Genomic DNA, 72089 nt, shown 5'->3' on the forward strand with positions numbered 1-72089 from the left:
GATGCACTAGGCACTACTCACCCCACTTACTCCTTAGAACTCACAATTATTTTTCTAAATAGTTGGAGGAACTCAGGGGTGGAATGTATCCTGCACAAGGATGCATGGCTGGTGGGTTGCAGGTTTGGTGAATCTGGAATTCAAGCCTGCACAGTCTCCTGTCAGAGCCTGCACTCTTGGCGCCGTCCTACATGCAAATTGACCGAGATTACGTCATGCAGTGTTTGAGTGACAGGATTTATTGTATAGCAATGTGTAAGTATACAAATGTATGAATAGGAAGTGGCCATATCGGAGCTATGCCTCAGGAAGAATGCTCTGGCACCGATGCCAGGATAGTCAGCGGACCATGAGAAGGAGAAACCAGCTCAGAGCAGGATTCCCAACGAAGGAAAGGACAAAGAGGCAAACAGGGGAGTCTGTGAGGGGGTGGTGATATTTGTGCTGGAAGAGGTGTCTGCGATGCTTATCTGGGAATCACTGTAGAGAAATGTCAGGCCAAGTTTTGAATTAAGCACAAGGAGAAATCATTTATGTAGCTATAAAAGCCCAGAGTGGGTGGCTGAGTTGGTGGCTTTCATGGTCTCTAAATTGAGTAATGCTATGTCAGAGACAGGAAGGCAAAGGCATCTCAGCCACAGGATTCATCTGCAATGCCTTCTTCAGGGCGTAAATATCTTTTTATTAGCTTTATGCCTGTAGCCATAAGGCATTAGAACAGCAGAGAGAAGAAGAACCTGATAAAATTGGCATTTTTTTTTAGCACAGGTTACCAGGATGCCAGGTGTCAGAGCACTGTAGATGATTCAGTACAATGTCCCTTTCCTCTCTGCTGATGGTCACTGGACACAAGGCCAGTGGGCAGGCTAAAACTACCGCAGTCAGCAACCCAGGACCGGGAAAGACAGACACCTCTCCTTCATTCTCTTTCCCAGGGTGTTGGGAGAGCTAAGTCATCCCAGGGCACTGGTCTTTCCACTGCAGACTTTTTTTCTTCCCCAGCCAAGAAAGGACCTTAACTATTAGGCTGAAGGGTGACTCCTGAATCTGGAGACCACCGGGTCCGTCATGACATGGAGATCAGTTACAAAGGGTCCGCCATGCAGAGCACTCTGTTGCGGAACTGACTGGGGCTTGATGTTAGGTAGTTTTGACTTTATCCTTAGAAACAGGTGCCGAGCGTGCCTGCCAGGGTTCTACAACGTGCCTAAGAAGCCAGCCAGCATGTTTTTAAACCCTACCTGTGCCTTCAAATCACTGCGGAACCTATGCCTCACCTTAGGCCAATTGACCCAGCAGGGCTTTGGCTAAGACATAGGCGCTAGTAGTCTTTCAAGCTCTCTCTGCTAAATCTAACTTGTATTCAGAGCTAAGAAACACTGTGCTAATTTTTTATGTTTTAAAGACGCACACAGTCATATGCCATGATTCCTCTCCCGGTTGAAGGAGACAGAACTTGTAAACTTAAGAATTATCAGCCACGTGGGTTAGCAGATGCCAAATGCTGAGCACTGTTGCTACATACCAATAACCACGAGACGCAAACCAAACAAGAGGTGATGCAGGAAGGCTTCCTGGAGGAGTGAGACTGTGCAGGGAAGGGGAGCAGGGTGAGGACTTAAACAAACCAAGGGGCGTCTTTGACATTGGAACCCCAAGACAAATGCACTGAGGCTGGACACGTAAGATGAATTGAGGAACTGACCTTCCGGCCTGCCTCTGCTGAGGGAAATAGTAGGTGGTCCGGTGCCGTGAGAGCCTTTTCCAGGCCGAAGGGGCTGGGGAGATGAGACGGCCTCACTGATCTGCTAGGGATGTGCTCCTGGGTCCTCCTCCAGCCCATAATCCTCCTTTGAGGACTGTGGGCTTTGATCACGCCCGCCCCTCCCTCCTCATGGACAGGTGAGGGCAGAGACGAGATGGAGAAGATGGAGAGCTGAGGGGTCACCAGCAATGTCCCTGGTGGGGCCCTCAGAAAGGTGTGGCAGCCCAGGCTTACACAGAGAGAGCAGTGAGTGGTTGTGGCCCCACAAGCTTGGACCTAATTCATCTGTGAGCCCTTTGTGTTTTCCTTAGCTGACCATTCCCCAACTAGATAGCCACGAAATGGAGCCCTGAGACCCACTCTCGGGTTTCGGATTCACTGAGTCTGGGGCAAAGCTTGGGAATGTGGACACCCAACAGTCTTCCCACGTGGCAGGGCTGCTGCAGCGGCAGCCCGGCTCTGGGAGGTGCTGGGTGCATTTCATCCTGTGCACTGAGTTAGTGTTAAGGAAAGATCTTTTTGAAAGTCACCGTCTCAGTTGTGCTAAACGAAAATGAAGACAGGAGTGTCTGCTCACACCTGAATGATCCCCGGAGACAGCTGACCCCACAGTCCTGGGGGCTGGTGCAGTGGAAGCCAAGGGACAAATGGCAGGTGACTCTGGGGGTAGAGAGATGTGGGTGACAAGTTGACATCCTCACAACCTGGAGCACGCAGAGTTTCGCGACGGTGGTAGAACCGTTTCCTTCCCAGGGACTCCAGAGAGTTCATGTTGTGGCCAGACGTGGGGGCCCTGATTAGAGAGGACGGGGACACAGGAGGGACAAAGCGAGGCAAACCTTCTAGATAGTTCTAGACTAGAAACTTAGGGACTTAGACGTGAATAAACGTTCTACTGTTTGATGGTAGTGTGGTTTTGATTCTGCCGTTTATTCTCCCCGAGCCTTGTGCCTGGTCTTTGGAATGGAGATGACAACGATGACAGTGAAGATGATGATGACGATGATGACAGTGAAGATGGTGATGATGACGACGATGACAGTGAAGATGACAATGACAATGACAGCACATAGTCGCAGCCGGCACAAGCAAGAGCAGGAAACGCTGCACCCTCTGCCACAGGCCTGGTCTCCTCCCAAAGCAATGCCCCAAACTCATCCCTGGACATTCCCTGTCCTGGGTGGCAGGAGGGCAAGAGAAGGAGCTGTCCTCATGGTCCTGGCCTCTTCCCCTAGGATACCTGGGCTGCGGTATGAGGAGGTCAGGGTGGTTGGTGTCAGGAGAAGAATGTTGAGTAACTGGCGAGGGCATGAAGGAGGAGGAGAGGGGAGGGAGGACAGAGGACGTCCGGGGGAAGGTCGCCGTGGAGCCGAGTCGGGAGTAAATGATGGCTCGCGAGGCAGTCAAGGGAGAAGGGCACTCGGCGTGGAGACTGTGTCATATACGGCTGCATCAGTATTGAAAGAACAGGAGGGCATGATCAGTGAGTGTCCAGTGACTGTGAGTCACAGCGTGTGTGCTTGCTGCCGGAAAGGAGGGCTCTGGGTTAGTCAGGTGAGGGCCTTGCGTGCCCTGCCAGGCAGCTGCTGGTGCTGAGCCGAGTATTGGGTGTCATCCTTTATCCAAGCAGGTGGACCCTGGCCATGTGAGCCTGACAGCCCTGCCCCATTGCAGGATGCTTCTGCCTGTTTCAGCTGCACCTTGGGCTGTGGTAGTGACCCTTGTATATGGCTGGTGCTGGAAGGTTAGGAGTAATCTTTGCTAGTCTGGATGGCTGGGCCTCCCTTCTGCTGGGGTCAAGTCCCCACCCCTGAACGTCATGAACCAAGCATAGGTTAATCTCCTGCAGGCTGAGGACCATGCTGGGCACAGCAGGGAGGCAGAAGATGTTCAGAGCAGCCTCTCTTTCACGCCTGTGGAAAAGAGGAAGGGAAAATTGTGTTTACGGTTCTGCCATGTGCTCAGCCCTGCGCCAGGGCATCACTGAGATTTTATTTCATGTGAAAAACAATGCTCTAAACCAGTGTCATTCTTTCCATTTTATAGAGGAAGAAACTAAGGCTCAGGGATGCTCCATAAGCGGCCCAAGCCACGGCTGAGAGAGGGTGGGCCAGGCGTCTGTAAAGGAGGATGATGAAACTCCACCCAGCCCCTGTGACGCTCTTAGTTTTGATCCACGGCATTAAAGCAAGGTAAAGACCTCTCACGGGAACAAAGTCTTCTGGGTTTTCCGGGGAAGGATGATAAAGTACACTGTGGAGAATGGGGACAGTGACTCACAGCTGGAGGTGAGCTCCACTGCCTGGCACTTCCCGCTGGCCCACGGCACAGAGCCCCTCCCCTCCAGGAGCAGCCTCTTGTGTCTCTGACTCTGGCTTGACCCAGTATACTGTCTACACTGCAGACAGAGAGCACATGGCCTTAAGCCTGGCACAGGGTGAAAGCTCAGTAACCACGAGCTGATGTTGTTTTAAATGAGAGTGAACCCGGCCAGGCCTGTCCTTCCTGAAGCCCCTTCTCTTACTTTCTGTTCCCCTTCTAAGAAATCCCCCACCTCTGGCCTCGCCTGACCTCCCACCTCGCTTCCCATTTGTCAAACCCGTCTCCACACACCACCCTTCTCTCTTCCGTGCCTTCACTTTGTGCTCTGTGAACTCCTTTGTTCTCTAATCCACCCGACCAGCTTCTCTACGTAGGTGACACCTCCTCGTGGAAGCCATTCCTGACCTCTAGCCTGGCATCTAATTTTCTGCATTTTGTATTTCCTTCTCCCTAACATTCCTCATAGCCACAGGACAGTTCAGGGGTCCTTCTCCCCAGGGGTTAGGGCCTCCTTAGTCCAGGCTGTGTCTTATCAGGATTTCATCCCAGTGCCCTGCACAGCTTAAGATCCTTAGTGGGTGTGGCTCATGCCTGTAATCCCAGCACTTTAGGAGGCTGAGGCAGGTGTATCACGAGGTCAAGAGATCGAGACCATCCTGGGCAACATGGTGAAACCCTCTCTCTACTAAAAATACAAAAAAAACTTAGCTGGGCGTGATGGTGCTCACCTGTAGTCCCAGCTACTCGGGAGGCTGAGGCAGGAGAATTGCTTGAACCCGGGAGGCGGAGGTTGCAGTGAGCCAAGGTCGTGCCACTGCACTCCAGCCTGGCGCCTGGTGACAGAGTGAACTCTGTCTCAAAAAAAAGATCCTTAGTGGGTACTCAGGAAATGTTTGCAGAAGGAAAGAATGCTTTTCTCCAGCAGGAGGGCACTTTCCTCCGTTGAGTTCTACCTTCGGCAAGCTCTCCTCCAGCCACTCATTCTTCCCACCTAGGCTTAGTCTCCCTCCTGGGCCAAGAAGCTTTCTCCACGCCCTACCCTCCTGAGGGGCTGTGCACTCTTTCTCTGAGGTCTCTGCTTCTGGTTTCTTCTGCTGGTATCGGTTAAGTCCTTGTACTGTTTTGAATGGTTTACCATTCTGCCTCCCTGTGAGCTTGTGAAGGGTAGGGGCTGTCTTGTGGTCTTTATATGCTCAGCACAGACCCTCCATGGGGTCAGCACTTGGGGAACATTTGCTGTCTAAATAATGGGCTGGTTGCCTAAATGAAAAGCAGGTCTGCACTAGTATTCAGAATGGATGCCACTGTGGGTGTCGGGAGGAAGAGAAGCCGCTTTCTCCTGTTGAGAATGAAGACCAAATCTGTGTCTGCTCCACCATGTGCTGCCTTTTAATAAGGCACACTAAGGCAAGAGGGAGGGGCATGCACCAGGGCACAACCGCCCTGCCCCTCGCACCTGCTGCTAGTGGAACCCAGCTTCAGCACGAGCTAATAAGAGATCATGATTCCGCAACGGGGAAGTACACTCATTTCACTGCACTCCCTTTCTTAAGGAAGTTGAGGCCTAAGGAAAATTGGAAGGATTGTCTCCAAATAGATTTGGGAAGATGTTCCCTGGGGAGCAGAAGCCTTCTTTGAAGAGCATTGGGTGCTGAACAAGTTAAGTGCGTTTATTTAACCATGTTGGCATGCTCAGCAGGTGCTGGGGCTAGCTAGAAGAGCTTCAGAGGCTCTCGTCCTCCAGAAGACCTGGTCTTTCTCCCTCGAGGTTACAGTGGCCGATGCAGCTGGGCGAGGAGCAGCTCTTGGGCCCAGGAGGGGAACTTCTCACTACAGGGAACTCGGCTCCGCACGCCTGAAGAAGCTGGAAATGGATCTCTGTGGCTTTGAGCCACTGCAGTTTCAAATCTGCTGATGACAGTGGCTGAGCCTACGCAAACACACATAGAATTTCTGCCAACAGTAATCACTCTGGGACATAACGACAGACTGTCTTTCACAGATACGTATATGAGGTGAGTGTGCCTGCAATAGCTTCACCTAAATTCGAAGGCCTGGAAGGGAAGGGCCATGTGTGCTGCAGCATTTAGGACAGCATTTGCCTTTAGTTATAAAAGCATTTGTGTATGTTCTGGGTTCCTTCTTTCTTAAATGCTTGAAAGGTTTCACTGGCAAAAGTTTTCTGGCCTGAATTTGTGTGTGTGAAGGTTTTCAATCATGAATTTCATTTTTCTAATACTTACTGAAAGTAATCTGATTTGTCTGATTACGTCATTCTAAAGCACAATCTTTAAAAAGCTGAGCTTTTCTGGGAATCTGTCTTATGTAATTATTCAAATTCACTGCCGCAGCTCTTCTCTCAGCAAAGGTTTTATGAGCTGCATGGTCTGTACTGATGTTGCTTTTTATGCTATCTTGGTAGCTGAAGTTATCTTTTTTCTTTTCTTTTTCAAAGAAACAGTCTCTTCAGGGGTTAAATAAAGTCTTTCATTAATTAATTATTTATATAATCTGTTTTAAGAAACAACTCTTGATGACCGTCTCTACCGAGCACTTGCTTCTATTTCACTGATTTCTGCTCGTGCATTTACGTTGTTTTCTAATTCTTCAATCGAAGCGCTTAGCATGGTGCCCGGTAGATAGTAACTTCTCCATGAATGTTAGCATCACTACTGTAAAGAAATGTCTCAATTCAGGGTGTCTGTTGTAAGATATTATTAAACATTAGAACTTTTGCAACTTCTTTGGTGATGAGATCTTAGAGAACATTAAATCCATTTGACCCATTGAAACTTTTACCATTATCGTTATACACTTAAGTCTGTATATATTTGAAAGCATACAGTACACCATTATTAATGTGTAAAATTAATATTTATATTTATTAATATGAATACAAGATTTAATATAAATTTATTAATACAATATGGATTTGTATAGATTTTTTATTGCATATTATTTCTTCTGAAATCTTTGTGTTTCCACCTGGAGATATAATCTTTCTGCTGAAAATTCCTTTAAGCACTTTACTGACTGTGGGTCTTCCAGTAGTGGATTATCTCCATTTGTGTGTATCTAAAAATGTTTTACTTTCACCTTCATGTCTGAAGCATTCGGCAGTAACTTTCTTTTACTACTTTGGAGTGGTCACCCACTGTCTCCTAGCATCTGTTGTTCTGTTGAAGCATTAGCTAATTGTATTTCTTTGGGAGGAAATTGTATTTTTTTGCTGTTGTTCTTAAGTTCTAGTATTTGACAATATACTAGGAAAATTACAGTAAATATAATACAATACAATTTTTAGTAAATAGAATTACAATTTTTCTCTTCTGGTTATTTTGAAATATAAATAACAATTTATTTAAATATGATATTTAATAATGTAACATTAATATTTGAAAATAATATAATATTTGAAAAATAATTATAGTTTTCAAAATAACTAGAAGAGAAAAATTGTAATGTTCCCAGCACAAAGAAAATATGCATACCTGGGGTGGTGGAGATCCCAAATACACTGATGTGATTATTACACGTTCTGCGCATGTGTTGCAATCACATGTATCCCCAAATTATGTATAACTGTGATATAACAATAAAAATAGGAAAAACTTTAAAATAATGTTTTTATAATTGTTTTTTAGTAATTTAGGTTTGAGGTGATGGAGTATCTTTAAAAAAAATCTTTCTTGGGCTGGGCATGGTGGCTCATGCCTGTAATTCCAGCACTTTGGAAGGCCAAGGCAGGTGGATCACCTGAGGTCAAGTGTTCGAGACCAGCCTGGCCAACAAGGCAAAACCTCGTCTCTACAAAAAATACAAAAAAAAAAAAAAAAAAAATTAGCTGAGCACAGTTGCATGAGACTGTACTCCCAGCTACTCAGGGAGGCTGAAGCAGGAGAATTGCTTGAACCTGGTAGGCAGAGGTTGCAGTGAGCCAAGATCATGCCACTGCACTCCAGCCTGGGTGACAGAGGGAGACTCCATCTCAAAACAAAAAACAAAAAACACTAAACAATACATGTATATGTATGTATGTATGTATATATATGTATATATATATATATATATATATATATATATATATATATCTTGGAGTTCTTTTTTTCTTTCTTTCTTTTTCTTTTCTTTCTTTTTTTTTTTTTTGTTTTGAGATAGAGTCTTGCTCTGTCGCCAGGCTGGCGTGCAGTGACATGATCTCAGCTCACTGCAACCTCTGCCTCCTGCGTTCAAGAGATTCTTCTGCCTCAGCCTCCTGAGTAACTGGGACTACAGGTGTGCACCACAAAGCCCAGCTTATTTTTGTATTTCTGTTAGAGACAGGGTTTCACCATGTTGGCCAGGATGGTCTCGATCTCCTGACCTCATGATCCACCTGCCTCAGCGTTCCAAAGTGTTGGGATTACAGGTGTGAGATACTGCGCCTGATCTTCTTGGAGTTTTTAATGCATCTCTAGCCTATGTATAAATATTTTTTAGTGGTTTTAAGACAATTTCAGGGAATACTTCCTCATATCATACTTGTACCTCATTCTTTCTTCTGTCTCCATATGCACACACAGATACGTATGTGTGTCTATACCTTCACTAGTTTACATAATGTCTCCTAAGCTGGTTTCTATATTTACAGTCTTTTCCTCTATGCTTGAATCTGGATATATCTAAATTCAATAATCATGAGTCCTCTGTGTTTTCAGTGGCATAATTTCTATTTCTTTTACAAATTCAACTTCTCAGACAAAATTCTCTACATTGTTATCTTGTAACGTACTTAATATATTTGTTATTTGTCTAAAATACCATGTCCGATACCTGCCGGCATCTATTTATCCAGTGGATCTCTTTCCCATGTTGGTGTTCATTTCTCTCGTTCTTCTGTTGTGTGATCTTGTCTCCTGGTATGCCTGATAATTGCTGATTGACTAGCAAACATGTGTATGAAAAACTGTACAAATAGTTTAAGTCTCTGGCTGATGTTTTTGTCTGCAAGAGTAAAGATATAGTTGCTTCTGGCAGATTGCTGTGATTAAAGGAGATAGCCCTACTTTAATCAGAAATCAAGCATGTGAAGCAGAACCTGGGGCTTCCTGAGGGTCTTCTGTTCTAGTACCCCTCACCCTGAGTGCATGTTTCTTTGTGGGCCCAATGTAATGTGTAGGCATTTCATGGACGCTGTACCCTGGTAAGCTGTGAGCCCTCATTTGATATTCCTATCTCCTCCAGACCTATGGAGGCTCCCCTTGTCTTCCAGACTTCCTGTGGGTCACACTTCTGATCGGTTTTTCAGGCCGCCAGCCCCAATTTGGGAAATGGTCCATGTTGGGGAAAATCAACATTAAATGTTGTTTCAAAACTCCTCTTTTCCCCCCACCTCCCACCAGGGATCTTTTTCCCTCAATTATTCTCTGATGCTTTAGAATTTTTTTTTCTCCTCTCCCTTCTTTATTTGGAAAGGTTTTTCTAGCCATTTTTAACAGATGGCTTGTTTTCCTAATGTTCATCTATTATTACCAGAAGCTATTGTTATTTTCTTTCCCTTTTTTTTTTTTTTTTTTTTAGCCAGATTCTCACTCTGTCACCAGGCGCCAAACTGGAGTGCAATGGCACAATCTTGACTCACTGCAACCTCCGCCTCCCGGGTTCAGGCAATTCTCCTGCCTCAGCCTCCCGAGTAGCTGGGACTACAGGCACGCGCCACCACACCCAGCTAATTTTTGTATTTTTAGTAGAGACTGAGTTTCACCATGTTGGCCAGGATGGTCTCGATCTCTTGACCTCGTGATCCACCCGCCTCGGTCTCCCAAAGTGCTGGGATTACAGGCGTGAGCCACCACGCCCAGTCTTTTATTTTCTAGTCTAGCCCATAAAAAGTCACAGGAATTTTGGTATTATGGAGATAACACAACTCAAAGAGTGTTTTGGAAAGTCAAACCTGGTGGTTCATTTGAGAAAGGATACTGGCAGTGAACGCAAGTTCATAGGCGGTGGCCAGAGATGGAATAACCCATGGTTCTTATTAGATATTCAGAAGATACTGAATGCTTGGCGTATTTCCTCTCATTTTCATTATTTTCATATATTCCATAAAAGGAATTCAAGAAATTCCAAAGCTATCATCTATCTCTCAGCTTCTAGGGTAAAACAGAAACTATTGATTGAGAAATGGTTTGAAACTAACATTCTTGAACTATTATTATGAACAAGAAAATAGCTAACGGACTTGCGTGAGGAATTAGAAAGCTTTCGCACTTCTTTTCCAAGTCAATGCTGTATTGAATCGTGAACTAGAAGATACCTCTCAGTAGAATGAACATTTAAATAAGGATAGGCAGATAGATCTTAGGTAGAGATAAGTGGATGTGAACATACTCATGGGTATAAAGTCACAGACACAAATGTGCATATGCACAAACACACACACACACACACACACACACACACACACACACACCACTGCACTAAGAGAAAAAGAGAAAGAGTGAGGAGAGATCTGAGAGAACACTGAAGGAGTGGAGTCTGGAAGGAGTAGGAGTTACAAACAGAAGAAGAAGAAAACTTTCCATCTTTTTACCTGTGGAAAAGCCTGTCAAACCCTGGTGGCAAATCCACGTTTTCCAAATTCTTAATTTTCACTTGCAATTTCCGATTTTTCATTGGCAACTCACACATGAGTTGTTTCTCTTGAAGTTGAGTTATGTTTTAAGAAAATATTTATTCCATGAAAAAAAAAAATCTGGGGCAGCTTACAACACAGACGCTTGAAGATGCGGCTCTCCTGGCGTGTGCTTCAGCAGCCTCAGAGGGGACCTTCCCATTTTGCCTCACAAAATGTCACAAAGTTATGCATTCGAGGAATAAAATTAATAATTTTTACTGCTTCACCAAAGCAGTTTTTAAGTGGACTTGCCCATGTTTGCTATGCACATGAGGCCCTAAAATGACGACAGCTTGAAGCCTCTGCCTTGATGGGTGCTGAGATCTCAGTACTTGTCTCTGTCTGAAATTTTGCATCATGAGTGGAAACGTCAGCACAGAATTAAGAAAACAAGTGGGTCTCATGGATCCTTCCATGGTGCAGAGACCATCGTTTGAAAACCTTTGATACAGGGCTTAACGCATGAGAAGTTTTCTTTTTCCTCCTCTTCCTGATCCTACTGTTCCTGGTCTTCTCCTCCCACTTCATGACTACTCTGCCCTCTGTGAGTTTCTTTGGAGCCTGTCCTAGGAGTAGAAGGCGGCAGATGCCACTGGGGCTGCACTGAAGACTCAAATCTCTCCGGAGCAGGGAGGGTTTCTGGTTCACCATTGTTCTGGTTTCTTTTGCTGGTGGCTTTCTCTGCACCAACTCATCCAACCCCCACATTGCCAAAACAGATAAAACCTAATGACAAAGCTCAAAATTCTGCAGGAATTAATGTGTATGCTCTTTCTTTTCTGTAATGATTCCTGTGCACAAATGAAGAATTTAAGAAGCTTTAAAAAAAAACTCCCCTGTGCATTCTTTTATACTTCATCTTCACAGCAAGCTTGAGAAGCAGGAAAACACACATAATTATTACCATTTCACTAATGAAGAAACCAAGGCTCAGAGGGACTGAGGTCATGCTAAAAATCTAAACTCAGGCCGGGCGCGGTGGCTCACGCCTGTAATCCCAGCACTTTGGGAGACCGAGGCGAGTGGATCACAAGATCAAGAGATGGAGACCATCCTGGTCAACAAGGTGAAACCCTGTCTCTACTAAAAATACAAAAATTAGCTGGGCATGGTGGTGCATGCCTGTAGTCCCAGCTACTCAGGAGGCTGAGGCAGGAGAATTGCCTGAACCCAGGAGGCGGAGGTTGTGGTGAGCCGAGATCGCGCCATTGCACTCCAGCCTGGGTGACAAGAGCAAAAACTCCGTCTCAAAAATAAACAAACAAAAATCTAACCTCAGCCACACCCTGATTTCCCCTCTGAGGATCCAAGTTCTCAGGGCAGGGGAAATATCTGTCCAGCTCAGGAAAATAATTCTGAAATCCCTGTGCAGTCAGCAGGAGGAAGCTCCTCATGGTGCCACAACCTTGCCCCTGGCACGTTCCCAAGAGCTGAGTTTGGGCTGGAAAGCTCCGTCCTGCTGTGGTGAGTGTGGAAACAGAGGGCTGTGGCTCCGGGACTCTGGTGCATCAGTACACCCTTCATGGACCCCTCCTCTCTTTCTCCTTCCCCACAGGTGCCAGAGCCCGGCCAGGTCCCTAACTGGGCTCACTAACTAGGCTCAGAACAAATGCCTGCCCTCTAAGTCAGCACTCCAACTGGTTCAGCTAGACTCTCTACTCCTCATGGGAATCAATTGCTCCTCAGCAATGGCAGGTGATTGGCAGGTGCTGGGGGAGGCAGAGGGGAGTGAGGAGGGCTGTGCAGAGCTTTAGGGAGCGGCCCCCGCATGGCCAGGGGCTGCCGCAGGTCACCAGCTCTGCTCTCCAGAACCTCGAACCTTTTGAAACGACAGATACAAAATCACCTGCTGGATTTGGAGTTTTCCTGAGAGAGAGAATGCTTGACAAGAGTTTTCCAGCCTTCCAGTCTCAGTGAACACTGCGAAAAGGCAATCTCTCTGACTCTTTGGAGAACAGGTCCTAATAACTTTTGAAAGGCTACAATGTCTTCATCTGCAAATGTGAACTGTATTCAGAGCAGGTGGGAAAAAGCTCTCAATCCTTCAGTTATAAACCTCTATGTGGGACACGTATCATGACTCCACGGTTCATTTTACAGGAGATGGCAACAAAAACAAAAAAGCAAGTTCACAAAGTTAGCATCTCCCTTCATGTGCGGCAAGTCTGGCTTTCGTCCTGTGGACATCCATAGGTTTGAATGTCCACAGCCCTACCCCGATCTCATGTCGAATTGCAGTTCCCAGTGCTGGAGGCTGACCTGGTGGAAGGTGTTTGGGTCATGGGAGCCGATCCCTTGTGAATGGCTTGGGCCATTTCTTTCTGATGAGTGAGCTCAGGCTCTGAGTTCACAGGAGCTCTGGCTGTTTAAGTGTGTAGCCCTGCCTCCGCCTCTTTCTCTTGCCCCTGCTCTCGCCATATGGCATGCCTGCTCCTGCCATATGATATGCCTACTCCCGCCTGGTCTTCCATCATGATTGAAAGCTCCCTGAGGCTCCACAAGAAGCCAAGCAGATGCCAGCACCATGCTTCCCATACGCCTGCAGAGCCTTGACCCAGTTAAACCTCTTTTCTCATCAATTACGCAGTCTCAGATATCTCTTTACAGCAATGCAAGAATGGCTTGTTGCAAGCATGCAGGTCATTTGGGAAGAACTTAGCAGGAGGCGAGGTAGGGAGTGTGTGCCCGTGGTGCTGGAGTGGGAGGGAGAGGTACTTGACCTTGGGCATGGCTGTGATTTTAGTCCATCCATCACTGCAGTGCTGGCTTCCTTTTCTTTTATGTCCCCTGAATTTCTCCACTTTTGTGATCACAGCAAGGTGAAGGGGTAAGACCATGGGAAGATTTAACTGTCTCCTGGCCCCTGGAGCAGTTCCAACCTCAGGCTTAATGGGAAGGGGCTGGGCTGTGGGTGGTAGCCAGCCTGGGTTAGCAGGGAGTGCCCATTATTCTAACCCCTTTATCTACAGCAGACAGGTTCACACGGGGAGTTTGTGAAAACCCTTCTGAGGAAAGTAGCAATGACTCTTTTCACTGAACAGGCACAGTAAAGCTAAATATTTCCTTCTTACATGCCTCTTTCCTATCCCCAGTACTAAGAGGGGGCATTCCCTCAGTGGGGTGTGTGTTTTCATCTTATTTCTGTAGTGGGGGATGTATTTGTGCTGTCTTTAGCACCTTCTTTCCTGGTATCTTTGTGACAAAATGAGGGAGCTGGATGGGAGAGGGAGACCGATTTTCTGGATCTATTGTAAGAAGAGGGCCTTTCCTCAATTGTTTTGACTGAGAATTTAATAATAGGCACTGAAAGTTGGGGAGCAGTGCTGAATTATCCTTCCTTTCTACCAAGGAAGTACCAGGGTTTGGTCTGTCTGTGACAGAATAAGGGATGGCTCCCGAGAGCCCGGCAAGCCCAAAGTAGGGGTTTGATGCAGGGTGGTTCAGCATCCTGCCAGGTGGACAGTGAGTCAAGATGAGCTTGCAGTGGAGTGATAGGTGAGGGGAGATATCAACTCAGGAGTCAGGTCAACACGGAGGTGTTCCAGCGAAAGCCAGAGCAAGCCGGGTCAGAAGATCCACCTGCAAGGGAGGTCCTCACTGGATGCTGAGGCAAAGGAATTGTCTGGCCCATGTCCTTGCCCTCTTGGTGCCCAGAGCTTGGCCCTGGCAAGTTTGGTCAATTTGTGCAAGAAAATCATGGAGAGGTGCGAGTGCTAGGGGCATCACCATTACAAAGTTCTAGCCTGCGTCAGCTCAGCTGCTTCTGCGCAGCGTAAATTTGTCCTTGATGACAAATTCTTTAGCATGGGAGATTTGACTCTTCTTCCCCGTGTATTTATTTATTCCTTTACTGACTGATTTATTTCACTGTAAACTCGTGGGCGTTTGTTTTCTATTTCGTGATGTAATCTGGTATGTTATTTCGTTGCTACAGAGCTCAGTGGCTGAGAGCTCTCTCAGCTGGCAGCTGTGTCCCTCTCACTTGCCTGCATCACTATGCATGTGTGAGTGTAAGTGTGGGTGTGTGAGTGTGTGTAAGTGGGGGTATGATTATTTGGATGTGTAATGTGTATGTGTGTATGTGAGTGCGTGTGAATGTGGGTGTGTAAGGGTGTGAGGGTGTGTGTGTGAATGTAGGTATATGTGTGTATTTGTGTGAATGTGGGTGTGTGTATGTGTGTGAATGTGTGAGTGTGTGAGGGTGTGTGTGTGTGAGAATGTGGGTGTGTGAGTGTGTGAGGGTGTGTGTGTGAATGTGGGTGTGTGAGTGTGTGATGGGGTGAGTGTGAATGGGACATGTGTATGTGTTTGGTTATGTGAGTGTGTGTGTGTGTGTGTGTGTGTGTGTGTGTGCTCTCATGTAATATTTTCTTACTTGCTGGCACAATGAGATGCTCCAAGCTCTTTGTTCTTTTTTTTTTTTTTTTTGAGACGGGGTTTTCACTCTTGTTACCCAGGCTGGAGTGCAATGGCGCGATCTCGGCTTACTGCAACCTCCGCCTCCTGGGTTCAGGCAATTCTCCTGCCTCAGCCTCCTGAGTAACTGGGATTACAGGCATGCACCACCATGCCCAGCTAATTTTTTGTATTTTTAGTAGAGACGGGTTTTCATCATGTTGACCAGGATGGTCTCCATCTCTTGACCTCGTGACCCACTCACCTTGGCCTCCCAAAGTGCTGGGATTACAGGGGTGAGCCACTGCTCCCGGCCTCCAAGCTCTTTTTAAATTTCTTGTCTTAGTCTTACTAAGTCTTAGTCCTCCATTTGTTTGAGGAGCTTGGTTTCTTTTATTGCAGAATACGATCATAAACAAAGATCTGGGTGTTAGGTGCTTTCCTTACTACTGGGATATCATTACTTCTAAGCCTTCTCGCTGACAGGGCAGGGGCATAGACATGTGTATGCTATGCTGTGTGTGTGCACATTGCTGTGTTTCTCTATGTAACTATCTGTACATAAACTAAGCTAAACATGAGTTGATTCTAGTATCTCCAACTCTGATTCAGTGCCACAGGACTTTCCTAGCCTCCTCCCGCCCACCTGCTACTTCTGCTCCTACCGTGAGACAACTGACTGCTAGCATCTGCCATTCTTTTAGTTAATTGTTCAGTTCCAGCATATACATGTTTACTGTTTCAATAGGAGAAACATAATTTCCTTTATTTTATTAAGAGAACAAGAAAACGCAGGTAAAGTGCAGAAAAGGGGGTACTACCCCCTCAACACTGGAACACAAAGAGAACTCCTGATTCTGATTTCAGTCATTTTAATAGGAGAAAGGCATTAGCTGATGCTCAGAGCGGGGATGAAGGAGAGATTATTGGAAGATTAAATAAAGTGAAGATTGCATGACATGGTTATTTAACTGTGAGCTTATTTGTAAAACATGCAAGATTGCAAACTAGTATTGAGGTAGTTATCCATAGTTGATTGCTAACCAGTGCTGGGGCAGGTGTCCATGGTTGATTGCTAACCAGTGTTGGGGCAGGTGGTCAGAGTTCAAGTGCAACGAATCTGAGCTCTGTGTGATTTCTCTTCAATAACGGCCAGTTTTACCTGTATCCAGAAAAAGAAAGTTTGGTTGAGATCTTCTAGGGCAAAGGCTTTGCAACTACATTGGAGTACAGGTTAGAAGGGAAATTTCAGCTTAATTTTAACTCAGTGATTATGAAGATAGAACAAAGATTTACACTAGGAGGACATTAAGAATAAAGGAAAGGAGTTATCTGCAACTGTAACACTGATATAGACAAGTAGATGGCCATAAGATCAATGACACGAGGTCTTGGTGAGCTTGATGAGGCTACTGACGAGAATTGGCTATTGGAATTCATTTGCGAGTGAGAGAGTTATTGGTGAAGACAAGCTGCGACCCCAGCAATGGCTGAATACTGACTCCCGTCAAGTAGATGAGAAGGAAATTGGCAACATGGAGGTTCAGGCCCTGTGAATCCAGGTCCTGTGTGTTACACGGAGAGTGAGCCACAAAGGATGGCAGGTGCTGGGGGTGAAAAAGAAGAAAGTAAGCAGGGGCTACAGGGAAGGGCGAGCAGGATGGCAGTGGATTATAGCCACAAGGAGCGGGAGCTGGCAGGTGGAAGAGCTACAAGGGGAATGGGCTTTGCAAAGAGACAGGGAGGGATGGCATTTGATATTAAGGGATTTAGGTGTTGAATGAGGACAACTGTTGAAAAAAAAAGAATGAATCTTAAGCATGCATACACAAATGCAGACACACCCCTTGAATAAAATCAACCTACGGGGCAGGATAGAGTTCTTTATTTCTACTTGATCAGCCCTTCCTTTCACACTGCTGCTAAGCCTAGCCCAGACAGACCATCTCACTTGGCTCACACTCAGGCTGAAATATGGTATCACCAGACAGGAGGAACACAGGGATCCCACCACAGGCAGCTACCACCATCCCCTCACCCCAACTGCTGCCTTTTGCATAGCTTCTGTTTTGACTGCACGATTATTGCACTTAATATTCAAGTTTCATGGTAATCTCAGGAAGCAATTTCCATTAATAAAATGCAAATGAATACATCTGGGTATTTCATTTGCAAATAAATGTCTCTCTGTGATACTTAACTTTTTATATTCTTGCAAGGTTAAAAAGTTACTGTTTCTTGAATATTCCTTATTAAATTTTCTAGACATCATCAATTAATTTGTTGAATAGATTTAAACTTTATAATTTTTTTTCTGACTAGTTGGAAGCAAACTTTAAATTAACAAAGGGTTGGAATTTTCCCATACAAAATCCTTATAAAGTAGAAGAGACGGTGGGTCTGTTTAAATATCCTTGTGTTCCTGACAACGCATGGGCTTCAAGGTGTGGTTTGTAGAATCAACCAAAGAAAAATGCTTTCTCTTTGGGAGAGCTGGTAGAGTCTCACAATCCAGCTCTCATATCTGCTGTCTTGCTGCTGCCTTGTCAGAGAGGTGTCTAACTAGCTTCGAGTTTGGGGTCAGCATCCTAACGTGGTTTATTATAACTCATCTGAAAATAAAGGACCACATTTGGTAAATGTCCTGGCCTTAGTGTGTCATCCTGTTTTCACAAGCCGCAAACTGCAAGCTCCCAGAAGGGAGGGAACAGTGGCTGCTCTGAATGTTTTCATATCAGTTCTATATGGCACAGTTACCGTAACAATAGATATAATTAATTAAGCAAGAGACATTGTCAAGCCTTAAACGCATATTCATATTTAATCTACAGCAGGATCTTCTAAGGTTGCTGTTGCAATTGCGCCTGCTTTAGAAATGCAGAAATTGAGACACGTAGAATTTAACTAACCTGTTCACAGGCAACCAGTCAAAGCGGCAGAGCCAGGGTTTGAGTAAGACTGACGTTATGCCAAGTGAGATAAGCCATTCACAAAACAACAAACACTGCCTGATTCCACTTATATGCAGGATTTTAAACAGCCAAATTCACAGAAGCGGAGTGGAAAATGGTGGTCACCAGGACCTGGGGGCAGGAATGGGAATTGCTTCTCTGGGAACATACAGCTTTGTTTATGTGGGTGAATCATTCTGGAGAAGAGCAGCAGCGTGGGGCCCGCAGGCCACACTACTGCGCCGCGCACCTGGAAATCCGCTCAGAGGCTAGAGCTCATGTTAAGGGGTCTTTCCTTACCCTAATAACACTTTAAAAAGAGAACGGAAGAAAAGATACTTTTTGTCCTAACTCTATCAATTTTTATTCTGGCAGTCGTCATATGCCCACCAAAGTGCTTTCTTTTACAAATTTTGCTGTAAACCAAGCAACAACAAGAAAAGATACATTCAGAAACGGAGAAGTTATGCTAGAGCCTTCCAGCCTAAAACCTGGTATTCCTTCTATTCGACATTAAGGTGATTAAAAAGCTATATTTGCAAGAGATGTCTAGGAAAATAAGGACACCTGGCCCTCCTCACCGTCTCCCCGGCTGTCTGCCAAGCATGGCACTGTGTGGAGAGAAAGGCAGCTTCAGGAGGCTTGAGGCGAGTCTCCGGGTCAGAGAGGGGCAGGCCTGTGTCTCTTGGCAGCCGGCCCACCTCACTCCCCTGCTTGGTATGTCTCAGTCCTCTCTACTCCACACTGTCCCAAAGGAGCGAGTTGACTGCACTGGGGTTGATCCCTCCAATACCAGAAGGAGCTCTTAGGCCGGCTTAGATCGCTATTCTAACTTTGGCCCTAAGGCAATCAGCGAAGAGCTGTGTCTGGCTGAGAGCACAGTCTGTGTGTCAGGTCTGCATTTCACAAGGGCTCCCACCTCAGCCTTGAGCTGGGGGCTAATGGGGCCCTAATATGGTCTGGGTCTGCGCCCCTGCCCAAATCTCTTGTTGAGCTGCAATCCCCAGTGTTGGAGGAGGGGCCTGGTGGGAGGTGATGGGATCGTGGGGTTGATTACTGTTCTCATAGTAGTGAATGAGTTCCCAGAAGATCTAGTTGTTTAAAAGCCTGTGGTACCTCCCAGTTCACTGTCTTCCTCCTGCTCAGGGCCACGTAAGACGTACCCGCTTCCCCTTCGCCTTCCACCATAATCATTACAAGTTTCCTAAGGCCTCCCCAGCCATGGTTCCTGTTTAGCCTGTGAAGCTGTGAGCCAATTAAACCTCTTCTCTTTATAAATTTCCTAGCTTCAGGTATTCCTTTATAGTAGTGTGAGAACAGGCCCCCAGGAGATAGGACTTTCCTCCAGAAATGAGGGAAATAAACTTATCCCAAACACAGGAGAGTTCCACATTGCGAGAGAGGCCCTGGTGGAAGCGGTTTTCAGGACCCACACATCTGCTTGACTTATCCCTCCCTTCACACCTCCTGTGTCTGGGCCTGAAAACTTTCTCTGGTCCTGTGGAAACCAGCCCTCTCCCTCCCCATCAACTTTTACAAACTTCCTTTTCTATTTCACCGTAGAATATTCCCATATTTCTGAGGGAGTGTCTGATATCATGATATAATAAGAAATACGTATTTGATCTTGGCCCCTAGTTCCTGGCACAGAACTCCTAAAATCCTGGTAATTTCTTGAGCAATGGGGTACAAGATACATCTTTTGTTCTAGCATTTTGTCTTTTACCCCCTGTATCGGACACAGAGCTCCTAATCATTTAAATTTCCTGAATGGTAGGAGCATCTATTGTTCTAACCCAGTGACTCTTGGTGGGCTCCTGAGTGGGAGGTGGGCCCAGAAAGACCAAGCTGGGAACACCTAACTTCACTTCTCATCCTCTGGGAAGGAAGGTATCAGTAACTAACGTTTTATCAAGAGGGCTCTGGCACCGACCTGAAGAAGGATCTCTGGACAAAGTTGAGCACCAGGAACTGCAGTGGGTTGAAGCACATAAACTATGTTTACATCCACGAGAGCTTGATAACCTTAAAAACAAACAACCATGCCAAAGTACATAGCGGCCCTTTAAAAATGATATTGAGGGCCGGGCGCAGTGGCTCACGCCTGTAATCCCAGCACTTTGGGAGGCCGAGGCGGGTGGATCACGAGGTCAAGAGATCGAGACCATCCTGGTCAACATGGTGAAACCCCGTCTCTACTAAAAATACAAAAATTAGCTGGGCATGGTGGTGCGTGCCTGTAATCCCAGCTACTCAGGAGGCTGAGGCAGGAGAATTGCCTGAACCCAGTAGGCGGAGGATGCGGTGAGCCGAGATCGCACCATTGCACTCCAGCCTGGGTAACAAGAGCGAAATTCCGTCTCAAAAAAAAAAAAAAAAGATATTGAACTAACTTAAACTTTTGAAAACTGATAAACAAAGGGGAAAACATCAAGCATTTCTCCTGCTTTCCATTGACACTGTGCCTTAGATTAACCAGATAAATGATGTGAAGACAAGAGACAGCATCAGAACCAGAGAGCCCACCTGTGTTCAGGGCTGTGCTCTGGCATCACAGTTCGCAGAAAATGGAAAAGGCTGTGCTGCAAGCCGTGAGAACCAGGTCAGCCTCTGACGGAGCTCTGCTGGAGAAAAATGAGGTTGACTCGTCAATAATTTGGACCATTTTTAGGCTCTTTGGGCTGGGCTGACTGCCCAGTGCGGTGGGTTCCAGAGAGGACAAAGAAAAAGATGGGGAATGTGAAACATGGAGATCTTATCTGAAATCACGGGTGTGGGGACACCAGCTGGCCATGGAAACCTTGCGGGCATTAATTAACGAGTCCTGCCAATCACAGGCCAGGACTGTCTGCTACACCGGAAGACAGAGAGAAGAGCAGGGTGGGAGGGTGCCCTATAGGTGCGTCTTGCATGGCATGGAGGTGGGGAGGAGCAGACCTGTACCCAGAAAGTTCTTGTTTGCTATTGATTTATTTTCTGGGCTAACCTACCGTCTTAGTCAGTTTTGTGTTGCTGTAACAGCTTCTCAAGGCTTGGTAATTTATAAAAAGAAGAGGTTTATTTGGCTCACAATTCTGGTGGCTGGAAGGTTCAAGATTTGGCAGCTACATTTGGTGAGGACTTCACACGACCTCAGCTCCTGGCGGAATGCAGAAGGCAAAAGAAGAAACAGGAGAGAGAAACCAAGGCGAGCCAGGCTCTTAACCACCCACTCCAGCGGAAATCAGTCTATGCCTGAGAAATCAAGAGTGAGAGCTCACCCCACAAAAGGGCATTCGCCTATTCAGGAGGGATCAATCCTTACACCCAAACACCTCCCACTAGGCCCCACCTCCCAGTGCTGCCACATTGGGGATCAAATTTCAACGTAAGTTTTGGCAGGATCAAACCACATCCGAACCGCAGCACCTACCCTAAGATCCCCGCTGTAGGCAACTACAGGAACTCACTGTGACCCAAATGTCAGCCTCACACTCCATCCCTGTTTCCTAGGGCTCCTGAGAATGGGGGGCAGAATCACCCTCTGCATTTAGCCCTCTCCTCCCAGGATCTGGAACAAGGGGGTGAGGATGGGCCAGAAGACTCTAGGAGATGGAGGTGTTCCACAGTGGGGGCTCACTAAGGGGGCAACTCCTTAATTATCAGATCCTTAACAATAATAGTGACAGTCATAGTTCTGAAGTCTCAGTCTGTGCAAGAGCTCACAGGGGTGTCTAAGGGAGAGAACACAGTCACGGGTTCTTCCTTTCTGTTTCTGGTTGGGCCAGTAAAACCCTTTCCTCATCCCTCTTTCCTACTTATCACTAGAGACAGAAACGAAAGACCACAGCTTCGGGCTGCTAAAAGCCTAAAACCAAACAACACAAAGTAGAACACCAACCACAAAATAAGGCGTGTTGGACAAGCTGGCATTCCTTGAAATGGTATTTTCTAACCTTTGATTTTGCGAAATTTCTGAACATACTGAAAAGTTGAGAACACAGTATGGTACAGGGCCTTTCTTCTGAGCATCTCACGGTCAACTGCCCGACACACCTGCCTTCCTCGCACACATGCACATGTACACACACAGGAATGCAGAGTGAGGGAAGAGGAAGCACTTAGTGCAGGGACGATGCTGCTTCTGGCAAAGTCCCACGGTGAGTGTGCTGAAGTCAGCCACTGCGTCTGTGTGCGGTGGGAGGGGCAGAGTGGCCCTTCCTGCTGTTTCTTCTTTTCTTCCTTCACAGTTGCAAGCCCTCAATGACCTGGCACTGGGCCTCTGCCATTTACCCAGGATTGCGTGCTTTGAAAGGTGATAATGACCGATAATATAATAACAACCGCCACAACCCAAACAGTAACCCTGATTGAGGCCACCAACTTTAGCTTTCTCAGGAGGAAGATGAGCAGCTGTATATTAACAGACATCAAATACATATGTACGCTTTAACGGCGATCAATAAAATGTAATAAATTTCTATAAAATTCAACACATATTCAATAAATACAATATGATTATTTTTAAATAACATTTAATACAAATTAGCCACAGTAAAATTAGTTTTAATGTGGATTATCCAAATGTCAGGTTTTGGAGAGACACCTTCTGCCAAAAGAATAGTAAAAGGTAAATTTAAATTTATCCCCCATAAATATCCTCCAAGGAACAAGCTCGATGACGTCATGATCAAACATACCACCCTTATATGTAGCACTCAGTACGAAACTGACCATTCTTTTGCAGCAAAAGCTTTGTTGGCTCTGGCAAACTAAGTAACTACTTATTCTAGCACTTTCATGGCTCCAGGAAAGAGCAAATTTCAATGATTACTGTGCAGGAACAATGTCCAGAATATCTTGGAGTTAGGAACTTCCACTGCTTACAGGAAGTAGCCCTCTCTCCTGCTGCTTCTCTCTGGCTGGGTGTTGCAGGGTTCACTGAGGGGCTCTGCTTTCTGCTGTTTGGGCCTGGGTACCAGCTGTGACCTTTGTTCCCCTGGAGGCCTTTGCTCCCTGAGGTGCCTCAGTAAAGCAGGCAGTTCCCACTGCCCTGCTCAGGCCTTTCTTAACAGGCCACTCTGCCTCTAGAAGGCTCAGGGAGCGCCCCCTGGTTAGCTGCTTACCTGAACGGGGGGAGACATGAAAGTGAAGCTGGTTCCTTTTCAGCAAATTTTTCTTTGGTCTGAACGTTTTTCGCAGTAATTTGGTATTCATTAATGCATTCATTTTACCCTGTATTTGTTCAGAGAGGTGTTCTACAAATATGTATTGTGTCACTGCTATTTGCCAAGCACCATTCTAGGTGTTCAAATAATGACTTGGGGAATAATAAAAGTGGAAATAATAAAATTAACCAACGCCATTTGTTTAAAAGTAATGGCACTTAAGATATTTGCATACATAATCTTGTTTCTCGTTCAAAAGAACAGTATGCGGTGGATGTTATTATCCCTTCCCTTGAAAAGACGGAAGCCTGGAGGCTAAATGTGGACAGGCAGCACTTGTGAGCGGAGGTGGTATTTGAACATGTGTTTGTCTGCAGCAAAGTCCAGTGATGCCGCTGTGCTGTTGGTGGCCACAGAACCCCTGGGACCCTCCTGCTCTTGCTGGGACTATTTCCTGTGAGCTGAATGGCAGGGATTTATGTTTACCATGAGTCCTTCACCAAGGAATTTTTTAAAACTCCCTCCCAAACTCTTTGTCTTGCTTTCTCTTATTGATCCCATATTAGAAACCCACATCCACCCTGCCGTCTCCAGTAACAAAGACGGGAAGGTGGCTTCCACGCTTCACCTGGGGCAGGGGGCTGCGGAACCTGCAGAGTGCAGTCGGGGAAGCCTGCTGGCTCCTCCTCTCGGCAGTCCCTCCTCTCCCAGGGCTCTGTGTCAGGGCCTGTCTGACACCTTCATGGCCCTCACCAGGAAGGCCCCTTTGACTGACAGGGATACAGGAGACGCAAATGCAGAAGAGGATAGGCCCCCCTCTAGGAAGGGGGACCAGGGATGCAGCTGGCCACAGGCAGTGGCAAGATATCCTGGAACCCCATGGGCTATTACGCAGCCATCAAAAATGATGAGTTTGTGTCCTTTGTAGGGACATGGATGAACCTGGAAACCATCATTCTCAGCAAACTGACACAAGAGCAGAAAATCAAACACCGTATATTCTCCCTCATAGGCGGGTGTTGAACAATGAGAACACATGGACACAGGGAGGGGAGCATTACACACTGGGGTCCGTTGGGGGGAAATGGGGGAGGGGCTGGGGGTGGGGAGGTGGGAAGAGATAGCATGGGGAGAAATGACAGATACAGGCGAGGGGACGGAAGGCAGAAAACCACACTGCCATGTGTGTACCTATGCAACAATCTTGCATGTTCTTCACATGTACCCCAAAACCTAAAATGTAATTTAAAAAAAAAAGATAGCCTGGAACCTTATTTCAGCAGGGGATTTGGTGGCCTAGATGAAGTGAAGGGGGGTTCTAGATTTCTGAGCAATCCTTCAACCGGGAAAACAGTGTTACTTCCTGAGTATCAAAATAGAGAAAAGTGTTCAAAAGAAAATACGCAGTCTCGTGTTCCCTACCCTGATGTCCCAGCACCTAGGGGAGGAGAATGTGTGGGCTCCTCTCTGCTAGTGTTCTGATTGCAGCCCTAAAAGTAGCCCTTCATGGCACTCATGGCCACTCCGTGGCTGTCTCTACCGCCATGGCCACAGTCTGCTTATTCCCTGGATAGCTGGTGGAGCGTTGAGCCAGTGCTGTATAACGTGGCTGATTCTTTTTGTTGCTCCTCTGGCCACATTCACATCTTCTGGGCTAAACATACCCAATGCTAAGTGCAGAGAAAAACAGCACTCTTCCCGACCTCTGCCTCACCTCCATCTGGGTCCTTCTAGCCCAAACCCGGACAGGTCGGCTGAAGGAGGCCACTGCTTGTACCCTTCCCATCACTGGAGAAAAGGTCCCTATATAATGATCATGTGAGGGCTGGCAGTGGTCTTGGGGGCTTCAGGCATGGGGGAGAATGCCTGAATGCTAGCTTTGCTGCTGCCCGCCAGCACCCTGGCCATCACCTGCTGAAAACTACATCCAAAGAGCAACTCTCAGTGTAGGGAATCCCAGTACTGTTTTGGCTTATGGTGCTGGTGACCCCTTTATGAATGTCTTCAGCCTGGACTTCTACCCTAAACATGTTTAAAGATGCGCTTTCCTGAACCTAGTCCTTCTCCATCCAGGAGACTGTGTAATCAGTGCTAGGGAAACATCTATGATTCATAGGGAATCCTGGCCCAATTTGATAGGAGTGTGGGAAAGGGAAGCTCAAGTGAGGGGCTGGCCTGGACCAGGACCATCCATGGATGGATTTTTCCACAATGGGGCCTGGGAGTGTGGGTCAGGATCCTGGCATGCCGAGGACACTCTCCATGCATACACAGAAAGCAGCACACAGTTCAGACTCTGTACACCCAGCTTGATTTCTCTCATCTCAATATTTCTGCTCAAAGCTCCAAGGAGGTGTGTTTCTCATCTCATCACATGTAAGCATGTGAGCCTTTCCCCTGGCTTCTTTGTGTGGACCCCCTTCTCCTCCCATTGCCTCCCTGGTCTCTGAGGATGGAGCTGAGTGTGAACCGTGAGGCTGAGTGCAGCGGAGTCAGACCTGTGAGTCACCGGCCGGGTCATACCCACCTGGGGGAGAAGCTGCATGGCCCTCCCAGCAAGAGCCTGTGATTACAGGGATGAAGGACCTGAGCAGGCGTCCCCAAACTAGGGCCCGCGGGCCGCATGCGGCCCCCTGAGGCCATTTATCCGGCCCCCGCAGCACTTCAGGAAGGGGCACCTCTTTCATTGGTGGTCAGTGAGAGGAGCACAGTATGTGGCGGCCCTCCAACGGTCTGAGGGACAGTGAACCGGCCCCCTGTGTAAAAAGTTTGGGGACGTCTGGACATGAGTGTGCAGCTCACATAAGAGCTGAGGTTTGGATTAGTGGATGGATTGGCATAAAATCTGGAATTATTATTTTCCAATAGAAAGAGAAAAGGGGCTTGTAGGAACTGTTCAGTGATCCAGGCAGAGAAAAATATATTTCAAGGTGTTTTTAAAATAGTTTCAGTCTTCCAGACACAATCACAAGTACTTTTTATAGAAATTTCTGTGTAACTAAGACAAAACATACATTCTGAAAGTGGCTTATTTACACAGAATGTAAATTTCCTCACTGACTGCAGCCTTTTTGAACTCCAGAGACTGAGGCCAGGCGCCTACGTTTCGGCGCCCTTTCTCCGTTCCCATCCCAGGCTTCGCTGTTCCATGCGCACAAAAGCCTCTTCAGAAAAGAAAGCCTTCACTTAAAAGAACAGCATGTTTTCATCCAGGGTCATCCAGTACAGACTCCTCCCAGCATTCAAAGAATCTCCTGCATCCCTTTCTGTAAAGAGCAAAGCTTTTCCAGTTCTATTGTTATTTACATTTGTTTATTTTGGTTTGTGAATAAAAGTATTATCTTATCTTGTACAACACATTTCAGCAGACCGCCTTGAGCACTTTGAGGCTTTGTTTGCATAATAAACTGCCCAGAATAATGAAAATCCATAAAAGAGTCTCATAAAAAGACCCTTCAGAAGGTGGCTGTATAGGTGAAAAAGCAGGTGATGATCACGGCCACCAACAATGTCACCAAGAGTGCATCTTCATAGCAGCTTGTCCGTTCATTAGTTGGGGGTGGAGGACACACTGGGGCAAAAGGCCTGAACCAGCCAGGTGGACAGTGTGCTTGTCAGACACTGAACCCCGCCAAGATGGCATGCAGAGAGGGGGCAGCAGGGCCAGAGGGAATGTTCAGCTTTCACCCAGACACACCCGGATTTGAAACCTGGCCTCACATCTCCCACGTGTGTCATCACACAGAGCTATGGCTTTCTCTTCTGCAAAGCAAACTTACAAATACCTACCTACCTTATAGAATCAATCTGAAGACCAAAGGTTGGGTAACGATGGGGCGGGGCGGGGAGGGGGACATCACTGTTTCAGGGCCATACACACTGTAATCATCTCTTCCTTGTGGCAATCCAGGTGCTGGTATATTTGGCATTTCCATGTAAGTAAGGCTCAGTCAGGTGAAATAACTTCCCCCAAGGCCACTCAGCAAGTAAGCATTGAAACCTGAAGCCCCGCCCCATTCTGCAGGTCTCCCTGGCCTGGCTGCCCTTGAGCCCTCCGTCTTTGTGATGCCTGGGTGGGGTCCTCCCCGCTCACCAGGTGATAACACAGCTGTGCTTTGCAGGTGGCTCATTTTTTCTTGAGGACAGTGATAAGTTCAGAAGTGTCTTTGTAAAGCATCGCTCTGTCTGTTGATAGCTCCCTTTATTCTGAGGACTCCCTTGGAGGCAGCTCAGGAGCAGCAGCTTTCCTGCCAGGCTCTGCAGCGCCCAGGAGAACTTGCAGCTGGTCTGGGTCTGTCCGCTCCTGGATGGAGCCTGCCTGGCTGTCCTCTACCTGCTCATGGAGGTCTCCACTGCTCAGGCCTAGACCCTAGGAGACCCTGGGAGGAGAGAAAAGCAAGGGGAGGCCAGACAGCAGGGAAGAAAAGAGGTAAAGTGTCTATGCCAGGAGCGGGATGCCCGCCTGCCCTCAGAGCTCAGGCACAGTCCCCACGGCAGGGGCTAGGGCTGGGGAGGAAGCCATACAGATGCCACTGCCTTGCAATTAGACCAGCACTGTGGCTGAGAAAGCCATGACACCAAGAAGTGCCAGGAAGGCAGGGACCTACTGAGGAGCAGCGGTGGCATGGCACCGGGGGCAGCTGGTCAGCGCCTCGGCCGGACTGCAGTTCAGGGGTAGGAATGGGGTGAGGTGCATGCTGGAGATGGGGCAGGGGCCAGTTCTGAGGTTGAGAATGACTCAGGCCTCCTGGTGCCAAGTCAAAAAACTGAACCACAAGCAGCTTACACAAGACAATGGGCATTTATCCACTTAATCCCCTAATACGTCTGGGCTCAGCCTACGAGGTTCTCAGGTGATGTCACCAAATGCTAAGGTCAGCCCTGCCCACCCTCTCATGGGCTGACAGTGGAAAGAGCAGGTTCTGCTGAGCGGGAAGAAGAGTCATCATGCAGAGTAGCAAAAAGGAAAAGAATAGAGAGGCACATGATTGGAAAGAAAGCTGAAAAGAAAAAGGGAGGAGGAGGAACAGGGAAAAACCGGAAGCGGGAAATAAGGCAAGGAGCTGCCAGACGGGGGATTGCAAAGGCTGGGAAACAAAGACGCTCTGGCCGATGTGCACGGTTTATTGTAAATTTTGCAGGGATTACACAGAAACCAAAAGGAACCTGTGGTTCGGCTCCTGGCCACGGTGCAGTCAGGGCATCACCTGCAGCCTGGCACTCGGCAAAGCCCCCCTCCCACCCCGCCCCACCCCGCCCTCGGAGGTGAAGAGCAGCTGTTCCTGGTCCCTCACATCCTAGCCCCCTCCATAGCTTGGCTCTGGGAATCCTCTCCTCAAAGCTCTGAGCAGATTTCCAGCAGCGTCTACAGGCTGGGGCCCAAAGCCATGCAGCTAAGGGTGTGACAAGTGGCCCCGCACGTCCCTCTCCTGCTGAGCAGACACACTGCACTCCACGGCTAGATCCAGGATGGTTGTCCTCTAGTTCATTTTGTGCGAAACCACCTGCCACCCTCATGTGCATTTGTCCTCAGCCTAACACGGACCCCATGGCCTTCACCCCAAACTTTGATGGGGTGATAACACCCCAAACTTTGGCTCCTAACCCTTTATTCAGACAAAGCTGGTTGCAGACCAAGATGCTTGATCTGTGAAGATGCAGGAATCTCTTACTGCTTTTGCTGTAATCCTTTCTTCTCTTTCAAAGCATGCCCATTGGGCTGAAAAGCACAACTAAATAGGAATAACTAATATTTATTAAACTCCTGACATGCGCTGAGCTCTTTCTGTAGAGTAGTTTTCTAATCCTCTCTTTTCTTTCCTGTATTGGCTGTTTCTTAAATTAAGTATTGCTTTGTGCAAGACAAAATAGTTTCACTAAGAAATCCTCTTTGCTTGTGTTAGACGGGGCTGCTGTCACCGCGCTGGGCTGGTTCTGAGTGGAGGCGGGTGTTTTTACTCAGCCATGGAGACCCCAGGGCTGAGAGAGCCGACCTGGCTGCCCCAGGCCACGGAGCAGGAAGAAGTAGAATCACAATTCCAACCTGAGTTTCTGTCTCCAAATCCAGCAAATCTGAGCTACGCTGCTGTAAAGAAAAACATAAAGAAATAATTTATCTGAAATGACAGATAGAAGCACTTTTCTTTCTGTTGCAAATAATGTAGGCTAGAGTTTAGATTTGAAGGGTCAGGGAGGTTCTCTCCGAAGGTTCGTCAGGAACTTTTAGTCCAGAAAGGGGTGAAAGTTGACGTGATGTGTGGAGTGAAAGAGGGAAGGTGTAAAGCTGAGCCGTAGGAAAGAAAATGGGAGAGATCTGTGCCTCTTTCCTGAAAGGAGGTGTGGGCAGCAGGGTGGGCGGGGTGGAGAAGTCCGGAGGGTGGCCCTGAGAATCACCGGAAACCTGGGCTGACCCCTGCTGAGGGCCGGCATACCTGCAAGCCCAGGGCTGCCTGAGCAGTGTGGGCTGTGCCAGCTCCTTCCTGGGCAGGGTTAGACAGGCAGAGCTCCTGCGCCTGCAGGCTGGAGGTGGTTGGTGGACACCATCACCTGAAGCCCAGAGGGTGTCCAGAGCAGGACTGTCTTTCAGCCTCTAGAAAACCTTGGGATATTACTCGTACACAACATTCACAGATCTTGAGCAAGCAATACTGTTTCAGTAAGGTCTATAAGACATAAGTTAGTAAAGAAAAACTTATGTAAACTCATAATCAACGTTTGGAGGATGTTGGAAAAAGCAGTATGGATAACTACATTAGGGCGTTGAAGTCAGTGGTGGATTGTAGGACTTCTGATAACATTTTTTTTATGATCTATAAATTATTATCATGAAAATATTTTATTCTGTAGAACTTTAGAATTCCTAGGCGGGATTGAAAACCTCGATCCAAATGGATCTTGTCCTGACTCTTCCTGCCAGCTGAGATCATTTTGGTAGAAATAGATTTAATTCTATTAAAGCTGCTTTACTTTTTAATACTTAATAGGATGCAAACGTATGTAATTAATTTAGTTATTTGCATAATAAATATTCCCTTAAAGTATCTTTGCTGCATGATCCCAAGTGTTTTGTTATTATGTCTTTCAAAATTAGAGAAGAAATATGAATGTTGGTTAGCATGAAAAAAAAGCATCTATTCCTGTTTTGTTTATCTAAATTCACTTTGGGATTAGTGGCTCTTAGCAATGGATTAAAAGTTTGCATTTCGTCATCGGCTGCAGGAATGGGTTGAGAAGTTTGGCTCCTGAGCTCAGGAAAAGCCTCTGGCTAAGATGCAGGTGGCAACAGCTGTCCTGAGCTCTTCCTGTGCCAGCCCTGCTTGGAGCTCCTTGTCCTGAAAGAAATTAGACTATTCAAGGAGGGTGTGAGGAGAGGGAACCGAGCAGGCCCTGAACTGTCTGTGCTCACCCAGCCTCTAATGTCTTTACATCCTCACTGACCTGCCTGGGTCCGGCCTGCATTTCCCTCCTCCTCTGCAGGGAAGAGCCACTCTATCCCCACCTTCCAACTCTGCCCCCAATCTGCAGATCTGCCTGACCTCAGGTAGAAAGGAGTTTTCATTGTATTAAAATATTTTCTTCAACACAAAAGCAATATATAGTCCTTCTGTAAAATATGTGATTCATAGATAAACAAAAAGAAAAAAATGCAAATTAACTATATAATCCCACCATTCAGCACAATTTATTTTTAACACCTTGAGATGATTAGCGTTCCTTTAAGTTTCCCAGAATGAAATGTATGTGGTCAAATCCTTTGGAGAAATCTACATATTAAACTTGCTTCAGATCTTCCTTGTTCCAAAACTCACTTGGATACAGAATCTTCATGTAGCAGTTTTTAATTAAACTAGTATTCTATGACACAGGCTTTGAGAAATTCTGGTGCAATCCCGGCCTGTTCCTGGCAGCTGCCCCCTAATGTGGTCTCCATCAGGCTGGTGGCCTATCTGTCCCTGCAGAGGAGAGAACACAACCTTTCATGGCTATGACAGCCAGTTCCCAGGCCCTGTGGATGAGCCATATCCTCACGGCATCCCTGCCCTGCCTGACCTCTGTGCCTGTATCAGGCTATGTCTCTGTATTTTTCCGCTACCTCTTGTCTTCCTGACATTAATGTCCTTGCCAGCATATGGGCACTGTTTGATTAGGGGAGAATTATCACCCTTTGAATGTGACATTCAACCAATGTGAGATGCAGACACTGAGTCTTACTTAAATTATCTTACAAATCTGAGGCCAGGGGTGGTGGCTCATGCCTGTAATCCCAGCACTTTGGAAGGCTGAGGGGGGTGGATTACTTGAGGTCAGGAGTTGGAGACCAGCCTGACCAACATGGTGAAATCCCATCTCTACTAAAAATACAAAAATTACCTGGGCATGGTGGCAGCCGCCTGTAATCCCAGCTGCTCACGAAGCCGAGGCAGGAGAATCACTTGAACCTGTGAGACAGAGGTTGCAATGAGCAGAGATCGTGCCACTATGTCCCAGCCTGAGTAACAGAGCGAGAGTCCATCTTAAATAATAATAATAATAAATAATTTTACAAATCTGAGATACATGCCTGAAAGACATGTCTTAGAGCTCTCGCCAACTCATTTATCAAGTCACTTATCCACGGAATAACTGAGTCAGTCTGCTGCCTTCGCCCAGGAAAGTAATCACGTCTTTACAGCACAAGGCTGGGTTTGCTTGTAGGAAATCCCTGTGTGAGTGCATGATTCAAGGAGCACTGGGAATTTCTCTCTCAGAAATATCTCTTCCATGGGTGCCCCAGGGAGCTCTCATGGATGCTATTAGAATGATCTTCTGGCCAGGAGATGCAGTCATGCGCAGATCCATTCTTGTTTTAGCCACCTTTCTCTCCTCAATGAGCTCTCTAAGGAAAATATATTCATAGGTTAACCTGGCAAGGAAAAGCAAAGTAACATTTTATTATTAATTAGGGCTTTGGTTCCAAGCCTCCAAACAGAATTTCATTAAACTAGGTTGGACTCAATGGGAAATTCTTCATGAGAATTTATGAGAATATGCATAGGCCAGCTGAGAGCTTAGAACCAAGTGCTGGGAAGTACATTCCTTTTAATGTATTCACAACCAGACGTTAAAGCTTAACCAGACTCCATCAACCTGGCCAGAGAATCCCTACAATAGCAGAAGGAAATGGAGTCACAGCACAGGGGACCCTGCTTGTCTGCAATGCTCAGTGGGAAACCAGCCAAGCCTGGTTACTGTATCGGGAAGAGAGAACATTCAGAGAGAAAGCCTGTCTGGCCCTGGGCACTTCCATTGCAGCCACTGGAGGGATGAGAGAGAAAAGGGGCCACTCTGTCATGTGCTTTCTCTGAAAACAAACTCTGGACAGCATGACTAAGCATTGACCGAGAGTCTGGAATTTCTTGTTCTTGAAGCCACGAGCCACCCCAAACTTGGCCACGTAAAATAGCAACTGCTTTATGGTGCTCTTGGGTTCTGTGAGCTGGGGATCTGAGAGCGGCACTGTGGGGTGGCTTCTCTCTGTGCCACACTGTCTGCCTCCTCAGCTGGGAAGGCCAGCTGGGCTCTGAAGCCCCCTGCAGGCACGCTCCTTCACAGGGCGGTTGAGGCGGGCTGTGGGCTGGGACTTCCACTGTGCTGCCAGCCAGAACACCTGTTTGTGGCTTCTCCGTGTGGCTGTTTGGGCTTCTCCAAATTTCTCCCAGGCGTGAACATCCCAAGAGAACTAGGCTGAAGCCATATCATCTTTCGGATGCTGGCCTTGGAAGTAAAATCACGTCCTTGTCATTGTACTTTGTTACTCAGGGCAGCCACAAAGATTCGGCCAGACTGAACGGAAGGGGACAGACATCATCACTCTATGGCCGAGGCGTGAAGCTTACACGGCACGAAAGGCATGTGGGCTGGGGAATGTGATTACTCGCCGCACCAGCTCACCCTTGATCAGTCACAAAGTGTCTATATGGGTCACATGGAAGCAAGGGGGAGAGAAACTGACTGATCCTAGGAAACAAGCCTGAAACCTGCTGCTAGACCTCGGCTCTGGATCAGAGCATGCAGCCTCAGGACAGTGAGCAACTGAGCTGTTATTGACTGCTGGTGTCAGTCTCGGACTACACGCTTGGATTGTCTACTGGTCATATTAGAAAGCAGACAGGGCAGAAGTTCAAACCCGCTAAATTGTTCTTTGGTGGAGGATTTTGGGACACATTTCATCAATAGGTTCCTATCAGGCAAATGCTGAGGAGGCTGGAGATGAAAACTGAAGAGATAACTGGAAGAAAAGAATGAAGAAAGGTCTTCTGTAAGCATTACCGGCCTCACCATTTGACCTTGACCAGTCCTTCCCCGAAGCGAGAGTCAGCTGGGTAGGGGCTTTGCCTACATCGTGGACTCATTTTATCAACACCTGCCCTTAGAGCGCTTCTTTATGGAGGGACAAACTCAAACACAAGGCAGGGCAGGTGACAAGCGTGTCCTCCAGGCCTGAGGTTTCGGGTGAGGATGGAGGTGTGGGGCCAGGCAGGGGGTTGCTGTCTCCACTTCCCCAGGAGGACAACATCACTAACGCGCAGGTTGAAGCAGGTCGAGCAGAATTATGGGACGCTACACCTTACACACAGAACTATCAGTTAGGTTTCTTTAATTCTCAGTCACAAAAAGATGCTTTTCTATAAATAATAAAGGTTGTATTTGGAATAATATGGAGCACTTTACAGAAGGAAAATTGCGCCTGTGGTTCATAAGCCACAGTAGCTCTGGGAGCTGGATCTCAGGGACCAAGAACAGTCTCAGGTGTCACTGTCATCTGGATTCATGAACTCTGACCTTCCACAGTCTTTGAGTCACTGAGACCAGGATCAAATGTCACGGAGGACGCAGACAATCAGCCAGCCTGAGTCACGGTCCTGCAGCTTGGCGAGGGTAGGGATTCCTGATCCATTGTTTCATAAGCCCTGACCCAGTCGGGAGGGAGGTGCGGCCAAGCCTGAGAGCCACCGATCTGGAACCTGGGTGCTCAGAGTGTTGTCCATGCACCAGCAGCCCCAGCCCCTCTAGGAGCTTCTTAGAAACACAGAACCTCAGAGCCTACATTAAAAATGTTTAATCGAAATCAGCATATCACATCTGAGAAGCCATGAGCCAGACTGATGCCATTCAGCTGGATTGTATTGCAGTCACCGTGAACTTTTAAACTTACAGCTGCTCAGGCCCACTGCAGGCCTGCCAATTTCGAGCTCCACATGGCGGGGCCAGGGCTCTGGGGCTTCGTACAAAACTCTGCGGGTCCTCACTGATAAGGAAACCAAGATTCAGTGAGGTCAAGCAACTTCCCCCACCACACAAACCTAGTCCTGTGTGAGGGAGCCAGGGGTATTTACATTTTCCCAATTTATATCCTTTGGAACTGCATTTCTCAACGTCTCCTGAGCTTGAAGGCAGAAGCTGCATAACCATCAGGCTTCCAGAGAGGACAGAGGAAGAGGGTGTGGCTTCAGCTAGGGATCTGATCAGTCATGCCTGGTAGGCTCTCTGCTGAGCTGGCTGCTCATGGGTTTTGCTTGTTGAACTGAATTGATATGTTAATGGATTTCGTGTCTGAGTAGCTGTTTCTCACTCTGCAGGAGCTAAAGGAGTGGAGCTGGGGATGCAAATATTTCCATTTAGACAGTTGATGCGGCCATGGGAGCCCACAGCGAGAGCTGCAGGGGCAGCTACTACAGGGAGTAGTCAGATTTTAGCATGCACAACTCTGAGTGTACAAATATGGCTTGGTTGTGCATTCAGGAATCTCTTTCCTTGTGAGATATAGAGCTGCACGTGAAGATGTTAGAAAACAGCCGGGTACAGTTTTGCTAGTTCGTTCTAAACCAACCTAAAAACGTGAGATTTGAACTCTATAAGGGAAGAAAATGACGAGGAAGAAGGCACTGAGGGTGCCTGTCACCAGGAGGGTTCTGGGCAAAACGGGGTAGAGCGACTTGTGGCAGTTCCTCTTAACGATCGCACAGGCGGTCGGGTGGAGACGCAGTGGGGCTGAGACTTGCTTCAGTTTGTCATTATTCAGTCAGCCGTTTTCATAGAATAATTGCGGGCTGTCCTGAGCTGCCAAGTTCATGCGCTCTGCAGTGGAGCACTATATGCTGATGTGAGATGTGGGTACTTTCACCTGGCCTGGAAAGTTTTTTAAACAATGCTGTGGCCAGGTGTGGCCTATTAGCTTTAAAACAAACGGCTTCTGCTGAGGGACACGGGGTTGTTTCCCGGTGTTTGCTACTGTGAGCAGTGCTACAGCGAACACGGTGGGGGGCAGGTGCTTCTACCCACTGACCACCTTTCTTGTGCGTCTGTCCCCAGAAGCAGGACGGCTGGATCCTATGAAAGCTCTGTTGTCATTTCCTCAGGAACCTTCACACTGTTTTCATCATGGCTGTGCTAATTTACATTTCCACCCACAGTGTATAAGGGTTCACTCTTACCCACATCCTCACCAACACGTATTACCGTTTGATTTTTTCATAATTGCCGTCCTAACAGGTGCACGGTGATAACTGTCTGTAGTTTTGATTTGCATTTCCCTGACGACTGGTTGAGGACGTTTTCACATACCTGTTGCTCATTTCTATGTCTTCTTTGGAAAAATGTCTATTCAGGTCCTTTTCCCATTTTTTAATCAGGTTATTATTCTTATTATTTTGCTACTGAGCTGTATGAAATCCCCATTTATTTAAAATATTAACCCCCTTTTAGATACATGGTTTGAAAATAATGTCTTCCACTCCATAGGTTAGCAGATGAATGGATTAGGAATATGTGATGAACACGCACATTATACTAAAATATCATTCAGCCTTAACAAGAAGAAAATCCTGCCATTTGCAACAGCATAGATGAACCTAGAAGACATTATGCTAAATGAAATAAAGCGAATAAAATAAATCACATCTGCATGATCTCACTTCTATGCAGAATCTAGAAAAGTTGGAATCATTGAAAGAGAGTAGAAAAAGGCTAGCAGGAGCGGTGGGTAGGGGAATCAGGGAGATGATGGTCAAAGCCAAAGGACAAAACGTACAGGTATGAGATGAGTCAGTTCTGGAGACCTAGTGTACAAGATGGGGACTGTAGTTAATAATAATGTATTTGACACTCGGAACTTAGAGAGTAGATCTCAAATATTCTCAACACACGCACGTACCTGTGAGGTGAAGGATATGTTAATTCGCTTGATTATGGTAATCACTTCGCAATGTATGTCTATATAAAACATCATGCTGTATACTTTAAATACATAGAGTTGTGTGTGTCAATTTTACCTCAATAAAATGGAGAGGAATGGTCTCCTTTCCTGGCTGGACCGGCCATCTGACCTGCTACAGTTCAGAGGCTTGAGGCAAGGTAGCGCCACCACCAGAGTGGACATGGAGGCAGTGTTTAAATAACACACAAGTTGGGAAGTCAGAGGAAGCCTTGGGCTCCCTCAGGAAAAGTTGGCCTCTTCAGGACATTCTGGGAGGACAGCACATCCCACACCATGCCTCTCCCTGGATAATGTCATTCCCGCCATGGCATCTGGATCATCCACCTGCCGACAGTGCCCACAGCCTCACCTCCAGCACAAGCTACCCTCTTCAGATGGCCCCCCCTGCAGACCCACTCGAAGAGCTCTCAGGCACCCCCAGGGAAGGCACCCCGAATGCTGCCTTCTCTCACCAGCCTGTTCTCAGTAAGGTCTTAGTTATCTTAGTAAATGTCACCACTACCCAACCAGTTGCTTGAGTCCATAAATGTAGGGCTTGTCATTTCCACCTCCCTTTGTCTCATCACTCAGTTTAAACAAACCTCTGAGCCTTGTCCATTTCACTTTCAAAGTATACCTTGAGTCTCTCCTTACCTCTTTGTCTTTACGGCCACCATCTGACTGTAAGACACAGACACCTCTCATCCAGATGTGGCCACAGCCAGCCACACACCCCACTCACATTCCTGCTTCCCCCCTCTATTCCACTCCCACACACACATATACACTCACACTCATTCACATACCCACTACCACACACACATACACAGCACTGCATACGCTTATACATACTCCCATACTCATGACCACACACTCACACACATGCACACCATCACATGCGTAACCACCACACACTCACAATCACAGGCACAACCATCACCACACACACCAGCACACATACAACCACCACACACACTCACACACGCACATCGTCACACGCACAGCCACCACACACTTACAAACATGCACACCGTCACATGCACAGCCATCGCACACACACACGCACACGTCACATGCACTACCACACACACACGTATACATCACATGTACAGCCACCACACACACTTGCACACATGCATACTATCACATGTACAACCACCACACACACACCATCACACTCACAGCCACCACACACACACCGTCACACTCACAGCCACCACACACACACATGCATGCACACTGTCACACACACAGCCACCACACACACTTACAAACATGCACACCATCACATGCACAGCCATCGCACACACACACGCACATGTCACACACACTACCACACACACACTCACACATTACATGCACAACCGCCACACATACACACCATCACACTCACAGCCACCACACACACATGCATGCACGCTGTCACACACACAGCCACCACGCATGCTCACACACATGCACACCATCACATGCACACACGTGTCTTTAAGAACATTTGCTACATAACACTGTTTCTGCTTACAACTCATCAGTAGCATCTGCGGCATTTTATATTCAATCCTGTTCCAGAAGCCCCTGAGAGCCATGGCCTCTGCTGGCCCCCAGGTTCCCCTCATACCACACCTTTCACTGCCCAGTGGTCCCTTCACAGTGACTCCTTTTAGCTGCTCAAAGAGACTAAATCACCGAAACATTCGCCCATGACTGCCTCGTCCTGTAGTTTCCACACAGGCCTCCCCTGCTGGGGTGTTCTCCCTCCCCGTGCTGGCCTGGCTGCTGCTGCCATAGACCACCTGGTGGAAGAAGGCTCCCTGCACCCAGGAAGTGCACGTGTACTGCTCTCCACGGGGCCTTGGTAATGGACGGTGGGTCCGCTGTTCACTGAGTGAATGAGCGTTCACTCGCTTACAGTGTGAGTCCTACACGTTGTGCTCTATGAGAGACGAAGCTGATTAGCTCATCACCGAAATGCCGAAGTTTCTGGTATTCCACACACGCTCAGTGAGACGTGGAGTGAACGACTCAATACCATCTCCACCATAGAGACACCCAGAGTGTGGCAGAGGCGGTCATGGGCGAGTGTTTAGATGATTTAGCCTCTGATCCCACCGCAGGCCTTAATTCCCTGTGCGAGTATGAGCAAATTGCTGTACCTCTCTGAGCCCAACTTCCTCACCTGTGTAAGGGGGTTTATATCAGGCATCTTTATGGCTCTGGATTCTGAAAACGTAAGAAGACGTTGCTTCCTGGGGTCTATGGGCCTGGCCCGTCAAGTTTGCAGGAAGCCTGGTGGCGTTTCTGTGCTTGTCCTCCATGTTTTGGCTTCAAGGATTAAGAGCGTGTGCACATACTTGCTGAAGATCCCACAGTGCGTAACACTGTGGTTGTTGGATTTCGTAACAGTCTCTGCTGGACCCTGCGTAGCTCCAGAGCACTGGAACTGGCAACTCCCTAGGATTCTGATCCTTATCAGTTTGGGAGCTTCTTGTAGCCATGTGACCCATCTGTGCCTCTGCTTCCCTTTATGGGACCAAAAGCCACCTGCCCATGGCTCCACGCATATGTAAAATAGGTCTGGAGAGAGCCAAGTAGTTGAGCCGTGGGCATCACCCCGCCAGCTGCAACACGGGGCTGGAGGCTGTGGTGGGCGGTGCACCCACTGAGCAGGCAGAGCTGAGCAGCCTCACTATAAATTTGGCCAGGGTGGAAGATGGCTGAAAGTCAAAGTAGCTGCAATTGATTTATCTTCATGTTGTTATCAGACATGAAGATAAATCAATTGATATCAGCATACAAATGACAAGAAAGAAGCTCCTCCTTGATGCTACTTGAAACCCTGTTTGCTGGCAGTGACGGGGGTGAGCATCATAGCCATTGCCTCTGCAGATGCAATCGGCTACTGTCCTGCAGAGACGGGTATCCGCCAATCTGCAGAGTCCAATGGTCTCCATAGAGCAACCCTCCTGACATTCTTCTCTAACCTCCTCTTACCCCTGGAGCTTTACAAAAGCTGTCCTGGACTCTTCTTCCTCGCCTGCAGCACAGAGGCAGAGTGGAGAAGAAACACAGCACCAGGATCCTTTTTCCTACCTGTTTAGAGAGAAGAGGGTGGAGAGGGCATGGGCAGGAAAGTCAATGGAGACCAAGGGTAAGAGGAGGGAGGGGCAGGATGTGAGGGAGAGAGGGCGTGGAGGGAGAAAGAGAAGTCATTGATGGGCAGAGGGTGAAGGGAGAAGAAGAAAGAGAAAATGAGGAGTGGAGAGAAGCTTGCCATGGAGAGCACAGAAGTAATTCCCCTCAGAACACTGGCTTGAAGCGGAGAAAATCAATTTCAGTGATATTCACGATTGAAACACTCACCAGCAACAGACACACTTAGAAATGGCCTTCATAAATGCATTAACAATCTACAAAGACACAGAAAGGTCCGAGAATTCTAAGTCCTCTCTTCCCTCTGGGTCTCGGCAGACCAAAGCTAGTTATTTTCCGATGAAAGGGTGTCATCAGACCTTGATGCTCGCTTGGAGTTTTAAGTGGAATAAGGTCACTGTTTCTCTGTGCAGTTGAGTCATGCAATTCTAATGAGGGAAGCTTCTCAGTCATTCCAAGCCCGACCATGTGTGCATATCCCTTATGTTCTCAGACACCAGCCCCTTCTCCCAGGCTGGTTTGTCCCGAACTGCAGTCCTCTGAGGCCCAGGATCGATGCCTGGGTCTGACGCACACTAGTGTGCCACCCAGAATCCTTGGAATGGAAATGTATTGGTTCTTACAAGAGGCGATCACCATTACTCCAAGGGAGATTCTATGCCTTGCTATTTGATCGTAGTTTTACTGTGGGAGGCTGCCACTATGTTATGCCCAGGTTAGGTTCATGAAGCAGATTCCTGAAATGCTGCGATTCACAGAGGGTTTCCTCTCGTCATGTGACTGAACTTTTCGTGTTTAATAACGCCGCATGGTCCCCCACAGGTCTTGGCTGCTTAGCGTCGCAGTCCTGCTGAGCTACCTCCCTCCCTGAGCCAACACATGCCTATGTCAGCAGCACAGACCCGCATCCCCCATGGTGACTCAGTTTACATCCTGTACACTCACCCCTGCTCGGGGGTCTTCGTGGAGACTCTGAGACAAGTTGGCTGGGTGAGGTGTCTGCTGATCTCAAGCTTGCCCAGCCCTATGTGAACTTAGGTCGCTGGAGACTAAGAAGCCCCATGGGCAGAGGAGGAGTAGCAGGGGCCCCAAGCATGAAGTGACTTGGGGGCAGGAGAGAAGAGAGAAGAGTTTCCAGGGAGGGAGAGCGCCCTATCCCCACTGTGGCACTGTCCTGACAATGCACACCAGACAGCTAGATCCTTCCTCCCACCTGGCTGTGCAGAGTGGCCCTGAGACCTCTAGGCAGGCAGAGAGCGGGAGGTGCAGCAGATGCAGACTCCTATACTCCCTCTCACTGCTGGGGAGCCATATGGCTTCGGAGGGCTGCATGGCTTCAAGGGGGGCTGCATGGCTTCGGGGGGCCACATGGCTTCACGGGGGCCACATGGCTTCAGGGTGGCTGCATGGCTTCAGGGAGGCCACAGGGCTTCAGGACATCCTGTTCCTCCCCTTCCCGAAATTCCTCTCAACAGCTAACCAAATCCCCGTAAACACCCTCTCTCCCAGACCCTGCTGAGAACCAGGGGTCCCTGGCAGAGGACTCCCCTCAGACTGGGTGCTCAGAGGCCGCTGATCTCAGTGGAGCTGGAACATAGGAAGGCAGGATGTGTGTTTGGAGCCATGCTGGCTGTCACCAGAGGTCGCCCTCCAGCAGCTAAGCCTTCCCGGGCATTGTGTCAGAAGCACAGACGGTCCGGAGCCTTCGACACTGCTTTGTTTCCCATGGCCCAACTTTTACTTTCCCCAAAGAGAGATCAGGGCCTCAGCCTCTCACAGACGGCAGCGCGGATGCCTGACCGCAGTCCCCAGCAGCTTCAGAGAAGTATTTGTGCCCTGCAGTGGTTTCTTCAGATGACCAGACCAAGGCGAGTTGCTGGACACCACCTACCCCAAGGCTCCTGTCCTCAGGAAGCTCAGGTCCACGCCCCTCGGAGCCGGCAGCTGCACCTGCCACCTAACCCCGACCAGCAGGAAACAGTCGGCCGTGCCCCCTTTTCTCAACCCTCCTGCCTCTCATGTTTCCAGGCTGTAGCCTTTTCCCTTTCAGAAGCTTTCAGAATCTGCCCACTCCGGCGAGGAACCATCATCCTCCATAAGTGAAACACAGCCATTTCCCTGGGGAAGCATGGGGGGTTTACAGAGCTTACTTCTGTGAGGCCAGGTTGGGCTGGTGGGCAAAGCTGAGTGTGGCTGGGGTCGGCTGCTCCAGTGGTGCCCTCCCTGCCGCTCCCCTACCCAGAAGGTGGCCTGTGACCAGAACGTGGGCTTAGAGTTGCAGCCTCTGACCAGCTTGAGAGCTCAACCCCGGCCCACCCAGGAGAAAGCATGGGTACCTTGTCTCGCTGAGTCTCATGCCCTCAACTACAGACCTTCCTCCCCATTCATTCCACAGGCAGAGGCAGACGAGGGCTGGGATGGGGCTAGGTGGCCTCATAACTGTGGGAACTGTGGCTGGAGATTGTCAGAGAGATAACGTGGAATTCCAGTGTAGTATGGAAGCGAGGTGAGAGAAGCAGATTCCTGTTTTAAAATATACATAAAATTACCAACTTGAATATTTCATGATGACTCCTGGAATTCTACTTCTTGAGCTCCTACTCCTGGGCATCTGATGCAGTTCCAGAATTTTATAAATAGAATTTTTAATAAGAAATTTAAAATAGAAGCCTTTATAAATATAATTTTATAAAGGCTTCAAGAAATGTTTTGCTTTTCCTATTATAAGAAACAATGGACATTTCTGCTCCTATATGCTTTTCTTTCTGCTTAAAAAGCAGATAAAATGTTTTGGCTACAGCTCAAACTAATGAATAAAGCTGGAAATCGGGTTTCAATGTGTGCAACTTTAGCTCTGAGATGACAGGCTGGCAGCGGCTGTCACGTGAATCCAGGTAGATAAGGCGTGTGAGAGTGAGGTCGAAGCTTTGCTGTGCTGGGAAGTGTGGGGTCCGTCAGGTCATGACGATGTTAGCACAATTTCATCTAGATCGCTTTCAGGAGCTCGTGTGGTATTCAGCGTGGTAGGAAGATATCAGTACAATTCTTCCAATTGTTCAGTGTAACCTAGGTATGCAGAGGGCAAAAGACAGAAATCTGTGATTCAGTCAGCACAAGAGTCTAGAATCTATTAACTCCTTATGTATTGCGGTTTTCCTGGAGAAAAAAACTAGTAAATGATGAAATTGCAGGAGCCAGATATAAAATTAAAATACAAAGTTGCCTATGAGTGAGTAGACATTGAAGGAACAGCATGCATAGCTTCGCAGATATAGATTGAATCTACAGTGATATAGATTGAAAGTTTGTTTCCTTCCAAGATTCCAGTGTGAAAATCCTAACCTGGGAAGGAATGAACAAAGGTTGGTGACCTCAGTAAGCCCTGCAAGTGGGCAGTGCATCCCATTGGGCATGGAAGGCAGAGCACTGAGCCAAAGGAAATCGGGTTCCATGCCCTGCATCATTCCACGGAGTTTGCCTTGTAGTTTGGACTTGCCTGAGATCTCTTCTTCCTTTCTTCTTTCCTATTTCTTCCTCTGAGAGAAATGTCTATCCTATGCTGGTAACACTGCTGTACTTTGGAAGCATATAACATTTCGTTTCATGATTCCTGCCTAGAGAGCAATTTGTTCAAGATGACTTTTACCTTGAGTCTTAGCCGTATCTAATTTAGATAATATTTATATGAGACTTGCTATTTGAGATTTAGAGTGGATACTGAAAGGAGTTGAGACTTGGGGGCTATTGGGATGTAATTAGTATGTTTTGCATGTTAGGAATATCCTAGGAGACCAGGAGCTGAATGCTGCGGAATGATGGCTTATGTCTCTCCAAGCCCCATATGTTGAAATCCTAGCACCTAAGGGAATGGTTTTAGGAGATGGGGTTTTGGGAGTTGATTAGAGCATAAAGGTGAGACCCTCATAAATGGAATCAGTGCCCTCCTAGAAGAGACCCCAGAGAGCTCTCTCAACTTCCATGTGAGGACACAGCAAGAAGACAGCACCCATAAGCCAGGAAGTGAGCCCTCACCAGACGCTGCATTCTCAGCACCCAGATTTTGGACTTTCAGTCTTCATAACTGTGAGAAATGCGTTTCTGCTGTTTGTAAACCACTCTGTCTCTGGTATGGAAGCCTGAATGAACTAAAACATTCAATAACTCCAACTGATGTTTTAAGAACAGCAGATCTTGCCAATGGAAGCACAGGATCCCTCCCTCCTTACCTTCCTCTCACCCACACGGCCTCCCACCCCTCCCTTCACCACTTCCGTCACGCCAACACTACCTTCCCCTTCACCTCTCCCCCAGCACCACACCGACACTGCCAACTGCTGCTGACCTTCTGCTAATGCTACATTTAAAATCAGTCAGAATGGCGATCATTAAGAAATCTGGAGACAACAGATGCTGGAGAGGATGTGGAGAAACAGGAACACTTTTACACTGTTGGTGGGAGTGTAAATTTGTTCAACCATTGTGGAAGACAGTGTGGGATTCCTCAAGGACCTAGAAACAGAAATTCCATTTGACCCAGTAATCCCATTACTGGGTATATCCAAAGGATTATAAATCATTCTACTACAAGGACACGTGCACACGAATGTTCATTGCAGCACTGTTTACGATAGCAAAGACCTGGAACCAACCCAAATGCCCAACGATGATAGACTGGATAGGGAAAATGTGGGGCACATATACACCATGGAATATTATGCAGCCACCAAAAATGATGAGTTCGTGTCCTTTGTAGGGACATGGATGAACCTGGAAACCATCATTCTCAGCAAACTGACACAAGAGCAGAAAATATCAAATACCACATGTTCTCACTCATAGGTGGGTGTTGAACAATGAGAACACATGGACACAGGGAAGGGAGCATCACACACTGGGGTCTGTTGGGGGGAAATACAGGAGGGACAGTGGTGGGTGGGGAGTTGGGGAGAGACAGCATGGGGAGAAATGCCAGATACAGGTGAAGGGGAGGAAGGCAGCAAATCACACTGCCATGTGTGTACCTACACAACAATCTTGCATGTTCTTCACATGTACCCCGAAACATAAAATGCAATAAAAATAAATAAATAAATATTTTAAAAATCAGCTTTTTATTTAGAAGGTTTACACTTAAATCAGAGACTTAGACCCAGGTGGAAGAGAGAAAGAAAAACAATTTCTAGACCCTGAAACAAACTTATACATCTGTCCATAAATTTGCTCATTTCACTTTATAGAAACAAACAAACAAAAAAACGTGCTTAGTGGGTAGAGTTAAAGACTCAGACGATTAAAATGTAAGATATTTTTCATGGCGACAACTTGTGGTGAGAAGAAGGTCCTTATTTGGCTTCCCCCAAGAGCCTGATTTGATTACAATCTTTCATTGAAATTACTCAATTGTTATTTTTAAGTATTTAATTTCACCCAGATTTTTTGTAGAAATAAAACAGACTTTTGGGGGCTATTGGCAGGTAATCAGTGTATTCTGGGACTGCTAGGATGTAATTAGTGTGTTTCGCATGTTACACGTATTCCCATGTACACCTGTGCAGCCAAAGGCTAAGATTCAACTGGTTTTCCAAAGCTAATCATGAGAGTGGAGATTGTTTATGGAAGCTAAACAACATGACTTTCATCGGCAGGCAGTGGCCCCTGGGCAAAGACCCCAGGGTCTCTGGATAAGAAGAAACTGATGGGGAAAAGGCAGGAGGACTTAGTCCACCATGGCAGAAATGCTGCAATAAACAAACCTGATGAAGCCGGGCGCGGTGGCTCACGCCTGTAATCCCAGAATTTTGGGAGGCCGAGGCAGGTGGATCACGAGGTCAAGAGATCGAGACCATCCTGGTCAACATGGTGAAACCCCATCTCTACTAAAAATACAAAAATTAGCTGGGCATGGTGGCGCGTGCCTGTAATCCCAGCTACTCGGGAGGCTGAGGCAGGAGAATTGCCTGAACCCAGGAGGCGGCGGTGAGCCGAGATAGTGCCATTGCACTCCAGCCTGGGCAACAAGAGTGAATCTCCGTCTCAAGAAAAAACAAACAAACAAACAAACAAACAAACAAACAAACAAAAAAAAAAAACCTGATGAAGAAGAAACATAAATCCATATTGAACCAAGAATGGTTATTCGAGCTTCCTTCTCCATCTCCTTCTGCTCCTCCTCTGGAATTTGTTTTTTGGTCCCTTTATCAATGCATCGTTTTCACCTCTGTCACTTCCACACAATACAGCAACCTTTTGCTGATCTCAATTTTTCCTTTTTGCATGTTTAACACTAATTTTCCCCACAGTCTATAGTTGTAGATATTTTTTGTCCTTTTCTAAAATTCGTGTTTTAGAAACTCAGAACAATTTCTGAATGCTCCTCGGAGGACTCATCTCAGGCACAGAATCTCGCCGACGCGGAAAAGCAGCTCACGCTCCACCGTCCGCAGGGCTCTCTGTTAGAGGACGCCAAACCCCGCTTTGGTGTTGAATGTGTTTGCCTAGCAGCCTCCTTTCTTAAGTGTGTATAATCTGCTGTAAATGGGTGTCATGTATGTAATAGGTTACTGTTAACAGCTTCCTAAAGTGAATTGCCTTCACCTCGGCAGGCGTCAGTAGTGCCAATCTGTGTCTAGTCTGATGCCATTCCCATACACATACATCAGTGCCCCAGCATTTAGAGGGCTGGAGTTGGGAATCACCCTGTTGGTGACTTATTATTAAGTATTGTATGGGACTTAGGATGTATCTGCATGTTCCGCTGTTCCCACCTCCCAACCCCCCACAAAAAGGATGAGAGCTGTTTTACAATAACAAAAACATTTACGATAAGGTCAATACCGTAAAATATGTAATAAAATCGATACTGACAAAATGAGAAGTATTAATTACTGTTGCCATTGAGGTTGACATTATTCCTAGGATTGTGCTTCGAATACATCTCTAAGAGTATAAACATGAACCAAGCATCACACATTCCATTCACGGTGCTGACCTGAGAGAACACATCCCGACGTAGACACCCGCTCCCTCTCCCGACTGCCCAACTCATCGGTCTACGGAGTTTGATTTAAGCCAACCCGAATGTACTCATTCCCTGTACTTGAGGTTCCGCCTTCTGCAAGTTCAGTTACCTGTGGTCAACAAGGTCCAAAAATATTAAATGGAAAATTCTAGAGATAAACAAATTACAAGTTGTAAATTGCATGCCTTTCTGGCAGCATGACGAAGCCTCACGCTGTCCTGCTCTGTCCCACCTGAAACTTGAACCATTCCTTGTCCAGCATACCTACTTCCCATACAACGCCTGCCCACTACTCACCACAGCAGTCTCAGTTATCAGATTGACAGCTCCTAAGAAGAAAGGTCACTAAAGTACAATACATTTTTAAAGAAAGACCATATTTACATAAATTTTATTATAAAAGTATTGTTATAATTCTTCTATTTTATTATTAGTTGTTATGGTTAATCTCTTACTGTACCTAATTTATAAATAAAAATTTATCATAGTATGCATATGTACGAAAAGGCAAAATATACATAGGGTTGGTACTATCCACAATTTTGGTTGTCCACTGAGGTCTAGGAAGATATTTTTCATGGATAAGGAGGGAGATGGGGTATAGCAAAATAAAGTTATATATGCCAAAATGTCTAATCATATGACTAGAGAAAATATACACATGACATTAGAAAGGATAAAACCATCACTAGTCACCATAGCAGCTTCAAATTTAGAATGTGTATTTACAAACAGTAATACATTTATAGCAATCTATTCACGATGGGTAGTAAGAAGAGAGTAAACAGTCTTGTATCGGTAAATCTTTTCGAGAGATTCTCATTGCCGGATACTTTACATGCTACCTCACTGAATGTTTATGAGGATCCCAAGAACTACTCATACTCCTATAGAGAAAAAACACTTCCGAGTTTTTTGCTGTTCCAGTGTTCCTGTTCCCCTTGCCCATCCTCCAATAGCTGTTCCACAAATCTACATGTTAAATTTAAGGCTGACTCCATCTCCCCAGTCACAGTGGTCATTCTGCCTCTTGGACTGACTCCATTCTCCATTTACTGAGTTGCTGTGGATGGAGAGCCCTCAGCCCTTGTCATCCTCTAAGGCAACTCTTGGTCTGAGAAGTGAAACCAAGCTGGCACAGCACTGCAGCAGGAGGGAAAGTGACATGTGCCTGGGTCCCAAGGAGTGGGGATGATGAAATGATGATGACTCAATGAGGCTATCATTTGGGGGGCCACTGGAGCATCGATTAGTGATAAAAGAGGAGAGACTATTGGCCTCCTGAGAGAATAAATCTCTTCCCCATGCTGCCTCCTTTCCAGGATCACCTCATTCTTCTTGTCTCAGCCACTTCTCGGCTTGGGTAAATGTGAAACCCACCAGTGAATGGAGCCGTGTGAAATTTTAGCCTATCTATACATCACTGAACATGTTGGACTCCACTAATCTTTAATCTTAAGCACAAACATCATTTTTCCTCCTATCAATTTTCTTTTAGCATTTTAAGAAAATTTTCTATAACAATACTTCTATTTTAATATGTTTTTCTGGTATCTTGTCTCAGTGTCTTCCCGTGTGAAACAACTTTATATATCACAGAATTACTAAAAGCAATTAAATATGGTATATTGAGTTTTTAAATTACATTCTCTCCATTAAAATAACCAGAGTGAAGTGATATCAGTGAATATAATGAAGTAAGAGTCTCTGAAAATCTACCCCTCGATAAAAGCAGCAGAGATCTGAAAAGAATTGGCAGATTCAGCATCAACTTTTTCAAAACAGGAAATTAACCAAAGGCTTACTGCATGCTAGGAGCATGTATTTAAACAAGCCTAGATTTCCACAAGAACTGCACATTTGTGTTTGAACATGCCATTGATGCACCCACCCTTCCTCAGTGCAGTGGTAGTCTTGAACAGCATTTCTGTTACAAATTCCCAAAGAGTTGCAGTTATTTGACCTATCTGGTGGTTCTCTAGAGAAATGGGCTGGAAAGGATTTTATTTATGTAACCTTACTTAGATTGTATACACTGTTAAAAACCTCTACAAAGAGAGAGGTGAGGGGGGAATTTGAAAAAAAGACATTTATAGGCAAGGGTTTAAAATATTGTGTTACCAGATGTGGTGAATAATAGTTGGATCGAATAACATATATTAACCAGAAAGCTTAAAAGAGACTGCGGAAGAGTGAGATGTTTACAGAGACTTTAAAAATCTCAGATATATTCATGGGATGTTTACAAATATGTGTAGAGCTATGCGCATGCTCAGCAAAATGTCTGAGAGAGTCCTGAGTTTGAGACTCTGTGCAAGCAGAAAGTGAAGACATGCCTTAACACACATGCAGAATTCCCTCAGCAAAGACTTGGTCTCAAGTGTTCAAAGAAATATCTGTTCAATCATCACCTGACAACTGACTGAGTAGCGGTTTCAGTGGTTGAACACAATAAATAATACAAACTGCACAGAATTCATTCAGAAAATTTCCTAAAGAAACAACAATTACAACAAGCAGCAGTAGCCACAAACTCTTATGAGGGAGGAGAAACTGAATTGCAGAGTTGCCATACTATATAATACAAATTGTCTAGTTGGCAACAAAAGAACAAAACTATGAGGCATGCAAAGAAACAAAAATGAGTGGCAGGAAAATAAAATAAATAGAAAGTGATCCAGAGGAACTCCACATATTGAACTTACTAGTTTAAAACCTTGTATCAGTGATTTTAAGCATATTCAAAGAGCTAAAGGAAATCATGTCTAAAGAATTAAAGGAAATGATAATTGTATCTTACCAAACACAGTGTCAGTAAATGCATTGAAATTACAGAACCAAACAGAAACTATAGAATTATAAAGTACAATAACGGACTTGAAAACTTTACTACAGGTGTTCAACAGCGTATCTAAGTGGAGAGAAAAATAATCAGTGAACTTGATAAGAAATCAGTTGAAATTATTTAGTCTGTGGAACATAAAGAAAAAAGAAGGAAAAGAAAAAATGATTTGAAGTTATAATAGCCAAGAATTTCTAAATTTGATGAAAAAACATTACTTTATACATCTAAGAAGCTTAACTAACTCCAAGTAAGAAATTTAAAGAGGTCCAAACTAAGGCACATCATAATCAGACTGTTGATAAAAAGCGAAGCTTGGAAGCAGCAAGAAAGAAATGACTCACTATGTGCAAGAGGTTTGCAATAAATGTAAGAGATAATTGCTCATTAGAAATTATGAAGGCCATAAGGCAATGCTGAAATATATCAAATTAACAAAAGCCTATAACTAAGAATACTATATTCAGAAGAACTATCCCTCAAAAATGAAAAGAAAATTAACATATTCACAGATAAATAAAAACTAAGGGACTTTGTCATTGGAAGATCTGTCCTGTGAGGAACATTACAGGGGAAATTTCAGGTTGAAATAAAAGGGCATTAGACAGTAACTCAAGTTGACATGAATGGTAAACAACAATGATAAAGTTAACGATATAGGTCAATATAAAAACAGTACTAATTTATTTTTATGCCACTTTTTCTTTTATCTAATAACAACACTATGCAAAGAAATAGACACATAATGTATAAGGATGTAATTTGTGCCACTGACAATATGAAAGGAGCATGGAGCTATATAACAATAAAGGTTTTCTATATAATTGAAATTGTTTAAATTTCAATATTGTTATAAATTAAGGTGTTACTAATAAATTCTAGGGAAACCACTAAGAATATCACTCAAAAATACATAATAATAGAAAATTAATATAGTAAACTAGAAAATATTTAACATGTAACAAACATAAGCAATAACTGAGAAGTTGAGGAACAAAAATGGCATAAGACATAAGAAAACAAATAGCAAATGGAGATGTAAATCCTACCCATAGGCAATTACATTAAATGTAAATGGATTAAACTCTGCAAGTAAAAGCAGATATTAGCAGAATAATTTTTTTAAATGATCCCACTATATGCTGTCAATGACAAAATAGGTTGTAAGTAAAAGGATGGAAAATATATACCATGCAAAAAGTTACCAAAAGACAGCAGGAGTAACTATAATATGAGATAAAATACAGAAAAAAATTCATTAAAAAAGGGCAATTTATAATTATAAAAGAATACGTTAATCAAAGAGGTTATATATATATATATATATATATATATATATATACAAATTTTATACACTTTACTACAGAATCCCCAAATAAATGAAATAATGACTAACAGAACTGAAGGAAGAAATTTGCAATTTAGCAAAATAGTTGGAGATTATTTTACTATTTTATTATTAGATTATTATATCTCACTTTCAATAATGGACCAAAAACTAGATAGCATATTGTAAAAAAAAAAAAAAAAAAAAAAAAATAGAAGACTTGGACAGTATTATACACCAGTTAGACCTAACAAACATCTTCAGGGAACTCCACACAACAATGGAAAAAATACACATTCTTACCAAGTGTATATGGAAAATTCTCCACGACAGACCATGTTTTAGGCAATAAAAGCCTCAACAAATTTACAGGAATTGAAATAATAGAATACTATGTTCTCCAGCCATAATAAAATAAAACTAAAATGAATAATAGAAGGAAATCTAGTAAACTTTCAAATATACAGAAATTAAGATACTTTAAAACTGCCAATGTCCCAAAAAAGAAATCACGGGAAAATTATAAAACAGCTAGAGAAGAATGAAAATAAAAACATAAGAGACCAGACCTTATGGGATACAATGAAAGCAGCACTAAGACAGACATTTAGAGCTGTGAATGCCTATATTAAAAACATTAGAGACTATAAGTGAATATAGTCATTTTTTTTTTGCTTAAACAAATTAAAAAAGAAGAGAATATGGCATCTAAACCAAGTAAAAGGAAGGAAATAATTAAGATTAGAGTAAGGATAAACAAAATAAAGCATAGGGAAAAAAGAGAAAAAAGTTTCTTTGAAAATGTCACCAAAATTGACTAACTTCTAAGTAAAATAATCAAGGAAAAAAGATAAGCATTAAATTACTGAAATCAGAAAAAAGGGGCATTACTGACAACTTGAACAAAATTAAAAAGATTATAAAATAATACTATAAACAATTATTCAACACAAATCAAAAGATTTAGATGAAGTAAACCAATTTTTAGAATACAAACTACCTTCAAAAACTGACTCAAGGCCAGGTGTGGTAGTTCATGTCTGTAATCCCAGCACTTTGGAAGGCTGAGGTGGGAGGGTCACTTAAGACTAGTAGCTTGAGACCAGCTTGGGCAACATAGTGAGACCCCATCTCTACAAAAATTTTTTTTTTTAAACTAGCCAGGCATGGTGGCTCATGACTGGAGTTCTAAATACTTGGGAGGCTAATGTGGGAGGATTGCTTGTGCCCAGGAATTTGAGAATGGAGTGAGCCAAGATTGTACCATTGCACTCCAGCCTGGGCAACAGAGTGAGACCCTGTCTCAAATAACAACAACAACAAAATCGGCTAAAAAAGAAACAGAAAATTTAAATAAATCTGCAAGGATACAGAAGTTAATAATAATAATAAACTTCCCCCATGAAAAGCCCACAACAGATGTCTTTACAAGCATTTAAATAATTAACCCCAATCCTACAAAAACTCTTCTTAAAAAAAAAAAAAAATAGAAGTATTTTCTAAGTTACTTTATAAGACCGGTATTAACCTGATAACAAAATCAGACAAAACATCATAAGAAGAAACTACAGACCAATAGCTCTTACATAAACACAGATGTAAAAATCTTCAACAAAAACTAGCAAATTGAATCTAGCAGCACCTAAGAAGGATCATACATCATAACACAGTGGAATTTATCCCAATAGTGTAAAGCTAGTTCAACCTAGGGAAATCAATCTATGTAATGTGTTATAGTAAAAGAATAAAAGGGAGGACATGATTATCTCAATATAGAAAAAGTATTTGGCAAAATTCAACATATTTTTATGATACCAACACATAGCAAACTAAGAATAAAAGTGATCTTTCTTAACCTGCTAAAGAGTATCAGTAAAACACCCACAGCCAGCCTCATCCTGACTGACGAAAGACTGAATGTTTTCCCCTTAAAATCAGGAGTGAGGCAAGGATTTCTGTTCTCACCACTGCTGTTTAATACTATACTGTAAATTCTAGGCAGGGCAATTGGGAAAAAAATATATATAAGAATTGAAAAGGAAGAAATAAAACTATTTCTATTTGTAGATGGCAGTAAAGAAACACACACACAAAGTATTGTAGACAATACGTGAATTCATCAAAGATACAGGGTGTGAAACAAATGTACAAAAATAAAAATTAGTTAAACTTTTATAAAGTAGCAATACAAATTTCTGAAAATGAAAATTTCAATATATAACAGCATTAAAAGAATACTTAGAAATAAATTTAACCAAAACAGTACAAGGCTTTGCAGTGAAAACTACAAAACATTGTTGAAGGAAACTTAAAAGGCCTAATTAAATGGAGACACATCCCATCTTTATGAATTAGAGGATTTAATATGGCTAAGATGGTGATAGGTACCAAATTAATCTTCAAATATACATCCTAATCAAAATTCCACTGTTATTTTAAATTAACAAGGTGATTGGAAAATTCATATGGACATTCAAGGTAACCCCAAAAGCCAGAACAATCTTAAAGAGGAAAAAAACTCAAAAACTCTGTTGGCGTACACATTTCCAAACACAGGGCCACGCTACAGTCATCAAGACAGTGTGGCGCTGGCATAAAAGCAGACACATAAACCGAAGGGACAGAATTGACACTCCAGAACAATAGCCACACACATACGTTCAGCTGATTTCAACAAGTGACGCCCATTCAGTAAGAAATAATCGTCTTTTCAACAAATGAGACAGAGATTATGAAGAAAGTAAAAAAAACTGACCCACAGAATGGAAATAATATTTGCAAGTTATACATCTGACCAGGGTCTAATATAAAGAATAAAGATGACTTACAGCTCAATAATGAAATTCAACAAAGAATCTAAACAGACTTCTCTCCCAGAACTTTATCAATGGCCAAGAAGCCCATGAAAAGATGTCTGCCTCATGAGTCACCAGGGGAAGGCAAGTCAAGACCATAATCACATGCCACTCATACCCATTACAATGGAGTTTTTTTGTTTTGTTTTATTCTTTTTTTTAAAAAAAGAACCTTAACTGTTTGCAAAGATGCTGAGAAACTGAAACCCACACACATTGCAGTGGGGGGTATTAAATGGCACAGTGCTGCAACTTAACGTAGAATGTGTTGGAGAGTAGATCCTGCCCAGTTCAAGCACCTCATGATCCTGTTAATGCAACAGGAAGAATGAGCATAGACTCCTGCATTTAGGTTAGCTTCTGGAAGTGTGAGTTGTAACCAGAGACAGTGACACTGTGAATTGCTTGAGTCAAGTCTATAATGGCATAAACAATCATAACAAACCACAGTCATAATAACACAACCAGCAACAACAACAATATAGAGAGCAACAAACAGTAAATCTTATTTCCTGTGTGCCAGATACCAACGTAAGTACTTTGAGCAATATATTAACCCATGTAAATATTATAACACATTTTTGAAGTAATTTGGCTTAGCAAAAGTTTATACAGTCAGGGATATTAATTAAAACATGCAAGATCAAATAGCTGTCAGTGGAAGATCTGGGCTGCACACCCAAACAGATAAACTCCGAAATCTTTGCTCTTAGTGACAGTGCTTTAGATATCTGTACTCTGCTTTAGATTGTGGAAACTGTTTTTCTCTGCAATATCTTATTTTGTCCTTACAACAGTTCTCTGAGCAGACAGGGCAGAATCATCCATTCTCCTTATAGGTGAGAAAACTAAGGATCAGGAATCTTAAAGTCATTCCTCCAAGGGGATTCAACTGGTAAGTGAGAGGGATGGGATCTGAACCAAGTTCTAACCCCTGACACCAGAGCCATGCCTTTTTTTTTTTTTTTTTTTTTTTTGATAATAGATGAAGCCAGACTCTCTCCCTTACACCTCTGTGAAAACACACAGCTCCTCAGCCATAGGCCCTGACAGAACTTGAGGACTGACCCAGTACATAAACCATGTACTCATGTTATACCAGAGCGAGCATAGAAAGTCAACGCCAAGACAAAATATGCCAAATTGCAGGGTCTTTATTGCCGGCGGCCACGGAGGACTCATGTCTCTCCAACCTGAGGCCCTGAAAGGAGGATGTCAGGACCTTTTATGCTCGTAAACCACCTCAGGGGTGAGGGTGAGGGGCAGGGGTGGGGGTGAGGGGTTTCAGACATTCCAAGGGCCAGGGGACTTTGGACATTCCTTCAATCACCTCCTGGGAGGAGATGAGGGTGAGGGGCTTCAGACATTCCGAGGGCCAGGGGACTTTGGACATTCTGATTGTTACTTAAGTGGTTCACAGAAGTCAAGATGAGTGTTAGTTTACACATTGCCTGGGTAAGGTGGAAATTACAGACCTTAGTTACTTATTACAAATCGCAGAGGCCAAGACGGCGTGGGTTTGGACTGCCTGCCTGTCACACTAGGGCGACAGAGAGCAGTTTCAACAGCAAGCCGAGGTGTGGTTGAGGTATGCAGCTTATGGGGCGATTACCTGTCACACTTACAATCATTCTACCCCTGTCCACAGTTTTAAATGTAGAGGCACGCAGGGCGCAAGAGCTTCCACTTCATCGCATGGAGCTAGTGTGTGAATCTCAGTCCCAGGGTGTCTGAGAGATGGCGCTGACTTTTCTGCCTCTTGAGGAGACTCCTGCCTGGAGATGGCCCTGATGGATGGGGAGGAAGAACCAGATGGTTCCAGCCTGACCTTGGCAAATGGCTTTGCGCACACCCCTCTTAACCTCTGCCTTACACACATAACCTGCTCTCAGCGTAAGAAGAAAGAACTAGCAGAACGTGAAAATCAGGCAGAGACGCCAGTGTGGAAAGAATAGCAATATTATCCTAATGACTCTGCAATAAAGTACAATGATGAGAGGAAATTTACCCTGAAGTCATGTGCCTAAGCTTTGCAGAGAGGGCTCTGTTTCCTGGCCTTCAGCACATTGTCCCCCTGAAAGACGTCTCCAAAGGTCTTTTCTTTTTTTCTTTTTCTTTCTCTCTCTCTCTTTCTTTCTTTCTTTCTTTTTTTTTTTTTTTTTAGACAGTCTTGCTCTGCTGCCTAGCACCAGGCTGGAGTGCAGCGGCGTGATCTCGGCTCACTGCAACCTCCGCCTCCCGGGTTCAAGCAATTCTCCTGCCACAGCCTCCCTAGTAGCTGGGACCACAGGTGCGCACCACCATGCCCAGCTAATTTTTGTATTTTTTAGTAGAGATGGGGTTGCACCACGGTCTCGATCTCTTGACCTCGTGATCCACCCACCTCCCAAAGTGCTGGGATTACAGGCATTAGCCACTGTGCCTGGCCTGAAAAGGTCTTTTCTTATGCCTTTGTCTCTAGACTGATGCCTTTATCTCTGGATTGCCCAGAAGAGAAGTCCCAACTGCCCCTGTGGGTCCATCTCTATGGAGAAAGCTGATTTGTTAACCACAGACTTGTCAATCACATGAAGCACATGAACACCTAGGGCCACTCTAGCCCTGTGGCTTCAGTAAGGTCACTTCCATCTGGGGTTGAGATGCTGACCCAGAAGATGCCATGTGTTTCTTGCTTTTCACATAGTAGAGCCCCTCTGCTGTATGATCTAGGCACTAACATTGGAAATCCTAAGCTGTGCATCCTTCCTGTTCAAATTTGGGTCCAGCAAAACTTTTCTATCTCCTGCTGCTCAGCAAGTCACCTATGCCCAAAGCACACAGATTTCTCAATGCAGCATACATGTGGATGGTTCTGTGCCTGCTTAGCTGTGGCTGGTATTGTGGAAAGGCTGGGCGGTATAGGACACAGCACAGGCTTTGTGCCAGGCTGGGTGGTTCAGCCTGGGCCACATCACTCAGGATGACAGGTCATATGTAACTGAGGAGGCTGGACCTGGCACTTGCTGATTCTTATGCTTCAAGCACCAGTATAACTTTCATATGTTCATGAAACGTACTGCTTACAATAGCTCTATGTGTGCAGAAACTGAGGCTTAGGGAGGTTAACTCTCACTTAAAGTCCTGAAGCTGCTATGTGGCAAAGCCATGCTTTGTATGACAAAAAAGTTTCTCGACTGGATCACATTACCTCCACTTAAATTCTCTTAGCTCCAATTCTGTCATCGGTAACTGACAGAAAATAACGCTGTGGGGTTGCTGTGAGGACTAAGAAAACCACCAAGCACAGCTGTTTGCATGTATATGTGATTTTCCCTTTCCCCATCCTTACAGGTTTAAACCTGGGATGAAGGCAGTATTTGCAACAACGCTGCCAGGGTACAATAATCTATTATTTAAGCATTTATGGATCGTACTCAAAGTAGTTCCAGAAAGACATTAAGGCACCTCGTAAAGATAGATAGAACTGAGCAAGATGAAGTAAAATGTGAAATAAGTGGGCCAGGGAACAAAAGAAAAACTGGGTGAAAGATAGAGGAAGGTCAGGAGAGAAGTTCACATGCAAAACTGCATGGTTTGTGCCTCTGTGGTGCTGCTGTTTGGGGACCTGAGAATTATTACGAGTAAACTCCAAATCGGCAATGAGGTTATTACTCGTTTGCTTTGCTGTGGAGGGGCATGGCTGCTCCTAGGATGCTGATTAGAGGGATTTCTCTGTGGACCACCTTTACTGAAGACATTCTGTGTTCTCAGCTACAACTACATGAGGAAATGGACTGACAAGTGGTGTGTTTCTTTTGACCATTTCTCAATGCAAGCTGAAGATATATCTCCAAAGCCCAAATCAGAACAGGTGAGGCTACAAGAGCATCAAACGGGACATCCCAGGGCCTTCCAAAGGTCTTTTGTTAGCTAGCAATCGATGCACAACCTGGACAATTTCTTAACCTACTCAGCAGCAGTGAGACTGTGCTACCTGCCGAGAAGTGCCGGAGGTGCTTTCTTGCTGGCTCTTTGTACCGTTTTTTGAGGGTGAAGTGAGAAGGAAATCCTATAGGGAAAGGTGAAGAAGGCAAAAACATGTGCCAGAAGGCTGTCCTGTAGCTACCTGGGAAAGAAATGAGGGAGCCCCGCCCCCAAAACAGGACCAGAATTGGCTGCAAGAGATCCTTGGGCATCTCCCATCACAGGAGATCCAGGCCTCCAAAGTGACACCTGCCACTTGTACAGTCCCAGGCCACAGTAGAAACCAGTCCATAGGTTCCCAGCTGCTGGGAGCTGGGATGGGAGCTTGGTGCCGATTCCTAGAACTGGAGGGCTAGCCACACGTCCCTGAGTTGTACTGGCCCCCTTCTGTGTCTGTTTCCATTCAATATAATTCAGGTTGGTCAACATCTACAGAGGGACCTCATGTAGGTATTAGCAACATGCTAAGAGCCGGGAACTCAGAGGTCCCTGTCCTTGGTGGGCTCATGATACAAACCCACACTTGAACACCGCTAACTATAATACTGCAGCATGCAGGATGTGCCACACACTGCAGAAGAAGGGAAAGGAGCCTACCTGGCCAGGTGGGGCTGAAAGATCCTTCATCATAGATGGTATTAGTCACTTTCTGATGCAACGAATTCCGCAAAGGACCCGTGTCCAGATACTACTTGAGCTGGAATGCGTTGCACAACTTGACCTCCTCATCACAAAGTGGTAGCAGAGCCAAGATGCTAGACCGTCTGCATCTGACCCTTGCACCCCTCCCAGTCCGATTGGCAGATGTAAACCTCTCCACCGGTCCAGCCGAAACACTGACATCATCTAAATTGTGAGCGGCTCTGACAACAACGCTGGGTTCTCTAAACCTGCCAGGACCCCAAAGGCTAGGATTAGATTTGAAATTCAAGTTAAGCTTGGACAAGTGTCCGCTGCCCTGACGAGTGCCGGAGAAGCCATCCCCACTCGGCGGTCCCACTGGATCACAGCTTGCCTTTCGTTTGCTTTGCTTTTGTTTTGTCTTCGACGTTTCGCTTTAAAATTCTCCGATTTTAAGCCTCTGTGTCTTGGTAAAGCAATCATTTAGAAAATGTAAAGAGTAAGAAAATGATGTCAATGAAAGCTGAAGCAGTTAAAATGTCAGTAAGGTGGGCTGATTTTAATGTGGGAGTGTTGGGAGTCCCCACGAGCTAGGTGGACAGGGGACCTACCCAGGAGACAAATGGCAGCTCGAGCTCACCACTGGCCACCACCGGGACCATCAGCTTGGCTGGAGGAGGTGAAATCCAGGAAAGAATAGTGCAGGGAGAAAGAACAGTCCATAGCTCTGAATCTCCCTCTCTCTTTTGGACATAGAACTACGTGCTCAGTGCTCGGTCCAGCTGATAAGTTCACCCTCTCACTTGCTGACACCTCTTGGTGTGGGTAACACTCCCATCATCCCTGAAGCTGTGGAAGACAGTAAATCAGAGAATATTCGGAAGAGCTGAACAGATCGGGGTTTGACTCTAGCTCCTCCTCTTTCCAACTGGTGATCAGGGCTAGTCAGTGTGCCTTCCTGTGGGGATAGCATTAATGTGTTGATAAGGAAATAAGGTAATAAATAGGGCACATAGTGTCTGTCTGGAAGTGATGCCTGTTGGTGCCCTCGTGCACTGGCTGCACTGCTCGAGAGTGCCCTGTGGCTGGCAGCCACTGCATTGACTGTGTAGACAGAGGCAGTTTTGTGCTCCACAGCACGTGCTATTGGATAGCTCTGGTCTAAGTCTTCGTTTCCACCTCTGCAGAATGGGTGCTGCCATTGGTGGAGAGTTAAAGGGGTTTTAGAAGGCCGCTGTGGAGTAGGTACCCGAGGATACCAGTTTTCTTCCTGTCCCTAAACGTCATGCATGGAATTGCAGCTGCTTCCTCGGTTTTGGTGAAAACAAAACCAGGTTTGCTCAGGAGTGGCTCATCCTGGGGCTTCTGTGGCTCTAGGTGGGTGACCCTGGCCCCGGAGAATTCAGCCTCTGGGAGTACACTGGAGAGGGGAGGGGGCTCACTGGGTACTCAGACCCGAAACCCTTGGAGAAAGGACAGTCATGACCACAGCAGCCTCTAACCAAGGGTGGCGCCCGAAGCTGTGGCATCATCAGACCCCCCGAGCTGGGAGCTGAAGGTGGTTCACGAGTGTGAGTGTCCCCTCCCTCCCAGGCCTTCTATTCTTGTTCTTTACCAGAGGCATTTCCGTGGTGCCTGACCCTGGTTTTCCCAGCGTGCTATTCCTCTGTACTTGAAGAATACTCGCCTCCCCATGAAAAGATATACGCGGCTTACCCTGCCATTGAGGGGAGATGTTTTCTCCCGAGAAGGTGGAGAGCTACGTAGGAAGCTGGCTCCATGAAGGAAGCCCAATGGCCCCAGTGGTGTCCTGCTCAGACCTTGCTCACTCAGCTGAGGCTGATGCATCTCCCCTCCTGGCCTCTAGAAAGGAAACACTCGGAAGAAGCAGGTGGGAGCCAGGCTCTCGGAGAGCCTCCAGGTGCTCTGGGAGTCGACTTAGCCAAGCCTGTTGTGGCCTTGGCTTAGACCAGCTGGCACCTCTCACCTTTTGGGCAGGGGCCCCTGCCGCTGCCTGGAGGAGCATCCGAGCATGGGCAGCTGCTCTGACTCACTCAGGAGGTGGCCCAGAAGAAAGGGAGGAGACAGCCCGGCCCTCCCCTGAAACACCCTCCCGCGCTGTCACCCCCACCTCTGCCTAACTCCGTCTCTCTGTTCTCGGCCCAAGGAATGAATCATGTAAAAATATGCTTTTTAATAGGTCTTCCTTCTTGTCAAAAAATCACAGAGCGGGCACGTGTGGAACTGCCTGAATGTGTTGGTGACTCAGATAAAAACAAAACACTCCATGAAAATCCCCAAGCAAAACAAATCTCTAATGACGTAACTGCAGCGACATAAGCACGAGTAGGTACCCCGGACAAATGTGCCCTTGACGGGGCCCTTCCTGGGCATTCCTTTAGCTCTGAAGCCTGGGCCCTGGGTGCCTGTGGCTGGGGAGGGCCCTCTCTGAAGGTTCCTCGGTCCCGTATCACGGCGTTTTTGAGAGGTGTCGTAAACACCCAACATCATGTACTCTGATCCTGTCCTGAATATAGGCACCCCCATTTCTGGGTTTGATCATGGACATTAAAGACTGAGTGTGGAAGTAAGTGACCGAGTACCCCAGGTGGCGAGGGAGTGACGGACAGAGGGAGGGAGGCTCACAGCAAGTAAGGAAGGGCAATTGTGGGCCTGGAGACACCTTCTCCCCTCCTCCCAACTCTAGCCCAGACTCCTCCTGGACCAGGGGGCCAAGGTAGTTTCTTGTCATCTCTTCTTCATGGCTGTGGTCAACTGTTCCCTCCGCCCACACCCAGGAGCCCACTGTGACTAGCAGTTCAACAGTCCTTTAAATTGTATTGAAAGGATCATATTCTGTGTCTTATTGCACCCTACCAGCAGGGGGCACCATGCAACACTCCACCACCGTTTCTTGCACCTGCCACCTCCCTCTCCCTGTCTTGTGAGGGCTCCTCCTTCTCAGCCAGTCCTCTTCCTGTGGGATCCCCTTAGAGCTGGATTTTGGCCTCTCCTCACTCCTGCTATCTGGGTGTGTCCATTAGGCCACAGGCCATACAGTGGGGCCTGCCGTACACCCCGGCTGCATGCCTGCACAGCACGTGACTGAACTGAATTCTGGAGGCAGCCGCAGCACAACGGCAAGTATTTGTGTATCTAACATAGAAGTCCAGGTACAGCAAAAACGTGGTACAGAAGATTAAAAATGCTGCATTCACTTACCGTGAATCACGCTTGCAGACCAGGCAGCTCTCTGATGGAGCTGTGAGCGGTGAGGAGATGTGAAGGCCTGGGACATTACCTGCGTGACTATAGTCTCTGAGACACCATACACTTAGGCTACACGGAATTCAGGAAGAAAATGAGCCTCCTGTAACTTTTTACTTTATAAATGGCTATACATTTAGCTTTTTGACTCTTTTGTAATGACTCAGCTTAAAACACACATTGTCCAGCTGTAAAAACTAGTTTCTTTGTAACCTTATTTGATAAGACTTTTTCTGTTTTCAAATCCATTTTCTTTAACATTTTAAATTTTGCAGTTAGAAACTAAGACACAGGCCAAGCACGGTGGCTCATGCTGTAATTCCAGCACTTTGGGAGACCGAGGCTGGCAGATCACTTGAGATTAGGAGTTTGAGACCAACCTGGCCAACATGGTGAAACCCCATCTCTACTAAAAATAGAAAAATTAACCGGGCGTGGTGTCAGGCATCTGTAATCCCAGCTACTCAGGAGGCTGAGGCAGGAGAATTGTTTGAACCCAGGAGGTGGAGGTTGCAGTCAGCTGAGATCACATCGTTGCACTCCAGCCTGGGTGACAGAGCAAGACTCTGTCTCAGGAAAAAAACAAAAAAACAAAAACGCAAAGACACAGATGCACACATTAGCCAAGGCCTGCAGAGGGTCAGGGTTGCCACCATCACTGTCTCCACCTCCACAGCCTGTCCCACTGGAAGGTCTTGCAAGAGCAAGCATGGAGCTGTCATCTCCTGGGACAGCAATGCCTTCTTCTGGAAACCTGAAGGACCTGGCTGAGGCCGTTTTACAGTTAACTTATTTTTATAAGCAGAAGGAGTACACACTCTAAAACCATAAAAAGTCCAGTATAGTAAGCATGTAAACCAATAAACCATTTATTATCAAGTATTATGTACAGAACATAATTATGTGTACTAGACTTTTATAGGACTGGCAGAGCAGTCTGTCTGTTTACGCCAGCATCACCGTCAGCATAAAGAAGATGAAATGATCATAATTATTTAATTACCTACCTGTTTGCTGTCTGTCTGTTCACCGCTGGGCCGTGTGTGACTCACGGCCTGTGTCTGAATGCGCAATGCCAATCCTATGTCTACAAGGGGACCTGGTACGGACCGATGGTCCCATACGCTTGTCCACTGAGTGAGATGATGATAGCAGACAGGGCAGCGGCTGTTTCTAACCCACCTTGCAGAGCTGGGGCTCACACCTGCAACCGCTGACTCCCATCCCGTGCTCACGCCAGCATCAGGCTGCTGCTTCCTCTACTGAGAGTAGAGCTGCAAATGCAGATTCAAGCTGTGCTTTTACATTTCATTTGTATACTTGATTCCCAGAGTTCTAGGTTACCCGGCGGAGGATTGTGATTTAACTTAAACAATAAAGGGACTTCGGCTCTTTGCAGATGTGATGTTGCCAAGACCATATTCACTTTAGGGACAAGGCTTCAGGCTTCCACAGTCCAAGCAACCATTCTGACTTCTGCCCTGGCCTTTTGGAAGTGAGAGGAAGAGAGTCACAGGTCAGAGAGGAAAATAAATAGAGAAATGGTTCCTAGGACTTTCTCATCCTCCTAGAGCATGGGAGGTCTCAGTCTGGGCAAGGGACAAGGTAAGGAGCTCGCACTTTGTGGGCCATAGGCTGTGGTCCATGAGAGGCTCCCGTGTGTGGGGACAAAGTCATGAGGAGGGTCAGAAGCTGGAGTGTGGGCCCGTCTGTGGCTAGAGCAGACCTCAGCGTCTTTGGACCTTGGCTGCCCAGTGTCTGCACTCAGGCCTGACCTCACTTCCCTGTTCTGGGCTGCTGGCCTGTCCCTCTCCCTCCTCCGCACCCCTCAGGGCCTGCAGGGACAGCTCAAAGTCTGCCCTGGGCCCGGATCCGGCTACCTGGGCAGGACCACCCAGTGCCCACCTCCCTGCTGACAAAGTCTGCCCTGGTCCCTGACTTGAACGAGGACAGCCGGGAGGAAAAGAGGCTGTCCAGAGCCGCGACTTTTACTCTCTGGAACCGAGAGCTGCCCTGTGAGATTTTTTCGGGACACTGGGTTTCCTCTTTCCAGACACAATGGATCCCCAGGTTTGAAAGTCTTGCAGCCCCCTTTTCAGAACTAGCTGCTCTCTGAGCAGGCCTGGGAGAGTGTCTTACAGGCTCTGAATGCAGAAGGTCTGCCTGGGAACTCCATAGTTGCACAGAGCACTTTACACGTGAGACCCACTGACACTCCCCAGGGTGGCGAAGCCACATGCCAGAGGCTGGGGATGCTCTGCTAGACACCAAATCTGCACCACAAGGGCTATTACCAGGTGAAGAGGGAGTGAGCCAGCCTTCCATTCCGTTTGAAATGTAGAGCACAAAGGTATGTAGCATAAATCTTCAACAAAAAAGAAACAAAGTAAGAGAGAGAGAGAGAAAAAAACTTTCTATATGCCTATACTGTAATTTAAAATGGCAGAATAATTATTATTTGGTTACTAATGACAAGGAAAAACACATAACTTAAAGAAAATGGTGAGGTACACAATATTTTGGTTCGATAAGTTTATTTCTTAGAATCCTGAATAGTTACCAATCAGAGTATGGTTTGCATGGCAGGAAAAGCACAAATTCACCTGCAGTGTTATCCTGGGGATGGAATCTCCTGGGAGCACATACAGAGCCCCAGGGCCTGCACCCCAAGCTCAGGCGCTGAGGGGAGCTTTGAGTTTCTTTCTTTTTTTTTTTAATTGCATTTTAGGTTTGGGAGTACATGTGAAGAACATGCAAGATTGTTGCATAGGTACACACTACACACATGGCAGCATGGTTTGCTACCTTCCTTCCCCTCACCTGTATCTGTCATTTCTCCCCATGCTACCTCCTCCCACCTCCCCACCTCCCCATCCCTCCTCCATTTCCCCCCAATGGACCCCAGTTTTTGATGGCTGCGTAATATTCCATGGTGTATATATACCACATTTTCCCTATCCAGTCTATCATCGTTGGGCATTTGGATTGGTTCCAGGTCTTTGCTATTGTGAACAGTGCTGCAATGAACATTTGTGTGCATGTGTCCTTAAAGTAGAATGATTTATAATCCTTTGGATATATACCCAGTAATGGGATTGCTGGGTCAAATGGAATTTCTATTTCTAGGTCATTGAGGAATCGCCACACTGTCTTCCACAACGGTTGAATTAATTTACATTCCCACCAACAGTGTAAAAGTGTTCCTATTTCTCCACATCCTATCCAGCATCTGTTGTCTCCAGATTTTTAATGATTGCCATTCTAACTGGTGTGAGATGGTATCTCAATGTAGTTTTGATTTGCATTTCTCTAATGACCAGTGATGATGAGCATTTTTTCATATGTTTGTTGGCCTCCTGTATGTCTTCTTTTGTAAAGTGTCTGTTCATATCCTTTGCCCATTTTTGAATGGGCTTGTTTGTTTGTTTTTTCTTGTAAATCTGTTTTAGTTCTTTGTAGATTCTGGATATCAGCCCCTTGTCAGATGGGTAGACTGCAAAAAATTTTTCCTATTCTGTTGGTTGCCGATTCACTTTACTGACTGTTTCTTTTGCCGTGCAGAAGCTGTGGAGTTTGATCAGGTCCCATTTGTCTATTTTGGCTTTTGTTGCCATTGCTTTTGGCGTTTCATTTACGTAAGAGCCACTGTGACTCTCAGAAGAGACCTCACACTAGCGCTGAGCTGTTGGAAGCACAGGGCTTAGCTCCCGCAATGTCAGCCCCCAACTCCCTACACATCTTTGACTTTTATTTGCAAAATAGAAAACTGCTTTTCTCCTCCAGGAGGTTTCAATCCAGCAGAAAGAAGAGATTGTCAATGCCCAGCTTCGCCTCCCCCTGTGCCCCACAACAGAAAAGGAAGCAGTGACTCCCCGGGACAGCCTAGTGCAGTCAGGAGAGTTTTCTCTCTAGGAGAGACTTTCCTTCTTTGTTTTATATGAAATTGATATGACATTATTTGGGCAATTAAGTTCCATTTGCAGAGTCAAGTTCAACCCAAGGCTTTGTGAAAGTGTCCGTCCCCTAATCTCAGACGCTGTCAGTAAAGCAACGCTTGGCTGCGGAACACTCGGCATTTCCATTCCACGCCACCTTTGCCTCCTTCCCACATGCCTCACTTGCTGTGTGTCTATACGTGGTGGACAGGCCCCTGGCTCTGTTGCCCCCTGCTCAGTTTTAAGTCCCCCTATCCCGCTGGCCACTCTGGGGCATCCACAGCCCTGGCTGTGAGCCAGTGAGGGCAGCAGAGCCCCAGCATGTTCTCAGAGAGATGCTGTGTCCACACTCTCCAGGCAAGCTGTGTTTTCACCACGGGAAGAACACAAGTCAAGGCGCAGCTCTGTAGCAAGGAGGCTGGGTGAAGTTCCTAGTCCTTGAGCGCAACCAGGATTTGGGGGCTGCCATGGGCTTTGCAACGTTAGATCCATGGACCTCACCATGTGAATGATGTCACCTTTCTATATTGAAAAATTTTCCCGGCATATACGTATTTATGTTTGAATAAGGGCAGGACCCAGAGGAACTGAAAGGTTAACTATGTCACCACGTGCCAGTCCCAGCATCCCAGGAGTTGTAGGGTATGCTGGACGCGTGCTATGCAGTCCCTCCAGTTGTGATGCCTGATGGCACCGGGAGCTCATCTTCAGCTTTATCTGCCACTCAGCTTCTTTGCATTGCTTAAAATGAACGAATTTATTATTTTTATTTTGATCACTGACAGTTTTGTCAATTGAACAGCTGCTTCGCGGCAGAGTCTAAGTCCTGTGAACTGAAGTCTGCTGTTCACAGTGGGACTTCCTGCCTCCATTCTGCATGTCCCGCAGGCCATCAGTCCAGGGTATACACAGCCTTCAGGAGTTGACTCAAGACCACTCTGTTTCTCCCCTAATTTGGGTTAGGGGTGTGCTCTGCGTCCTGTTTCTCAGAATTCCAGAGCATCTGAGTGAGCCTGGAACCAGACAGGAACTTTACCAGTTCTGTTCTGTGAGGACTCTCATTCACCCACCAAGTTATTCATAGGGATTCCCACACTTGGGGACAGGAGCCTCGGGTGTGAGGAGGCTCTTGGGGCTCCTGAGCCACTGTGGAATCAGCCAGCGAGCTAAGGTGTCCCACAGGCACACTGGGACAGTCTACCATGAGCTCTTGTGCTGCTGGGGGTGGGGGAGGGGGCGGGGATCCTGTCATCCTAGGGCAGAGGACTTGTGGGGATGAGGACCTCACTGCCTCAGTTGTGCTGAGATCAACTTTGTCAGAACAGCTTACTCTGCGAAATCCTGAAAAAAACAACTTGGACCTACTTGAGCAAAGTGCAGAACCAGTCTGTCCCTTTCCTTCCAATTTCAGCCCAACTCGATTCGCTTTGAAGAGTCTGCAGATGGACTGTGAATAAGATGGATTCCAACGCACTTCTTTCCCCTCAAGCCTGGGCTAGATGAAGGCAGCCTGTGGCCATTTATCTCTCCTGCCTCTAGAGGGATCACTCTGTCTCCTGTTGAAGATCTTCTCTTGGGAGGAAAACTGCAAGCTGCCTTGATATCTCCCACAGAACCTCGAGCCACTCTTCTTTTAAGAAGCCCTTTTTAATGGCCATACTGCCCAAAGTAATTTACAGATTCAACGCTATCCCCATCAAGCTACCAATGACCTTCTTCACAGAACTGGGAAAAAAACACCTTAAACTTCATATGGAACCAAAAGAGAGCCCGCATAGCCAAGTCAATTCTAAGCAAAAAGAACAAAGCGGGAGGCATCACACTACCAGACTTCAAACTATACCACAAGGCTACAGTAATCAAAACAGCATGGTACTGGTACCAAAACAGAGATAAAGACCAATGGAACAGAACAGAAGCCTCGGAGGCAACACAACACATCTACAACCATCCGATCTTTGACAAACCAGACAAAAACAAGCAATGGGGAAAGGATTCCCTGTTTGATAAATGGTGTTGGGGAAACTGGCTAGCCCTGTGCAGAAAGCAGAAACTGGACCCCTTCCTGACACCTTACACTAAAATTAACTCCAGATGGATTAAAGACTTAAACACAAGACCTAACACCATAAAAACCCTAGAAGAAAATCTAGGCAGAACCATTCAGGACATAGGCATAGGCAAGGACTTCATGACCAAAACACCAAAAGCATTGGCAACAAAAGCCAAAATAGACAAATGGGACCTAATCTAACTCCACAGCTTCTGCACAGCAAAAGAAACAGTCATTAGAGTGAATCAGCCACCAACAGAACGGGAAAAATTTTTTGCAGTCTACCCATCTGACAAAGGGATGATATCCAGAATCTACAAAGAACTAAAACAGATTTACGAGAAAAAAACAAACAAGCCCATTCAAAAGAGGGCACAGGATATGAACAGACACTTTGCAAAAGAAGACAACTATGAGGCCAACAAACATATGAGAAAATGCTCATCATCACTGGTCATTAGAGAAATGCAAATCAAAACTTACAGTCATTTTCTGTGTGCCTACGCCTCACGGATGCCCACGTCTCATGGGTGCCCTCTAGCCTGAGTCCTCATGTTCAACACGACACTGAATATTTTAAACATCTGGTCAGGGAAGTTCAAGAAGTCCTCAAGTCCTGTCTATTATGGGTCCTGCCACGTCCCACGGCTGAGGTTGGTGGAAAACTGCAGAGAGCCAGTCTGGGCAAACTACAAATGTCTCAGACGCTTCCGAAATGAAGGTTTGTGTCCCCTGCCAGGTAGAGGTCCAAGGACCGTGGCCGGGCACGGTGCCTGCAGAGGAGAAAGGGAATATGGAGTGGGGCAGAAGCTGTGGTCAGGAAGGCCGGTGACAGCAGGAGACGTGTAAGGGAGCCGAGGGCGGCAAACGCGGGGGCATCTTCTCCTTTTGTTGCGACTGTGTTCTGTGGGAAAAGGGGAGAATATTTCATTTCTAAAATCACTTTTTACATTTTTTTTTTTTTTTTTGAGACGGAGTTTCGCTCTTGTTACCCAGGCTAGAGTGCAATGGCGCCATCTGGGCTCACCGCAACCTCCGCCTGCTGGGTTCAGGCAATTCTCCTGCCTCAGCCTCCTGAGTAGCTGGGATTACAGGCACACGCCACCACGCCCAGCTGATTTTTATTTTTATTTTTATTTTTATTTTTAGTAGAGATGGGGTTTCACTAGGGTGGTCTTGATCCCTTAACCTCGTGATCCACCCGCCTCGGCCTCCCAAAGTGCTGGGATTACAGGCTTGAGCCACCGTGCCCGGCCGCTTTTTACATTTTCTAAAACACCTTTACCTTTATTTTCTTGTTTGATCCGAAATGAGTGATTGAGGCAAGATTCTCAGTCAACTGAGGCCTGTTGAGCCTGAGCCACGGGAGCACCCGGGAAGCAGCAGCTGGCTGTGTGTGAGGCCTGGTGTGGCTGTTTCCTCGGAAGCAGGGACAGGAGTGAAAGCGGAAGAATGGGTCGTCTCTTCTGCGATTCGTACCTAGGGACAGACGTGTCATCAGCATGGGATGGAAAGACTCCCGTTTTAGGAGCAGGGCTGGACTGCAGGCCTGAGTTACAGCGGCGTGTCCTTTTTTGACGGGAGGGTATACATCTTGAAATGACTCCATGCCAACACAGAACGGTTTGTGGGGGCAGTCACCCAGAGACGCCAGAGGCCTTGGCTTTCCTGTGGGGTTTTGCTACGAGGTAGAGTTGTCCAGGTTCTTGGAGTGTTTAACCAAGAACTGCACAAAATGCACACACAAAGTGACAAAAGAACAATCAGGCTGGGCGCGGTGGCTCAGGCCTGTAATCCCAGCACTTTGGGAGGCCGAGGCGGGTGGATCATGAGGTCAAGAGATCAAGACCATCCTGGTCAACATGGCGAAACCCTGTCTCTAGTAAAAATACAAAAAATTAGCTGGGCATGGTGGCACGTGCCTGTAATCCCAGCTACTCAGGAGGCTGAGGCAGGAGAATTGCCCGAACCCAGAAGGCAGAGGTTGCGGTGAGCCGAAATCGCGCCATTGCACTCCAGCCTGGGTAACAAGAGCGAAACTCCATCTCAAAAAAAAAAAAAAAAAAAAAGTACAAAGCAAAGAAAGACAAAGCAACAGAAGACAGGATCAACAAAACACAGATTTATTGAAGATAATTCACAGAGCAAGCAGCTAAGAGCCTCTTTAGGGTTTTTATTAAGCTCGAGGAAACCTGGCAACACCCCTTGGTGCCCCCTAAAGGCCTCCCATTGGCTGCACCCCATGAAGGACTACCCGAGACCCACCGGAGGCACGCGGAGACCCAGCTTGCAGTCCACGGACGCTGGCGTGCCTGGTCATCACGGGAGGGAGCACGTGGTCTGGACGCAGCCCCTGCTGCTCTCCTGCTCGTACAAACTGGCGGCACCTGCTGTTCTTCTGCTTATGTGAACTGGCCGCACCTGCTGAACCCCGCTGCTCTGACTCCCTGTTCTCCTGCCGGTTTGTGGCGTGTGGAATGCTGGACACCAGCTTGTAAAGTCATAGTTGTTTATTTGGGAAAAAGCTGGTGGTGTTTTGTGACTCTGTCTCTAGAGGGTAGGGGTTCTGAGATTTCTTTTCATTCTCTTTTACAGTGCTCATGACCAAAATACTGAAGGAGGCGAGCACACTGATATATTCACCTTATATCACGGGAGATCCTAATGTAGAGAGTAAGCTTTTTGCACAGCAACAGGAGGCTCATGACTGCTGTGTTCCCAGGTCACCGACTTAGGGTCCTGAGTTTGTCACTACCGGCACAGCTTGGGCTCTGCAGTCCTTCAGCCTCATAATGGGGGACCCAGAAGGGTCCCAGCCTGGAGCCAAGGCCCGGAGGTGTAAAGGGTACAAAGAGGAGAAAGCGTGTCCTCTGAATGCCTTCCTGTCATGATTTTCCAGACAGCGTCCACGCGTCTCAGCTGAGCCCTCCGCTGGCTCGCAGCCTGGGGTCCTCTTGCTTACTGTCTCTGCTCCCTGAAAAAAATGCTGGAAGAATGTTGATTAATGAATGAAGTGCTACTGACACAGGAGTTTGTTTCTTACTGCATGCCCCGCAGCCTAGATTAGATTGCCTGTGAGTGTCCCTCACAGCGCTGTGCCCCTCTTCAAGGCAAGGACTATCATTTCTAATTACATGTTTGTTTCATGTCCCTCCCCACCCCTACTCCCAGGTGTGAAGTCCCTGGGCAGGCACTGCCTCTCCTTCCTCCACCCTATCCCCAGCACCCTAAATGTAGTAAATGCAGATTGCTGGGCCGGCAGATTGCAAGACTCAGGATGCATTTGTGGAAGGAAGGAAAAAGGAAGGAAGGAAGGAAGGAAGGAAAGGAGAGAGGGAGGGAGGGAAGAAGGAAGGAAGGAAGGAAGGAGGGAAAGAAGGAAAAAAGCAAAAAAAGAAGTTGGAAGAGGGAGGATGGAAGAAGAAGCTATTAGATTTATTTTGGCAGCCTCAAAAATCTCACACAGTAAATATTTTTATTTGTTTCTGGAAACTGAACATGAAGATTGGGAGACACCTCCCAACACAGACAGTCATTTCACAGTGTCGACTTTTTGACAGCCTGAAGGAGTCTGTAGTTCTTAGCTCCATAAGCCGTGAGACATGCCTTGGGTCCAGGAGAAGGCCAAGGGAGGGGTCAGTGTGTTTTGTGCTCTGTCTGGGAATGTTCCCTTGCAGCCCTGCAGCCTACCCAGTCAGGCACTGCCAGTGCTCAGGCTCCAGCCTTTGCCAGCTGCTTGAGAAGAAGACAAGAGCAAGTGACTGCCTCTCTTTCTGGTTTCACCTTTTAAAGCATAGAATTTATTTTCAAGAGCTCGCTCCTTAAATGCAAGTTTGAAGGTGCAGGAAAATGTGTACAGAGGGTGTGTTTCTCACAGTGCGTCTCACAGGCTGCGTTCCTGGGGTAACACAAGGGACATCCTTGAGACAGTCTCTGTGGAGTCAAAATACATTAAAGGTAGTGGGAGTGCAAAATGCAAGCACGCACGTGCATATATACATAGGCACACAGAAACACACAGATACACACATACACACGTGCATGCAGATATACACATGCATGCACTGGAAGTATGCCCACATGCACAGACCTGCATGCCAGCGTCGTGCATACACCCAGATGCACACACACACATGCACATGCATGCACACACACATGCACATTTGCAAGAACAAGAAAAATAAGTGACCAGAACTAGTCACCTAGTCACTAGCAATCGCACAGACACCTGTCACACCACAGCAGAGCCTCTGCCCCATCAGCAGTGGCTTGCAGGTGTGAGGCCCACTGTGGAGAAGTGCTGACTCCATCTCAGGCTGCTGGATGCACGTTCTTTCTACCTCAATCACTGCTTCTCAGGGCCAGGGAGTAGTCTGTGGACAGTAGTCTGTGAAAAGAATACAGGGAAAGCTAACTGGCTGGAAAGCTCATCCTCTCAGTGAGGAAAGCATCCTAGCAGCACAGGAAGCTGTGGCTGCTCTTAGATACCTCTCTCCATCTCATGAGTCTGCCTTTGAATGCTTCTTCCGGGCACCGCCCCCAGGCTATGACGATGGCTGTGCTTAGCAGGTCTAATTCTCGGGACTAGG

This window comes from Saimiri boliviensis, chromosome 6 (assembly GCF_048565385.1).
Source record: "Saimiri boliviensis isolate mSaiBol1 chromosome 6, mSaiBol1.pri, whole genome shotgun sequence".
Classification (NCBI taxonomy): domain Eukaryota; kingdom Metazoa; phylum Chordata; class Mammalia; order Primates; family Cebidae; genus Saimiri; species Saimiri boliviensis.